The 65,646-nt window shown below is 38.1% G+C and overlaps 1 protein-coding gene across 1 annotated transcript; it reads left to right on the top strand.

The window, feature by feature from the left end:
- Positions 1 to 24,688: 24,688 nt before the first annotated feature.
- LOC148037121 (11-beta-hydroxysteroid dehydrogenase-like) lies at positions 24,689 to 28,653 on the top strand. Its single transcript, XM_087677245.1, has 6 exons — positions 24,689 to 25,057; positions 25,333 to 25,525; positions 25,751 to 25,836; positions 27,042 to 27,173; positions 27,704 to 27,868; positions 28,063 to 28,653. The coding sequence occupies exons 1-6, from the start codon at positions 24,875 to 24,877 to the stop codon at positions 28,360 to 28,362; spliced, it is 1,059 nt and encodes a 352-aa protein (XP_087533371.1). The 5' UTR covers positions 24,689 to 24,874; the 3' UTR covers positions 28,363 to 28,653.
- The last annotated feature ends 36,993 nt before the right edge of the window (positions 28,654 to 65,646 follow it).

Raw genomic sequence — 65,646 nt, 5'->3', positions numbered from 1 at the left:
AGAGAGAGAGAGAGAGAGAGAGAGAGAGAGAGAGAGAGAGAGAGAGAGAGAGAGAGAGAGAGAGAGAAGGAGAAGAAGAAGAAGAAGAAGAAGAAGAAGAAGAAGTATATACATTGTTGATAAAAGTTCTATAGGTACATGACATGACAATGTTTAGGAGTGATTTTAGGGATGCTCCATTGGATGCTTGGATGCTCTTGTGGAGAGTTAGGTAATGGTTCCTTATACTTAGAAACAATTGGAAAGAGATGATGCTTTGAATTGAGATTGTAAGGTTCTAACCACATGTTGGATTTGATAGATGAAGGGTTTAATAAATGATCCAATTTGACACTTTATTGAGACAAGTCAACCAGTTGGGGGGTCCACCTTATAAAACATGTAAGATATCGCGTGAGTTCAAAAGAAGGGGTATTATATTTAGTAAATTTTATATTTTTATATTTAAAAAAGAGGTTTTTAAATTACAATTTGAAAAAAATTCGTAAGTTTAGTAAAGTAAAAGGGATCATTTTAAGGCCTTATAGCATGTAAAGAAAAGGTATTTCTTAATATCCTTTTAACGCAAGTTATATAGATAATTTATTATGGACTTCTCGAGGTCAACCATCGCACCCTATATTGGGCAATGATGGGTCAAGGGAGCCATTGAGAGGTTTAGTTGGAAGGTATGAATCATGATCAATTAGACCATTGCAAATTAAGGGTTAAATCATGATCATCACAAGGAACTTTTAATCATTCCCTATATAGGAAATTTTATGAAATGTAGGAAATTCATTGATATTTCCAATATATGTATCCATGTATTTCCTACATATAACTAGGGAATCGAATTTCCCACATCTACTAGTAGGGAATTGCGCATCAAAAGAGAGAATTTCCTACATTATTTCAAAATTTCCTATATAAGAGAATAGGATAATCTAATTCCTTACTTCTAATAGTAGGGAATTATAGATCATTGTAGTGAATTCCTATGTTCTCTCAAAATTCCCTACATAGGAGAATGTAAGAATGCCATTCCCCACTTCTAATGGTAGAGAATTATATTTACATATTAAGAATTACCTACATTCTCTCAAAATTTTGTATATAGGAGAATAGACAAAATGTAAGAATTGCTCTAGGTATTTCTATAGCCCTAATCCTCCATAATTCCTTATTGTGGTTATCACTTTCTAGAAATTGAATTCCACCTACTACTTGGTTTGAAGCTCCAAAAAATCCTTTGTAGTAGCTTCTCATCTTTTTTTCATTGCACCTTAGAGAATGGATCACTTACTAATATTAAAAACATCAAGGAAGGTGAAAAGATCTTATCTATCACTTTTGAATTGTCTCGAATGCTCATGGACAATGCACAAAATGTTTTTAATATATTTTGTATCTTTCCTAACATCTAATCAATATGCCCAACCCTAGAAGACACTCATGAATATACTTATGATCATACTTAATATAAGGTTGTGGGCTCGTATGTTGGTAGGTGCATCACTTTGTTCGACACTTGGACTAATGTTGGTAGTAGGCACATGGTGTGGTCATGAGTGGGCCTTTTTCCCACTTGCACATGGTGTGGTCATGAGTGGGCCTTTTGCTCACTTGCACTCAGTCTCTTTGTTAAGGAGAGTCCTAGCTCTACAATTAAATTTTGATGTTCATTGGTCTTGTGAGCTAAGATATCTTCACATAGAATCCATGCCAACATGGTTCTTGCTCACTCCCTTGCAAGGGGAGGTGCATCCCCTTGTGGATGTTTGCTTGTTTATGCCTTATCCCAAAAAAAAAGATATAACATGGTACATATTCACACCCTGCAAGTCTCTCATTCATGTAGTGTGTAGAGAAATGCTTAACTAAATATGGGTGGCTTGAGAGCATCTTGTGACATTGAGGTTAGCACTAGAAATGTAAATTGGCTTCTTGAGGTGGATCTTCCTTATAAGGGTGAAACTATGACACTAGCATTTTTTATTCATGCAAATAGTAGAGCTCATTAGTTCATCAACTAACTTTCCCTAGGGACTTGTTGCTAAGGATAACCTAACTCATATGATCAATATTGATCATATTTCAATCACTTGGAGAAGAATAGTGACACAAGTCTTTATCAATTGACATCCTAGATGGTCTCATACACCTCAAGTGAGAGATACAATCATGACTAAGCATTTACCTTTTTTGAAAATCCACCACAATATAGTGGAATATCTCCTTACGTAAAGGCACCGTATTAGTTCCTTGTGCTCCCACAAGTTCTTCCAACATTTGATTTCATTTTAAGAGAGATAACTATTGGCCCCTTTACATGTGATCAATGGATACATTGGCAACTTGAGAAGAGATCAATTCTCATATGATTTTTGACCGAACCATCAAGAAAGCCATTTATTGGTATATAGCAAAAAGCCTCATTACATTAGACTTGAAGGAAATCCAAAACACTAATTGATTTTTTAATGGAAATGGAAGAGGAGATAGCACACTTGACTAGATACTTTTGGATTTTCGAGTGGGTGTCAAGTGGAGGCCTCTAACCTAGATATGCAAGATGATGCATCCTTTATTAAGGTCTAATTATAGAATGAAAAAGGGGGAGAGATTATGTATTTCATTCAATTCTTAAGGGGTTTAATGTGCTTTTAGGATGCATGTGTAGGGTTGGTGGCAACGTTCATTTTGCCACCATTTTGAGGGAGACTTGACTGTTCAATTTGAGGTAGACGTGTTATAACTCAACCAATATTCACGGAGAGAGAGAGAGAGAGAGAGAGAGAGAGAGAGAGAGAGAGAGAGAGAGAGAGAGAGAGAGAGAGAGAGAGAGAGAGAGAGAGAGAGAGAGAGAGAGAGAGAGAGAGAGAGAGAGAGAGAGAGAGAGAGAGAGAGAGAGAGAGAGAGAGAGAGAGAGAGAGAGAGAGAGAGAGAGAGAGAGAGGTTGCTTTGAGCTATGCTATCGTCATTATTCATCTACCTATCCTCTAATCCTCTCACTTTGTTGCGTCGAGCTGCCCCACAGGCAATATTGTTTAGCCCTTTGAGTGATCAGAGCCAGCTTAGCTAATTAGATCAATCATCATCGACCCTGCTTCCTACCATTTTTTTGGTCACCTCATTTTTGAGATAGCTACTGCATCACAGTGTGATCCACGTCATCCTTTTGACATCGCTTTCAGAGAAGGGGGCTTCGGCATCATAGCATGGCTTCTATAGAGGAGGGGGCTTCGAAAGTCGTCAGAGGAGCTAGAGGTAGACAACTGTAGTGGTTGATTTGATTAGAGAAGTGATCGATAGCTTTAGAGGAGTTGGTGGTAGGCCGCAATAGCTACTGACATCGATTAGTAGCTTCAGATCAGAAGCTGGGGGCAGGCCACTTAACGTTGTAGTTGGGGCAGAAGAGGCTTCGGCGACCGTCAGTACATTGACGTTGACGTTGACTTGTAGTTGTAGCTCCTGACGTCGCGCTCGATAGCTTCAGAGGAGCTAGTGGGTGCAGGCCGTAGTAGCTGACGTCTATCAGTAGCTTTAGATCAGGAGTAGGAGCCAAGGGCATGCCGCTTAACATTGTAGTTGGGGCCAGCTTCGATCATCAGCAAGCTTCGGTCATCAACATTGCGTGATCATAGTGTGGCTTCAAAGGGGGCTTTAATCATCAACAGCTTGGCAAGAGGCTCCTTTTCTACACATTAAACCTACACATTAAGGTAATCAGAGCTTGGATATTAAATATCATCTTATCTACATTAAGTGGCTAGTCCATTTTATGTTACAGTGGGCAGGTGCTAATTAATCTGGCCTCCTCTGCAGTTGTGCCTCATTTATAGTCGGTGCTCTAGCTGCCTCTCTCCACAACTGCACTTGCGTTGATCATAAATCAATCTATTTCTATCTGGTATGTTCATTCTCTAAGCAAATCGATGGCCTATAATTAAAAAAATATATATGTTTTTTCATAGTCTATGCATTACACTGAGTGCTCCTAATGTTTAGTCATAGGCTACGCAAGCGCTTAATGCGTATTCCAACATGCCTAATGCTTAGTCATAGGCTACATATTATATCAAGTGCTCCATGCTTAATCATTGGTCTTGCATTGTGTATATAATGGTCTTTGGCTTGCTTAATAACAGTACTGAATATTCATTTGCATTGCATTGGGAATCTTTTTCCATGCTTGTAAATTACCTTTGATCGTGCTTAGTAGTATTGAATCTTTGCATTGTGTTCCCAATCCTTTGCCACATGTTTCAAATATGTAACGACTATTTCTTGCGATTATCTTTGGCCATGTTTTAAAACTCAAACCATAGAAGTGACTGCAAGCTAATATCCACTCATTACTCCATATGATCTTCATAAAGTTGCAAGAGAGTCTTGCACAAACCAACAATACCATCTTTAATACTTATATCAAAAAAATATATCCTCTTGATCAAATTCGCATTTCTATTACAAAATGTTACCTTCCACGGTCATTAAAATTAATTCTCTCTTTTTGACTTATGTATTCACACTAATCATTAAAAGATAAATGTTTATGTTTATGCTTTGTATTCTCAATTTGTATTTGCTCAAGAGATTAGTTGTTTTAATAGTACAAAAAATATTAATAGATTAGGAATGTCAAATGGATTGGGGGCAATTAGCACAATAGACTTGTGTAGATGAGTAATTAATGCAAAAGTCTAGTCTAGGAAACCTAGAAGGCCACACCTTCTAAAAAGTTTAATATGCTTCTTTAGAGGATATTTAGGTTTGAAGTTTCAAACAAGAGATAAAAAATTAGTAAGTGGATGCCTATTTTAGGGCATTTTCCTTTATATGAGTGCGGAGAAGGAAGATGTTAACCACACGTAAAAGGGATAACTGTTGTGATGGACTACTAAGTCCCAGGGACACTACCTTCCTTTTTGTGTTTGGTTTGGCATCTCAAACTATTTAGTATACAATTTTTGTTTTGTATCTCTATTATTGAGATAACTTCAATTTATTCTAAGAATTCTTTAATACCTAAGATTATAATAATATCTCTAATAATGTATGAATTGATTAGCTTTTATAAATATTTAATGTAGATTTGGTGCCACCTTTGCTTGAGGTAACATATATATCATTTGTGCCTAAACTTGCAATCATGTCTTCTAGGCTTAATATTAAAGAGCCTAAATACATGTCATTTCATGAGCATGGAGAAAGAAGATGTTAAACCGCACGCAGAAGGGATAACTGTTGTGATAGACTATAACTAAGTCCCAGGGACACAACCTTCCTTTTTGTGTTTGGTTTGCCATCTCAAACTCTCTAGTATGCAATTTTTGTTTTGTGTCTCTATTATTGAGATCACTTTAATTTATTCTAAGAATGCTTTAATACCTAGGATTATAATAATGTCTCTAATAATGTATAAACTGAATAGCTTTGATAAATATTTAATGTAGATTTGGTGTCACCTTTACCTGAGGACGTCATGCATATATAATTTATGCATTAACCTGCAATCTGTGTCCTCTAGGTTTAATGTTAAAGAGCCTAAATACATGTCATTTCATAAGTGTGGATAAAGAAGATTGTAAAACCACACGCAGAAGGGATAACTGTTGTGACGGACTACTAAGTCCCAGGGACATGACCTTCCTCTTTGTGTTTGGTTTGGCATCTTAAACTATCTACTATGCAATTTTTGTTTTGTGTCTCTATTATTAAGATAACTTTAATTTATTCTAAGAATGCTTTAATACCTAGGATTATAATAATGCCTCTAATAATGTATGGAATGATTAGCTTTGATATATATTTAATGTAGATTTGGTGCCACCTTTGCTTGAGGTCACGTATATATCATTTGTGCCTAAAGTTGCAATCCATGTCCTCTAGGCTTAATATTAAAGAGTCTAAATATATGTCATTTCACGAGCATGGAGAATGAAGATGTTAAACCTCATGTAGAAGGGATAATTGACTATAACTAAGTCCCAAGGACACGACCTTCCTTTTTGTGTTTGGTTTGCCATCTCAAACTATCTAGTATGCAATTTTTGTTTTGTGTCTCTATTATTGAGATCACATTAATTTATTCTAAGAACACTTTAATACCTAGGATTATAATAATATCTCTAATAATGTATACATTTATTAGCTTTGATAAATATTTAATGTAGATTTGGTGTTGACATGGCCTTTTCCTGAGGACGTCACGCTGTCAAAGAGATCGTGCAAGAGCTGCAGAACACAGGGTTCAAGGTACAGCAAGAAATAAAGACTACCAAGAAGATCTCGATAACACAATATTTGATGCCAAGTTCATTATATTGTTTGTCAAATAAGCTACAAGAAGTTCATATTCAAAATTTTGAAGACAGTTATGACTTTGGTTCGTAGACTTGAGGAGACTTCAAGAATTCAGCTGGACTGGGCAGTAATCCCTATGAACAAATTTTCAGAAATTTTTTCAATGCCATTACAATGAAGTTCCGTGGGCATCCTGATGCTTCTTCCTTATCTCCTATTGACATCTTGCAAAATTACGTCTACACACTCATCAAGTTCCAACTCTGTCATTTCAGGTTCAGGCCTAGAAGGTAAGATTCCCTCCATACACAGCACAGTTCTGGGGTAAGTAAACCAGTTTCAGGAAAGTCTACAGAGAAATGAATGTAAAGCTTTCCCTTCATCTCTCTGGCATGCCCAATACATGTACAGCTAAGCAGAGCTCGCAAAATGGTATGTGGCTGATGATACTTGATTGCATGGCTCACTTCTATAGTTCCCAAGTTGTTCATCAATCACCATACAACAGTATTTATACCAGTCAAAGTAGTTGAAGTGCTGTCTTGAAGATGAAGAGATCTTGAAGATGAAGAGAACACAAGATCAGCCACTTTATAGACGGAATAACATCGGCAGAGGTCAAATCCGCAGCTTCCGATTGGTCTGGAATGCTGAGTGTAGGTGCTCAACAGCAGACTGATCATCTAATAAAACTCGAAGTCTATTCCTGATCGATACTTCTCCTGCTCGGGGGTCTTTTCATGATAACGACTCTGTGAAACTCCCTGTGCAAGCAGCTCTTTAACTCTTCCTCCAGCATACAGTTCAGATAGGCAACCGTGAACCTCTGTAATAACTGAGGCTCTAAATGCTCAGAGACCTAATTGAGCCATGGCTCCGTTAAATAGTATTTGAGTGGAGATGTCCATGTGCTGGACGCTATCCTGCAAATGGCTCATCAACAGCAAATCTCTGGCTGTGTGAAACTCCTCAGAATTTGCTTGATGATAGATGTCCCAAAGCATAGCCCTTGCTTCCCTCTCTGTCCATCCTTGAAATTCTTTAAAGAGAACCGGAGGTATCCATGCTGAGGCCTGAGTTTTGCCCTGGATTGGCTTTGGATCTGCTGGCTCACTGAAACTTATATGATTGGCCTGTCATCGAACATCAAGCATGCAAGATAGTTACAATGCTCATAGAATGACATTTGCTGCACTGGTACTGATGAACTCCCATGATTATGCTCGACGGTTACTTGTAGTCATCCTGAGTGGACTACAGGAGATCTTACATGGGCAATAGGGTGACGGAAGAGATAGTAGGGTAGGGTGGATGATGAAGCGACCAATCAGGCAGCAGCATATCTCCTCCGAGTTTGCCAATAATTCCAAAAACTACAGTGGTTTCAGCGGCCAGCAATCGCTCTTGTTTTCCCTCCATCCTGTTCTGATGGTGGCAAGCATCTGATCCACATTCAAGCACTCAAGAACCTGCAGTTTCCGTCATGCCCGACAACTACTCCGGCACGTCCACCTTGTATGATTCACGCTATAATCAGCAAACCTATATAAGTTTTTGGTCATGTGTTACTCTAACAGGAGAGTTTCAGTTGTGGATGGCTGATGATTCTACGGCCATGGCAGTCGGAGCACGGTAGCCATTTTTGTTGCTACGGCATGGCCTCGGGGCAAGCTGCTTTTGAAGTCTGGTCGTTGTTCCGTGTCAATATTAATATTCACGTTGCGCCACTGCAGAAGCTCACCTTTATCCTCAAGTTTTTGCAATCCTCCTTCTATCAACTGCAATCGACTACAGTCAGATTAACCTCAGCGAGCTTGCTCCGGTTCTATCAGCGATTGTGCTAGTTGTGCTCAACACCCGATCCTAATTCCTACAAGAAAGCTCCCCTTGTCAGCAAGGTATGCAGAAGAAGGAGAGGATCTGTCCCTGTAGCTTGCCCTTTTCACCCTCTCTGTCCATCGTCCTCATTTCATCCTTCCCTCCAGGAAAATACTCTGTGTTCCCCCCCTTTCGCAATTCGAATTCTCTCCCCCAATTAGTCTCCTTTTCCCTTCCTTTTCTCCTCTATCTTTAGTTTTTCTTTTTCTTATTCACATGTCAAAATTAGGCAAGCGACCTTCCTCATTCCAGCACTTTAATAAAAGTCTGACATGAGCATAATTTTTGTCAAAGCCTTGTTGTGCTAGTAATATGTCACCATGTCTTTTGCATTAATTCAACATTGACAGCCAAGCAACCAAGATTATTTGCAAGAGGCATATCTTGCAGCAACTCTGCTTCCTCGTTTAAATGTCCTTCTTGTAGCATATCTCCAAAACACTTGCACCAAGGCTGTCATTGCACATAGAGCTAGATCAAATAGCAGCAGGACAAAGATCCTTTGGCATCAATTTTTCATATTTTTCTAATACACGCACATCATGCATCCAAACAAAGTCATGCGCATGCACTAAGGGAATATATACATTGGATGCGGATTATTAAAATGCACCACACAAACAATGAATCACACGCAGAAATTAACACAAATGCACAACAAAAGAAATAGAGGTGTGTACGACTCGGATGCGCAGCAACACGACATCCACCCCCTCTAAACCTGCACATCCTCCGGATGTGCCAACTATCCAGGATCATTCAACTCCACAAACAGGTCGAGTCCATTTTCTGATTCTTGTAGACCTGTTTCTCCATCAGCTTCATCATCCCAATGAAATTTCTGCCCCTTTCGAAGCAGCTGATAGAGAACATATGCAATATGAGCAAAATGAGGAATCCAAATCATGTAAAATACACAAGCTCCCACAAATCTCCGCACCTCTGAAGTAGTCGAGCAATACTCTGCAATCCTGTTTATGGCATCCACCTTTGCAGGAGAAGGTTTTCTGCCATAATATCCAACCATATGCCCAACTATGATGACTTCATTAACAGCAAAGACAGATTTCAGCCCTGAAAGTGTCAAATTTACCTCCTCTAATCGTGTCAAAATTTGCTCACAAGCATTCAAGTGATCAGCCACAAACTGTCTACATCCACGCAAATCAAGACTTTCATTCTTTTCTTCTTCTGCACAACCCTTAATAGGCACATCATCTAGAAAAGGCATGGTGAACTGTGGAATATAGTCTCGAAGAACTCTATGCATAGCATTCATCATAGGAGCAACTGAGTTTGTAGCACCTTGAGGCAAGGTACACATCCTCACAAGACCAATAGGTGTCCGCATAGTAGTAATATCCCTGCTTTCCAAGGCAAGCTGAAACTGATCATAACCTGAATACAAGTCACCTAGTGAATAGATGGCTCGTCCTGCAAAAGCCTCAGCAAATTCATCCACAATTGGACCTGTTCCCACATTCCTGATTGTCACTTTGTTCACGGGCTGCATATCCTGAATAAATCTCAAGGTACCATTCTTCTTTGGTACAGTAAACCACCTGTTAGAATAGGGTGCAGAGGAACAGCGACCAGACTTCAAAAGCAGCTTGCCCCGAGGCCATGCCGTAGCAACAAAAATGGCTACCGTGCTCCGACTGCCATGGCCGTAGAATCATCAGCCATCCACAACTGAAACTCTCCTGTTAGAGTAACACATGACCAAAAACTTATATAGGTTTGCTGATTATAGCGTGAATCATACAAGGTGGACGTGCCGGAGTAGTTGTCGGGCATGACGGAAACTGCAGGTTCTTGAGTGCTTGAATGTGGATCAGATGCTTGCCACCATCAGAACAGGATGGAGGGAAAACAAGAGCGATTGCTGGCCGCTGAAACCACTGTAGTTTTTGGAATTATTGGCAAACTCGGAGGAGATATGCTGCTGCCTGATTGGTCGCTTCATCATCCACCCTACCCTACTATCTCTTCCGTCACCCTATTGCCCATGTAAGATCTCCTGTAGTCCACTCAGGATGACTACAAGTAACCGTCGAGCATAATCATGGGAGTTCATCAGTACCAGTGCAGCAAATGTCATTCTATGAGCATTGTAACTATCTTGCATGCTTGATGTTCGATGACAGGCCAATCATATAAGTTTCAGTGAGCCAGCAGATCCAAAGCCAATCCAGGGCAAAACTCAGGCCTCAGCATGGATACCTCCGGTTCTCTTTAAAGAATTTCAAGGATGGACAGAGAGGGAAGCAAGGGCTATGCTTTGGGACATCTATCATCAAGCAAATTCTGAGGAGTTTCACACAGCCAGAGATTTGCTGTTGATGAGCCATTTGCAGGATAGCGTCCAGCACATGGACATCTCCACTCAAATACTATTTAACCGAGCCATGGCTCAATTAGGTCTCTGAGCATTTAGAGCCTCAGTTATTACAGAGGTTCACGGTTGCCTGTCTGAACTGTATGCTGGAGGAAGAGTTAAAGAGCTGCTTGCACAGGGAGTTTCACAGAGTCGTTATCATGAAAAGACCCCCGAGCAAGAGAAGTATCGATCAGGAATAGACTTCGAGTTTTATTAGATGATCAGTCTGCTGTTGAGCATCTACACTCAGCATTCCAGACCAATCGGAAGCTGCGGATTTGACCTCTGCCGATGTTATTCCGTCTATAAAGTGGCTGATCTTGTGTTCTCTTCATCTTCAAGATCTCTTCATCTTCAAGACAGCACTTCAACTACTTTGACTGGTATAAATACTGTTGTATGGTGATTGATGAACAACTTGGGAACTATAGAAGTGAGCCATGCAATCAAGTATCATCAGCCACATACCATTTTGCGAGCTCTGCTTAGCTGTACATGTATTGGGCATGCCAGAGAGATGAAGGGAAAGCTTTACATTCATTTCTCTGTAGACTTTCCTGAAACTGGTTTACTTACCCCAGAACTGTGCTGTGTATGGAGGGAATCTTACCTTCTAGGCCTGAACCTGAAATGACAGAGTTGGAACTTGATGAGTGTGTAGACGTAATTTTGCAAGATGTCAATAGGAGATAAGGAAGAAGCATCAGGATGCCCACGGAACTTCATTGTAATGGCATTGAAAAAATTTCTGAAAATTTGTTCATAGGGATTACTGCCCAGTCCAGCTGAATTCTTGAAGTCTCCTCAAGTCTACGAACCAAAGTCATAACTGTCTTCAAAATTTTGAATATGAACTTCTTGTAGCTTATTTGACAAACAATATAATGAACTTGGCATCAAATATTGTGTTATCGAGATCTTCTTGGTAGTCTTTATTTCTTGCTGTACCTTGAACCCTGTGTTCTGCAGCTCTTGCACGATCTCTTTGACATTTCTGGTGAACCCGACGTGAAAGTGCTGCGTCATCAGCAAGATGGGAGACTCGCAAGAAGAGATGACAGATGATAATGTCATGAAGAACCTGTTTCAGTCATTTACCATGTATATGCAGCAGCAAGCTCATGCAAAACGTGATAGTGATGCTATGGATGCTTTGAAAGCTGTCCAACAGGAGATGAAGCAGTTTAATGGCCAGCAAGTGTCAACTTACCTGCATTTGTATGAAGAAAAGATGAAGTTTTTTGGGGTTTCTCAAGATGTTTGGAGCCGCTACTTCTTGCGGATCGTGGTGCGCGCTCTTGAAGGTCGAATTGCAGAAATTCAAGAGGCACATGCAGGTTGGGCTGAATTTAAAAAGGCATTAAAAGATGAATATTTCCTGGAGGATACAGGTCTTATGAATCGCAGGAATTTTTTAGCATGGGTTTCTATGCCTAATAAGGGACTTTCTGTTACCGCTCTTCTGCGAGAGTTTGAAAGCCGTTATGATCAGTTGGATGGGACTGAACAGCAAGCTTTGGAGATGCAGAAAGTGGAGTTATTTTTGCAAGCTGCAGATGCTGATTTACAGGAAAAGTTGGATGATCTTTTGGAAGATCAAGCTACTGATTCAGGTTTAAAGACTGAGTGGAGACATGTCATTGATGCTGTGAATGCTCTTGTTAAGAAGCAGCGCAGGAGAGTCAGATTGCATCGAAATACAGGATCAGTTCCTGAAAAATCCTTGGAGACTTCTTCTTCTACCCCTGCTGCTTCTTTGCCTAAGCCTACTCCTCCTGTTATGAATCCACCAGTTCCTGCTGCTCCAGTGCCCTTATCTGTAGATAATGTTATTAAAGGCTTGGCGGATTTGACAATTGAAGCAGTCAAAGCTGAAGTTGGTAAGTTAAAGGAGAAACTTATGTCAGTACCTGCTGTAGCACCTGCTCCAGTGACTGCTTTTCCAGCTGGTCAAAGGAAAGGGCGACGATGTATTTGGTGTGATAGTACAGAGCACCAACACTGCAGAGATTGTGATGCTTTTCAGGAAGCACGTAAGAAGAATGTAGTGTTTTGGGGACAAGATGGGAAGATATGGCTGACAGAGACTGGCGCTCCTCTTGACACAAACTTTGGTAAGGGAGGTATGAAGAAGCTTGTTGATGATATGGCTGCGTGATCAGCTTATGTGAGTGTTAGAGGAGATGCTTCAGCTTTTGGAGTCCAGCTTGAGCAGAAATCTGATGGAGACTCTGCTTTGTGGTCTTTTGCCTTGGAGATAGCGAGAAGAGGGAAAGTTCAAACTTCTACTATGACTTGTGTGGGCTCTAGCATCCGAGGAGAAACAGGATGGGATTCTCCTGTTGACAGGTATTCTATTTTTGCTTATATTGCTAAAACGCAAGGTTTAGATGCCATGGTTGAAGAAAAGAGAAGAAGAGAAGAGGAGGGTCCTAGTTCCTCCAAAAAGACTAGAGGGGGTGACTTTGTTTCACCACCTGTTACAGCTCCACCTATGTCAAATTCTCCAACTCAAACAGGTTCCGATCAACCTATGGGAGATAAGCAGATGAAAGAAAAGAGGCAACCAAGAAAAGAGCCAGGATTCAAGCTCTTGTCAGACCTTGATATGCAAACGGATATGAGTAAGATTTTTCATGAAAGAATTTTGAATAGTGAAGTCACTTTTACTGTTGGAGAGGCTCTTGGGATTGCTAGAAGAGAAATACAGGATCAGATGCAGGATCTTTTGCGGAGGAAACGACATGCGATGGAAGGACCTGCTTCACAGGGATTGTGGCATGGAGCTCTTGGAGAAGAGCATGATGATGCAGTGATGGTTGAGAATGCTTCTGTTAATCCGCAATCGGAGAAAATAGTGCAGCCTATGCAGTATGAAGATGATGAGACCCCTATTCTTATTCCTCGCAGCCATTTTTCACGAAGTCATTGGGCTAGAGCAACCACTGAGACAGTGGTAAGGATTGGAGAGAAACAAATTCCCTTGATTGCTTTAGTTGATCATGGTTCTGAGATTAATCTTATTGCTCGAGGTGTTTATGAGAGTGGCAAGTGGCCTATGGATGCAGAGCATGGTTGGCGCATGAGAGCCGCCAATAATACTTCTGGTGATATGTATGCTGCTTGTCCGAGTATCAGAATTTCTATTGGTAATGTTGAAGAGGATTATCATTGCTTTGTTCAGGATTCATGCTCTTATCCGATTATTCTTGGACAGCCTTTCATTACAGAAGCAAGAATGGAAACAAAAGTGATGGATGATGGGTCAGCTTATGCGCGGATACGCAGTAAAGATGGTATGCGAGCTGTTCAGTTTATGACTGTTGGGGTAAATCATCCGAGAAACAGGGACTCCTTGCGTGAGGCACCACTACCTGCGAAGGAGTTGGATTTTCATTAGGTACCGCTGTCTTGCGAGACGCCAGTGGTATGGAGCGGAGAAAAGAGGAGATCTCGCCTCTTGGCAGCCAGTCTTTCTCCAATAACTTTGTTGGGTTTACTTCAGATAGTTCAGTAAGTTATCAGAAAATTTCAGATTTTCCTAGAGCTGCCAGGCAGTACATTGGTCGAAAGGAGAAAGAGTTGAAGAATGCTGGTATGTGTCAATATTAATATTCACGTTGCGCCACTGCAGAAGCTCACCTTTATCCTCAAGTTTTTGCAATCCTCCTTCTATCAACTGCAATCGACTACAGTCAGATTAACCTCAGCGAGCTTGCTCCGGTTCTATCAGCGATTGTGCTAGTTGTGCTCAACACCCGATCCTAATTCCTACAAGAAAGCTCCCCTTGTCAGCAAGGTATGCGGAAGAAGGAGAGGATCTGTCCCTGTAGCTTGCCCTTTTCACCCTCTCTGTCCATCGTCCTCATTTCATCCTTCCCTCCAGGAAAATACTCTGTGTTCCCCCCCTTTCGCAATTCGAATTCTCTCCCCCAATTAGTCTCCTTTTCCCTTCCTTTTCTCCTCTATCTTTAGTTTTTCTTTTTCTTATTCACATGTCAAAATTAGGCAAGCGACCTTCCTCATTCCAGCACTTTAATAAAAGTCTGACATGAGCATAATTTTTGTCAAAGCCTTGTTGTGCTAGTAATATGTCACCATGTCTTTTGCATTAATTCAACATTGACAGCCAAGCAACCAAGATTATTTGCAAGAGGCATATCTTGCAGCAACTCTGCTTCCTCCTTTAAATGTCCTTCTTGTAGCATATCTCCAAAACACTTGCACCAAGGCTGTCATTGCACATAGAGCTAGATCAAATAGCAGCAGGACAAAGATCCTTTGGCATCAGTTTTTCATATTTTTCTAATACACGCACATCATGCATCTAAACAAAGTCATGCGCATGCACTAAGGGAATATATACATTGGATGCGGATTATTAAAATGCACCACACAAACAATGAATCACATGTAGAAATTAACACAAATGCACAACAAAAGAAATAGAGGTATATACGACTCGGATGCGCAGCAACACGACAACGCATATATCATTTATGCCTAAACCTGCAATCCGTGTCCTCTAGGTTTATTGTTAAACCACATGTCATTTCATGTGTGTGGAGAAAGAAGATTATAAAACCACACGCATAAGGGATAATTGTTGTGACGAACTGTCTAGAATGCAATTTTCATTTTTCATCTCTATATTGAGATAACTTTAATTTATTCTAAGAATTCTTTAGTACCTAGGATTATAATAATGCCTCTAATAATTCATGGACTAATTAGCTTTTATATATATTTAATGTAGATTTGGTGCCACCTTTGCCTGAGGTCACGTATATATAATTTGTGTCTAAACTTGCAATCCGTGTCCTCTAGGCTTAATATTAAAGAGCTGAAATACATGTCATTTCATGAGCATGGAGAAAGAAGATGTTAAACCGCATGTAGAAGGGATAACTAACTATAACTAAGTCCCATGGACACGACCTTCCTTTTTGTGTTTGGTTTGCCATCTCAAACTGTCTAGTATGCAATTTTTGTTTTGCGTCTCTATTATTGAGATCACATTAATTTATTCTAAGAATTCTTTAATACCTAGGATTATAATAATGTCTCTAATAATGTATAAACTGATTAGCTTTGATAAATATTTAATGTAGATTTGGTGCCATGGCCTTTGCCTGAGGACGTCACACATATATCATTTATGCCTAAACCGGCAATCCGTGTCCTCTAGGTTTATTATTAAACAACATGTCATTTCATGAGTGTGGAGAAAGAAGATTATAAAACCACACACAGAAGGGATAATTGTTGTGACGGACTACTAAGTCCCAGGGATAATTGTTGTGACAGACTTTCTAGAATGCAATTTTCGTTTTGCATCTCTATTATTGAGATAAATTTAATTTATTCTAAGAATGCTTTGATACCTAGGATTATAATAATAATGCCTCTAATAATGCATGGACTGATTAGCTTTGATATATATTTATTGTAGATTTGGTGCCACCTTTGCATGAGGTCATGTATATATCATTTGTGTCTAAACTTGCAATCCGTGTCCTCTAGGCTTAATGTTGAAGAGCCTAAACACATGTCATTTCATGAGTGTGGGGAAAGAATATGTTAAACCACACGTAGAAGGGATGACTGTTGTGACAGACTATAACTAAGTCCTAGGGACACGAACTTTCTTTTTGTGTTTGGTTTGCCATCTCAAACTGTCTAGTATGCAATTTTTGTTTTGCGTCTCTATTATTGAGATCACTTTAATTTATTCTAAGAATGCTTTAATACGTAGGATTATAATAATTTCTTTAATAATGTATGGATTGATTAGCTTTGATTAATATTTAATGTAGATTTGGTGCCACATTTTCCTGAGGTCACACATATATCATTTGTGCCTAAACTTGCAATTCGTATTCTCCAGGTTTAATGTTAAAGAGCCTAAATATATGTCATTTCATGAGTGTGGAGAGAGAAGATGTTATACCACACATAGAAGGGATAACTGTTGTGATGGACTACTAAGTCCCAAGGACACGACCTTCCTATTTGTGTTTAGTTTGGCATCTCAAACTATCTACTATGCAATTTTTGTTTTGCATCTCTAGTATTGAGATAAATTTAATTTATTTTAAGAATGTATGGACTGATTAGCTTTGATAAATGTTTATATTTCAGGTAGTTATAATGAATCATATCATGAGATGTCAGTGCAATTACAAGTGCATACATTCATCTCTTGGCTATCAAGATGTTACAAGACAAACTTATCATGCACATAGTCGTCAAGATGTGAATGGCAATATGCATCCATCAGTTGTGCTTATGAAAGTAGTCAAAACCCTTTGACAGATAATGCTACTATGAGTGATGACAACCCCGTTGGAAGCCATGTATTATCTCAATCATTGCGTAGACGTAGACGTGTATGGTGTAGATGAAAAACATATTGTGGTGGTGGAAGTTTGGTTCCTCCTTCAACTTATGTACAACACCAGAAAATTGAGGAGAGATTCGAGAGTCTTACAACCCATCTAGGTCTACATGATCCTCATGATTTATTATTGGAGGATGTTCCGGAGGGATGTGATGTTGAGTTGGATAACAAAGCCCATAATGAGTCCTCAAATGAGATTGAGAGCTTGGATGAAGGTGAAGAAGATGAGGTTGAGATGCATGATATTGAACCATCTTTGTTTGATAGAATTATTCAGAAACTAATTCAAATGCAAGCACTTTGGGATGAACATTAAGCCTTGATTGAGTTTCAGGACAAGATACTTCAGATTTTGTTTGGTGATATTGTTGGGAGAAAGCCTTCTCAAACTTGTACAAACAATATGTCTGCACCAAGCTTAGGAAAACTATTAGTGTAACTACCCAACACATGGGATGGAGACTTAGGTAGTATAAATATTCCTACTTGTTGGGAGCAACTCAATGTCATGTTAACACGACTTGGTATGGTTAACTCTCAATGATATAGAATATGCCAAGGATGTGAGAGTTCTTCTCATGTACCATTGCTATACCAACCAAGCAAGGAATATAACTATACCCGAGACACTCTTGATTGCCAATGTAACTTCAATGCCATGGGAAGGAAGAACTAAAGAGTGATTGCCCACAATGTTGTGAAAAGTGTTAAAACTATTCACTACCTAGGAAATATATGCTTTCTTTTTATTATATCTCCATTACCAAATAATTGCAACTACTAACCAAAAGTAGAACCCTATGTCATGAATTATTGGAAATGTGGAGAAATAAAAGAAAGTGGTTAACAGAGGATAATTCAATTGGCACTTCATAGATAAATGAGTTCTGGATGGCACAAAGTGCAAGAATGTAAACGATTTTTGGGATCCATAATCATACATAGAGCTTCCAATGATATGTAATAATATGCATTGCAAGCAAGCATATAAAGCATGGCCTCCTTTTCAAAGGTCACCAGTGCTTGTAGATGGTTGAAATGAGACAGAGAAACCTACAAGTTTATTTGCAAATCATTTCGAACTCATATACACAAGGACAAAAGGATCTACAAGGTACACTTTATTGCAACATAGATTTTTAAAAATCCCATGAATAATCTTTGATATCGATTACTATATATATATATATATATATATATATATATATATATATATATATATATATAGGTTTTGATGAGCAGGGTGATCCACGAAATTTTGCTTTATTATTACACTGGGATGGGTTTCAGGCCTCAAAGACAACCCAAAAGAATTGTGGAGTTGTTGAGGTGAAGGTCCTCAATGCTGGAAAGAACTCTTTTATTGAAGTTATACGAGTTTTATTTATTCCATTTAGCTGTAAAAAGGTGCTTGAGAGCTCTAGCAAGCTTTTTCATGTCTTCATGCAACCATTGATTGATGAGTTGGAAAGTATGTTTGTTGATGGATTTAAAGTAGATTTCAATAATCCAATCACACACATTACTAAATATAGAAATTCTCTCAATAGAAGATTCATTGCACGTGCCATGCTAATGATGGTAACTGGTGACCATCCAACTCAGTGCAAGATTGGATCTTTTAAAGAGGGTGGTCAATCTTTTTGTCGTAGACACAAAGCGATAGCTACCTTGGAAAGTGAGGGATCAGGATGTTACTTATATGATCAAAATAGGTTTCAATTGAAACATAGACCAATCAGAAAATCAAGTGATGAAATGCTTACTTCTTTGATTATGGCAGAAAGAGCTCTCACTCAAGTAGATAGGGATGAACTTTTAAAAGAAGCGGGACTTTCTGGCAGATCATGCTTGTGGAGATTATATGATCTCTACGGCTTTGATTTGTCCTTGGATCTTGTATATGATTGCATGCATATTTTGGCTCTAAATTTGTTCTCAAAGTATACATGTGCTCTAATAAGGACTGTGGACAATAGAGGCAAAACACAAATTGATGAGGCAACACATCATGTTACAAAAGTAACTTCGTACTCTATACGATATGGTAAATGGCCAAGGTACCCTAGTAAATATTGTGAAAGCTACAAGGCTCAAGAAAATCAAAAGTGGATACAATGGTGTCTACCATATGTATTGTGTGAGGTTAAAGGTATTCCAAAGGTCTTTTATGACTTGGCATTAATACTCATAGACATTGCTCAAGCTTTTTACAACTACACTTGTGATCATGGTTGGTCTAGAGAAGATGTACATACTTTGAGAGAATTGCTTGGTTCTTGGAGAGTAAGGTCTGAAGAACTCTTAGGATCCAACTCAGCACCGTTGGAGCATGTTGCAAGTATAAACTCTTCTCAACTTATCTTTTGTTTATGTATTTATAGTATCTACATTTTAATTTAATAATGTATCTTTTTATTATATCAATTATAGGTTTCGGAGAGTTCCTGGATGATATTCTTTGTTACGGTAGCCATGATGCTTTTTGGTGTTATGCATATGAACGAATGGTCTCAACATATGTTAATGTCAAAACAAACAACAAAGACAATGAAATTTCTTATGCAAATTATCAAAGGCGGAGTTTCTTTACATGGGTACTCATTCATATAACAAAAGACCATCTTGACAAACTTACGCCACATCAAAGGATGATAAGACAGTTTCACAAAGCTCTCTTGCCACCTGATGGATACTTAGTGGATCTTGATAGATGTGATGAATGTCGAAAATGGCATACATTAGGTCTCATGCATGTATCATGTGTTGATAGAGCAAAAGAGTTATGGAGGTTTTCTACAAAAGCTAATGATTGTGCATGCAAAATAGCAACAGTAACAAAGGGAATAGTAATAGGAGGAAAGAGGTTGAGATACAGGAATGCAACTAGTGATGAAAGGAGGTACATCCATCAAAATTTCAACATAGAGGTGGAATGAGTAATAGAACATAAAAAAGTATTTATTAAGGGAGGAACTTATAAAGTGGGAGATAAAGTAGTTATAAGATGTGATGACGATACCAGTGTTGATATAAATGTTGGCCATTGGAAAGCATGTATATCATCACTTTTCTCATTGGAATGTCACGGTGAAGTGAGGCTTTTCTTTGGTGCACATTACTATAGAAAGTGTAGTATGATTGAAAGGGGCCATGAAAGTTTGGTTGTGGATACCACTACAGGCATGACTCACTTGCAAAATACTTTTGTGCCATTTTTATGGGACTGTATTAGACCAATATAGCCATTATTACATAAATTTATCCTACTTCAACATGGAAATTCTATTATTGCATATGAGACAAAGGATTTGAGACTAAGGTCACACTTAACAAAGATAGGTTGCATTGGTTGTATCCCTCCTTGGGTAGAGGAGAATGAAATCATTTATATGAAATGTGATTTATCAGTACATGTGTGGGACAAATGACTTAAAATATGCCATCATAAGGTCAGTTAATTATGAAATGAAGCAAGTTAAAGTGGGATCATTGACTAAGGTCCACTTGCAAGAAAATATTTGGAAGGTGAGAGGAGAGGATCCAGAATCGAAAGATTAGTGGTTGTGTGTATCCACACAAAAGTGATGGCATGCAATCAAAACAAAAACAATGTTAATCAATAAAAGAAGAAAAATCATACCTATTATGTGGTGTTCAGTTGCACATGACTCAACAATCTTATGATGGTATGTTTATTAACATTCTTTTTTATGTTGTCTAATATTTTTTCAATAGAATTAATATCCATTTTCTCATAGTCACTACATTTGTGTAGGTTTCAAATGTCAGCTTCTAGCATAGAGATGATGGCTCTTCTAAAGAAGATGATGAGTGAAGATCCCAGGTTCCTTGGGCCTATGGATTCTATGATGAATGAGGTGAAAGGGACAATTATATATGGTTCAATCTTAATACATTGTTTTTTATTTGTTTCTTTACTTTCTCAAAATTTTAAAATCTTAATATCAACATAAACTTTGATTAATTGTGTGCAAATATAGAATAAAATATTACTAAAGAATTTACAAGAGAGAATGCACGAAAGGAAGATAAGGATGTCATGGGTCTTGATGTTTCATCAAGTCCAGAAACATGTACCTTATTTTTGTAAGATAATAATCAATTATTATAAAAACTATCTAATTAGGGATATTTGATATCCTAAGTTTCATCACGTATAATACGCCTACCGTGATATGATGAAATCTTTCGACCACCCACCTTGGAAAGGAGAGAAAGGGGTAAATTTTATGGGAAAAAACTCTGGGCTGAATGCTTTAAAAGCCAACATGCAGTCATGCTTGAAAATTATTGACAGGTATGAAGATGGTTTGACTCCTCCAAGTCAAATGATCTACTCTACAAAAATATTGAAAAAGAACGTATTGAATTAATAATCTCTCAAAATCACTATGAAATTTTACCATTAAAGTTTCATGGATGTGAGTACTTGTGGAGAGAGCGTGATATTTATGACTAGTGGAAAATTACAAGGCAAGATGAGAGAAAGTATTTGAGGAGAAAGGGCCTTCTAAATAAGGTAAGTTAGTCAAATTTTTTCTCATTAACTTTCCTAATATTTGAAACAAATAATTTTAGTTGGTGAATCCATTAATTTACTGGCATATAGAAAGAGTCCACAGTCTTTCTTGGAGTGGAAAGTTTGGATAACATTGAACTTATACCTAAAGATGTGATTTCAAATACAATAGCATCACCAGTAAGATAATATCATTCATATATTTGGTTTTATGATTATCTTGTTAGTTTCACTACGTCCATACCCATATATATACCTTTTGATGGTAGTATGAAGTACATACTTTTGTTACACTGACTCTCAAAAGCAAGATATATATGTCCCGACTATGGATGATATTCCAATTGATCAAGCCTTGGAAAAGGTATCCTATAAAATTGTGTGTTTATTTATTAATGCATGATTTTTAAGTTTTTATGGTATTTCATGTATTTAATATATATGTGTAGTATTATCTTAGCCTCCTGGAGAAGAAAACATCTTGGAAGGTTTACATGAAGATAAGGAGAGAGGTTTATCATTACAGGTAATGATTTTATTTAATTTTTTAATATTTTTATTAGATAATTTATAATTTATATATGTTTATATATTAACATTTATTTGTCTTGGTAGATGAATATGTTTATCAAAGGAGAAGAAAGCTTTCAAGAATTTCAAGATTATACAACAAAATTTATTTTGACTACATATTTGTATTTTAAAAATTTTATTTTATTATTTACTTTGTTAAAATGTGTTAAAACTAAAGGATGTTGAAAATGAAGATGAGGATCTTGATGTGGAAAGTTGTGCAAGCTTTTCAAAGTTGTTGTTACATGGTTCAACAAAAAGAGTATATTGTAAAGAAACTATACAATAGAACATCAACAACTCAAGCAAAGATAAGATATATGTTTTTTTAAATATTGTAATTATATATTTTTAAATTTTATTACTAAGTTTATTTTCAAATATAGGTTTATGTAGATGAGGAAAATGATGAAGTAACACGAAAATTTTTGAGAAAGCGAAAGGTAAATATTAATATTTATGTGATGGTTATATTTACATAACGTTGTGAAATTCTAAATGTGATTTATTATTTAATTATCTATATATTTTTTAAAGCCAAATAAAATAATAATGAATCGTTTGCAACAAATAAGCAAAAAAGGAGGTAACAACATCAAACAAAAGAAAATAAATATATTATACATGAATTTTGTATTTTTATAAGTTTTACATTAGAAGAATAATCTAATTTAGTTATTTTTTTTGGATTAGGAATGTAAGGATATTTCAACTCCAAGCATTGAAATTGATATTTTCAGTGATATTCAAAGGGCAACTTTCTTGAGAGTTATTTTTTATTTGTACATGGTATTCGTTTAAAACCATAATAATATAAATATGTATTTTAAAATATCATAATTTACTTATTTTAAAATAAATTATATTAATTGAATATTTTGTGATTTATTTTATAATGCAGGCTGATATGACGAAAGAAAATATGGAGACGATACTTTTAAAGTACCTCAGTATGCATACGATTCATGATATGTACTTTTCATTGAAAAGTACATATATAAATCTTTAAAAGACAAATGTAAGCTTTTGGGTCTTTTGTAAGGGTTCCAAAAAACCAACAAGTGATAATATTATACATGAGATTGTTCATTGGCTTTTAGAGAATGGCAAGATTGTAATAGCCAGAAGTAACAATATCATTAGTCTGGATGATGTGAAGATTGTAGCATAGTGTTATTATACACTACTCATTTGTAAACTCATTATCACTTTAGAAAATTTGTTGTTTCTCTTTCATTGACACTATGTATTGATGTTTTTATTTGTTGAGTTTATATTAATTAATTAGATGTGTGCTAAGTCTTATTTGAAATTAACTAAATAATATCTATGTAAATTTCTAGATGAGAATTTTTAATATAAATTTTTACTTAAAAATATACAAAAGTATGCAATTGCAAACTAGGGAAAATGTAATATCTCTAAGTTAGAGAAAAAATAGAATTATATAAGAAATTTCCTAGATAGGGAAACTATCATATACAAGAAAAATTTCCCATGTAGGGAGAGTAAAATTTTCTTATGTTGGAAAATCCCCACACATGGAATTTTTTTTACATAAGAAAGAAAAAAAAGAGGATTCCCTATTAATTCCCTAGCTAAACACGCATAAGTAAGAAAATTAAATCATAGGGAAAATGGAACATTTCCTAGTTAGAGAAAGGAGGGTAGGAAATTATTTTATTTTTCCCTATGTAGGGAAATTTTTTAATGTAAGAAAATTTTCCTATGTAAGGAAATCACATTTTTTCCTATGTAGGGAAATTTTCCTATGTAGGAAATTTCAAATGTGATTCCCTAGTTTCTCAAACCTGGAAATGTTCTATTTTCCCTATGATTTACTTTCCTTACTTATGTGTATTTTTTACTAGGGAATTGATAGGGAATTCCCTTTTTTTTCCTATGTAGGGAATGATTAAAAGTTCATTGTGCATAATAAAGGCTTAATCGAAAGGTTTTAGCCACTTTGATGAGTTGAGGAACTAATCAATAATACTAATTCGAGGGTTGATTGAAAAGAAACTAACCATGGTTGCCATAAACCATGAATAATATTAAGGGTCGAATACTTGATCACATAATAATTTCAGGAGGGTATAGCCAAATTGATGTTCAAGGGATATATCGATGATAATAACTTAAGGGCAATGAAAATGTACTATTAACCATGGGTTCGTTTGAAAGTTGATTGATGATGAACAAGTGAATAAGTAATCATATCTAAGGCTTAGTTGCAAAGTATCGAACATGGGTTGCATTAATCTAGTTGCGTCAAAGGTTGATGTAAGGTTTCACAACAATGGGGCGCTGCATTCTTGTTGCATTAAAGCATTGATGAACCAAGAGGCCGCTCGATTGGAAGGATCATCACCATTGTCGAGAGGGACTGTCGATTGATCAAGGTTGGCTTGCTCGATTGGGAAGGTTTAGCCATAGGTTAATTATGGATTAATAACGGGGATCTTGCCTGTATTTTTGAGTGGAGGGGTGGGTGTGATCAAGGGGTGATATGATATCACTGGCTGTTTGAATAAGGAATGTGGGTACACGCGTCGATGGCTTCGCCATGCAGAGACTTGTGGCGCCTGCCTCCTACTTATTATTAGCCTGGATCACAGCCATCCTTCCCTTCTCCTTCTCTCTGAGAGAAACACACATACACAAAGGGAGAGTTCTGTGTTCTTCTGTGAGAGATCACTAGCTGCAGAGAGATCTGACAGGCATATCACATCAGAGCAGGGTTTCCTTGTTTCCATCCTTGTTCTGCACCTGCGGTCGGCGCATCGCTAGCCCTCAGCCTCCATCCGTCACCATGGACCTCCTTCAGACCTTCCTGAACCTTGTCGTGCCTATCGCCGGCTTCTGCACCCTTATCGTCCTCTGGCCTGCCCTCACCTTCCGAAGCATGGCCCTGCGCTTCATCCGTGCCCTCCTCGAGGAAAACGTCCGTGGCAAGATCGTGCTCATCACCGGTACCGCCTCCGGTATCGGAGAGGTAAAGGCTGCAGTCACTTATCTGAATCAGAGGCTAGTCACTCGATTGAATCGTCGAACGAGTTGATACTGCGCCGAGAGTCTCGCTCTGATGGAGCTTTGCTTGAAACAGCTCAATCTATATTATTAGTATTGCTTGCTGGCAATTATGTCATGGCTTCTGGTCGTTTGGTGCCAGCATGCAATACTGACGTATCAGTATTGCATGCTGGCGATTCAATCTCCTGAGTCATTTCCACAACAGTGCTGAATGTTTTTTGGCTCATGTGCCTGCAGCAAGTTGCTTACCAGTATGCAAAGAGGGGTGCCGTGCTCGTCCTTGTGGCTCGTAGAGAAGGCCGGCTCCGGACTGTGGCTGACAGGTGCATCAAGAAAGGAGCCATGGATGTACGTGCTATATGCGCAGATGTAAGCAAGGAAGAGGATTGCAGGAGATTTGTTGAGGAGACTGTGAATCAATATGGCCGCTGTGAGTGCTATGAAATTGAATTTAAATCACTAATTTGGATGAGCAATTATGGTTGAAGAGATCAATTAATAATGGGAGTGATCGTGGGCTGATGAATTGCATAATGGGAGTGATTATGGCTGATGATTGGCATAATTATGGCTCAAATAGTCATTGTTGATCAATTTTGGAAGTGGGCAGTAACTGTATTGGCTGGCTTATTTGTGTTTGTTATTTCATTTTCAGTGGATCATTTGGTGAACAATGCCGGACTGACCCACAGCTTCATGGTTGAAGAGGCCTCGGACACATCAGCCTTTAACCAAATTATGGTATGCATCCTCTATAATCAAATTATGGTATCCATTCTGTATAATTCGGCAAGTTCTTTTGCAACCTTTCTGAACCATACGGCAATGAGCTTTTGCTGTATTTTCTTAGCTTACATTTCAAAACCTCTTAAAGCCTAAAGCCATTAAGGTTCGATGAGATTTTGCTGACTTTATTAGCTTGCTTTTCCAAGGCCTCTTAAGTTTACAGCCATTTGGAGGATATAGTCATTGGTGTCGGTTTCTCTTCGGTTCGTTGCAACTTAGGTTGTTTCCAACTTTTAGTATTATCATCCCAAATCAACCATCTATAGAGAAATAGGGATCTTACTATTTTCTTAAGACTTCTCATAAGGTACTTTTGTTCTTTTTTGCTCTAGATCTTCATAAGCCATCTTTGATCGTTTAATCCCTCCCAACAAGTATTGGGATCATCGATAGCCATTTCATATTATGTGATTTCGATTATGATTTTGATATATTATGTGATTTCGATTATGATATATTATGTGATTTCCATTATGATTTTGATAGTTTGTTGGATTTTATGTGACTTTGAAGTATTGGGATCATATCCAGTAATTTTTTCATGTTGGATTGTAGATTTTGTAATACATGAAATTGTAGATTTTTTAATATTTTCTCTATTATGAAGGATTGGCTTTCTATTTTCAATAGTCCAATCATATCCAACTTTAGGTATTGTGATCATACATAGTAACTCTTTGCCTTTCCTTTTTTAGATGTGATATTTTCTCCATTTGGATAAATCCAACTTTGATATTTATTTTGTAAACCTTTTATCATCCAACTTTGATATTGATTTTGTATGTAACTTATTTAGACATGTTAGATTTTCATATTTTGTCCATTTGGATGAATCTGAATCCATCTCTGGCATTGATAATTGCCTATGTAACTTATTTATATTTTCATACTTTGTTCATTTGGATGAATCTAAATCCAACTCTAGCATTGATTCACTTGTGTAACCTATTTAAACATAACTTTTGATTGGGACTCGCATTATGATAGGGAATCTAATTGTGATGTTTCCAATTGTCAATTTTTTTGAGGATTATACCAATGAAACAAATATTTCCAATTGTGGTATATATACATGATTATTCACTCTAGATATTTGTGAGTGTAACTATTTTCTTTGAAGTGTTATAAGTTAATGTCTGTACATTGGGTATGGATTGCAGGACATCGACTTTTGGGGTTCTATATATCCTACATTTTATGCCCTACCACATTTGAAGCGTACAAGGGGGAAGATAATTACGAATGCTTCTGTTGTATCTTGGCTACCTTATCCAAGGATGGCTGCGTACAATGTATGAGACTCAGTCTTTCTACTATCGGAGTGCCATAAATTTTTTTAAAGAAAGGGTGTGCTAATAGACAAACAGTTAGTTTATAAGAGGTAATGTAGAGTAAAAGGGAGCATTAAACAAGACAATCTAGGTGTTTGTTTCTAGCCCTCATGTTCTTCATTGGCAGCATTAAACAAGACAATCTAGGTGTTTGTTTCTAGCCCTCATGTTCTTCATTGGCATACTTCCCATTTGAGATTCTTCCATCAATAAGACATTATGTTGATGCTTGTTTCTAGCCTCCCATGTTCTTCCATTGACAACAATATATAGGTGCTTATCTGGTACTTAAATAGTTTCTAGCCTCCCATTTCCTTTTATTGACAATCGACAATATTATCTAAATGCTTATTATTTGGTACTAATTGCAACTAGAATTGAAGCATTTTTATGTGGTTCAAGACATTTTCTAATTTTTGTGATAATATATTTTAAGTTTTAATGTACTTTTTGTGGTCCTGAGATAATGTTCCAATTATGTTGAATTACAGGCAGCGAAGGCAGCTTTATTCAATTTCTTTGACACGTTGAGGATTGAGCTTGGTACTAGTGTTGGGATCACAATTGTGACACCAGGATGGATAGAAAGTGAAATGACAATGGGCAAGTTTCTCAACAAAAGGGGGGAGGTTGAAGTCAATGAACATCAACGTGATGTAAGTTTGGGGACATCACATTTGCATCATTTCTTTTTCTTGGCTTAAAATTTTGTCTTTTCATTGATAACGTTTACGTCATATTTTGAAATGTTAAAATTTTGATTACTTTGTTACACATCTGTTCATTGATAAGTATTAAATTATAGATTTGTTCATTGGTAACATATGTAATTTTGTACTTTTGTGAATAGTTGCATGTAGGACCAGTTCCTATTGCGTATGCAGAGGAATGTGCAAAGGCAATTGTTCGTGGTGTAGTGCGAGGCTATAGATATGTTAGGTTTCCTTGGTGGTACACAACATTTTTGTTGTATAGAGTCTTTGCTCCAGAGGTCTTAGATTTTCTCCTTGGTCTGGTATATCTCACACCAGCTCCAGGTCGAAAAGATGGTGCTCCGATTAGCAAGTCCCTCATTGATATTCCTGGCATGAAAACTCTTCTTTATCCAACAACAATTCGTACTCCTCGGCCCAAGCATATGAAGTCTTGAGTCCTTAAGAGTCTTCCTCAAGTACTTAACCCTTAAAAGGGGCTTTCAAAATAAAGGGGGTGCAAATCATTTTTGGTCCTTGTATACAAGAGAATTTTGTAGACTAAATGGAGACTTGTAGATTTTGTAGCTAGTATTTGAAAATTGCAGCTTATCAATAGGTATCACTCCATGTATTTATTCTATGCTTAAATCCCAATACATGTGAATCTATAGCTATTATGTATGCCAAGCTTTATCAAAAGGTATATCATGCCATGTAATTGTTGTGTTGAAATGCTAATGAGTTTATTTCATATATTTACTAGGCTTACCAAACATTAGCTTATTTTATATGTAAATTACCAAGCTAACCAAATTTAAAGGTTCCTTGTGCATTGATAGGGTGCCAATGAAAATGTACAAAAACTTGCATGGTGTATGATGACATCCTTTGTGCCTCCATATGTTGTACATGCCACTAAATTCGTGTAGTAGCTTGTTATGTAATCTTCATGTGAAGTCATTCAAATGTACAAAATTTGCAAATGTTATTTGTACATCCTTTGTGCGTTCATGTGAAATCTTCATTTGAATGACATCAAATGTGCAAAGTTTGCATGTAGATGTTATTTGTAGTGTGAATATTCATTTGAATGACATCAAATGCATGTGTATTGTTACATATTTGAATCTTTATTTGAATGACAATGTGTATGGACTCCGTGTATTGTTACATATGCAATATGTGAGTCCAAAATTTTTACATGAATTGTGTAACGTATGCATTGTGTGTTTGAAAATCGTGGGTCCTTCATTCAATACTTCGTTCTTAGTGGGGTTCAGTGTGGGTCATACCTTTACATGGTGTATATAAAAATTGTTGTTACATAGTTTTATCTTACATTAATTGTGATCAATGTATGCATCTTTTTGTTAATTCAACGTGTGCGTCATACCTTTACGATTGACAAATATATGAATGTATGCACGATTGACAAATACATGAATGTATGCATTTTTTGTTAATTCAATGTGTTTGAAATGTTCTTAGTGTGGGTCATGCCTTTACGATTGACAAATATAGTTGAGAGTTGTGGGGGTTTGAATTGTGGTGAATGTAATGAGACATTCACCGTTTAACATCGATGATATTAAGTATGGTTGAAATTCTTATGAAAGACCAAACATAACGTGAATCGAAGATATTAAGTATGGTTGAAATTCTTATGAAAGACCAAACATAACGTGAATCGATGATATTAAGTATGGTTGAAATTCTTATGAAAGACCAAACATAACGTGAATCTATTTAGTTTTACAGACATAACGTGATATGAATCATTTTGTCTTGGTACATGTATGTAACCTTTGATTTAACATAGAATTCTTGGGAGTCTTAGTGGGGTTACCATTTATATAATGTGCATTCAAATAGTATTAAGAAATACGGCCTTTCGTGAATCTATTTAGTTTTACAAACATAATATGGTATGAATCATTTTGTCTTGGTACATGTATGTAACCTTTGTTTTTACATAGAATTCTTGGAATCTTAGTGGGGTTTACCATTTATATAATGTGCATTCAAATAGTATTAAGAAATATGCCCTTTGTCTTAATATATTCATATAAATTTTAATAAAATGCCCTCTTTGAATTTACATGGTATTACACATTTGTATATTAGCTTACATGGTATGGCCATATGACAAATAAAGCTCTTAATGTTGGTTATACCTTTACGATTGACAAATATATGAATGTATGAAAATTGTGGGTCAATACTTCGTTCTTAGTGTGGATCATGCCTCCATTGTATGCATTTTCTTGTTAATTTATTATAACATGTTGAGAGTTGTGTGGGTTTGAATTGTGGTGAGATGTTAAATTTTTTTACTATTTTTACATGAAAGACCAAACATAACATGAATCTAAATATGAATGAATCATAGAATTCTTGATTAGTGAGGTTTACCATTTATATAATGTGCATTCAAATAATTAAGAAATATGCCCTTTTGTCTTATATTCATATAAATTTTACTAAATAAAATACCCTCCTTTGAACTTAGATGTTATCTTACATATTTGTATATTAGCTTACGTGGTATGGCCATTTACCATTAGCACATTTGATCACCTCAATACCAAGAAGTATCTTAGCTCACCCAAATGATTCAAGACTCTTGAAATTATGAATTCCATCACTATCATTGTAATAATCAAGTCATCATAGATGAGACAACCAAACCTGCATCACCACCCTTTATCAAATAAAGTGAGTGATCTACATCTGAAACATAAAAGCCAATGTTGATTACTCTCCAGTCTTGTCAAGCCATGCTCTTAGGTGCTTGTTTCAAACCCCCAGAATCCTTGGTTGTTGGCCCTTTGGTTGATGATCTAGTTGGAGCAGGTGATGGTAATCATGTCGATCTTTTCTAGTGCTTGATGGACCTTGTGGAATGAAATATTTGCTTTAGAAGCTCAAGATTTTAAATATGGATAGGTTGAATCTGTTAAGTGGGGCTAGCGCCCGCAATTACAAAGCTAACGATATACCCTGACACAAAGGAGGATCAGTGACAAACAACCCTAATGTTGGTGGATTTGGTCAAGGAGACGCAGATTGTGCTTCAAGATCCATCACGGATTCAGGGTCTTCTAATATTTTTGAGTGCCTTTTTAACATCAAATCACCATGTAAGAAGGGCATTCTTCACATCCATTTTTTGTATACTCCCATCCTTTAGCTACTACCAAAGCAATCTCACATCATATGCAGCCTTTTGCAACCAACCAAGACTTAACCTACTAATAATAATTATTTGCATTATGCTTTAGGATTATTTGCATTATGCTTTATTTTATAGATCCACTTATAAATTTGGAAGAGTCCCAATTTCAAATTTGTGATAAATATTTGTCCAACGAGGGTCGATTGTGTGTTAAATGATAAAGGTAGTGGGGGTTTCCATTGTCCTTAAGCAATGGTACTAGATCCCAAGTCTTTTGGTCTCTTATCTCCTTATCCATTACTATATCCCAATGAACATAACCAGTAGCTTCCTCGGCTCAACATCCTCAAGTGCCTTTACCATACAAGCATAATGATGAGTTGTATAGCCCTCAAAATCAAATTTTCTCATAATCTCACCCTACTAGATTGCTTACCATTGGATCACTGAATGGAGTCTTTACATTACCATGTACTCTTTGTACACCCTGAACCACACTAGAGTCTTCATTAAGAACTGTATGACTGGTAGATGCATTGTTACCATCTTTACTTGTGGGGCTAGTTCTTAAGAGAGCCCATGATTCTTCTCTATGCACAGCTATCATGATCATTGACTATCCAATGCATCTCCACTAAATGCATACCGACTGCTCATCTCATAAAAAATTCATGATCATTGACTATCCAATGCATCTCTAGTAAATGCGACTTGCTCATCTCATAAAAAATAATATCCATTATGTAAAATTCACCATTAACAGGATTATAATAGCAATATCTTTTTTTGTTAGTAGAGTATCCGCAACTTCTACAATATGCATGTTTTTCCTTTCTACAATCCCATTTTGTGTGGGATATACATGAATATAAGCTGTTATTACATTAGAAAGGTATTTTGACCTCAAAACACTTTCAAAGAAATCCTCAATGAATGTAACAAAATACTATTGCTACCAATGACACACATTTTGAGTGGGTCTCCAAATATTTAGCCGCTTTTTTTCCAAGACTTGTCACATGCTTCTCTCCATACCTTTCTACTTGGCTCATCCTTTCGATTAGATGTACCCATACTGTGCAATCACATGGTGGGGGACTTGAGCTACTATACCAAACACACTTAGTGCATACAAGAGGAAACTAGAAAACATAAGAGATTTTTTTTGGTTTTTCTTCTTTCTTCCTCATACAATACATACTATTCAACTAGCATTATAACTATGCCACTTTATAGGTAATGTAATAAACCAAATATAAGAAGTGATAATTCAATGGCCATGTGAGGATCATAATGACCACAAATGCTAAGTGTAGATGTGCAAAACCCAAGTATCAAAATCTAGGATGTATAAAGTACTAATACACATGCATGTGTAATCAACAACAAGAGATGATTTTAAATAAAAAAGTATATGGGTTATTGTGTAGTGTGCTCGTGGAATGGCGAGATACCTTTTATTGTAATAAAGAAGGCCTAACTGTCCTAACTAAGGGGAAAGAGAGAGAGAAGGACTGCAGAAGAAGAGGGAGAGGAGAGAGAAAGGCAAGAAGAAGAGAGAGAAAGAGGGAGAGAGGAAGAAGAAGAGGAAGCCATGGAAGCTTGAGAAGGTGAAAAGAGAGTTTCTTGATCATTTCTGTGATGCCTCAAAATACCCTCTTACACCTTATATACCGTCAGTGTGACTGATATGTTCCCATGCCATATTCCTGTGATCCCCGTTCATTACAAACCATCCCGTCTCATAAAGTTTTTGTCCTCAAAAACAAGGGATATAGTCATGGACTATAAGAGTGTGCTGTAGGAAATCAGCCATAACTTTGTGTGGGCAACTCCGAATGGGACAATTGAGGTGTTGTTACGGAGCCCATGAGATGTACTTTCAGCCCATGTGGCTGAGGCGGGGCTGCAATCAGGTCAGGACCAAAACTGGTACAAAATAAAGGGCTGTCCAGGAATTTCTAGTGTGCAGTCCCAGATGGTATGGCTGGAGAAAAACAGCCATAACTTCCACTAGGGAGCTCCGATCGGGGCAAGTAAGGTGTCGAAACGGAGCCCTCGAGGTATACTTTCTGGCCATGTATGGAGGATGGAGCTGAGAGTGGACCAGGACCAAATCTGGTACAAAATAGGTGGCTGTCCAAATGCTGACTGTAGCCCAAAACAGGAGTCATGGTGAGGTGCCAGCCAACATGGCCTCCTTGAGGTGTGGGAATTCATCCAATATAGATGCTGGGCGCCAAGAGGCTTCCTCTATTGGTAGGCCTTACCATTTAATCAAGTATTCATGTATGGAACGGGTGCGGAGTTTCTTTTCACGTTGCCCAATGACCGCTTCCGAAATGTACTGAATAAGGCCCTCATCTATGGGTGGGAGCTCCTCTACATGATCCTTGGGAGTGCCAATGAAAGTTTCAATTGGCTCACGTGGAAGACATCATGGATTTTAGTGGTGGAAGGGAGTTGGAGGCGGTAAGCCAAGTCCCCGACCTTCTTAATGATTTTGTAGGGCCCATAGTAACGGTGTGCCAACTTGTTGCAAGAGCTGTCCTTTAGTGTGGCATAACGGGATTTGGGGACCTTGAGGAGTACCATTTCACCCTCTTGAAAGTCAAGGGGTCTTCTTTTTGCATCAGCATGGAGCTTCATGTGCTCGAGCCCTTTTGAGGTTTACCTTGCATTGTTGAAGTAGAGCTTGCATGCGGTCCAACTCTTCTTTTCCCAAGGGGTTGAGCTTTTCATTGAAGATCACGGTAGGAAGGGGGACCCGATAACTATACAATGCTTCAAAGGGAGAGAATCCAATGCTTGAATGAGTAGAATTGTTGTAAGAAAATTCAGCCAAGTGCAGCCATACATCCCAAGAATTCTGCACATCATGACAAAAATGTCGCAAATAAGTTTCAAGCCACTTATTGACTCTTTCGGTCTGCCCATCCGTTAGGGGATGATAGGCTGTAGATGGAGCCAATTTGGTCCCCATGGAGCTGAAAATGGTCTGCCAAAACTGACTCATAAATTTGATGTCCCGGTCATGTACTATGACTTGGGGCAAGCCATGCAACTTAAAAACATGCTCCATAAACTGAGTGGCAACTTGGGATGCTGTAAACTGGGATTTTGTAGGGATGAAATGGGCTGCTTTAGTGAGTCGGTCAACTACCACGTAAATGCTATCCCAACCCTTCTTGGTTGTAGGTAAACCAGTGATGAAATCCATGGTAATGTGGGTCCATTTTCCTTCGGGAATAGGTAAAGGCTGCAACAAACCACCCGGTTTAAGAGAGCTATCTTTATTTTGTTGGCAAGGCACACATCTAGACACAAAGTCTTTTATATCCCGCCATAGGCCTTTCCAATGGAAGCTTTTTGAAACTCAATCATATATTTTGAAGACCCCTAAGTGACTAGCAATCGAGGAAGAATGCATCTCTTCAAGGATCCTTTGGGTGAAGGGAGAGGCATGGGGAATCACAATATGGCCATGGATCCAAATGAGGCCATTATGGAGCTGATATTGGGAATTCTCATCCAAGACACCTTGCTGTAATTTCTGGAAAAGAGGGCTGAATTCAGCATCAAGCAAGTATGCCTCTTGAAGCTCTTCAATCCAATCATGGTGGAGTTTAGTGATAGATGAGACCTTGCATGCCCACATGCGAGAGAGTGCATCGGCCACTACATTGTCCTTTCCACGGGTGTGGGTAATCTCAAAGTCATAGTTTTGTAGTGTCGCCACCCATCTACATTGTTTGGGAGTGAGGTTGGGCTGAGTCAAGAAATATTTGAGCACACGGTGGTCACTTTTTACCTTAAATCTGATGCCATGCAAGTAGTGATGCCACTTTTTTATAGCATGAATGACTGTCAACATCTCTTGATCATAGACATGCAACTCTCTCTCTTTATCATCCAATTTTCGGCTCTCAAATGCTATTACCCATGTTCCTGCAGCAAAACTGCACCAATACCCCATCCACTAGCATCGCACTGGATGGTAAAATCCTTTGAAAAATCGGGGCATACGAGGATGGGGGCTGAAGTGAGCAAGTCTTTCAGATGCTGAAAACTGTGGGCAGCCAATTCATCCCATAGGAAAGCCTCTTTTTTCAGCTGGTCTGTTAATGGGGCTGAAATTGTGGCATAATGGCAAATAAATCTCCTATAAAAGGAGGAAAGACCAAGAAAACCGTGCAAGGAGGTAGTGGTAGTGGGGTGGGCCACTCCCAGACACATTGCACTTTTTTAGGATCAGCTTGGATGCCTTTTTCACTAATAATGTGTCCTAAGTACTCAACCTCCGTTTGCATAAAGACACACTTGCTTTCTTTGGCAAAGAGACAGTGCTCTCTCAGTACATGAAAATCTTTCTAACATGCTTCAAGTGCTCATGCATTGACTTGCTGTAAATGAGTATATCATCAAAGAATACCAACACAAACTTGAAAAGCCATGGCTGCAATATCTTGTTCATTAAGCTCTGAAATGTGGCGGGGGCATTTGTGAGCCCAAATGGCATGACAAGGAAATGATACAAGCCACGGTCAGTCCGAAAGGCTGTTTTGACTTCATCACCTGCCCGCATTCTGATTTGGTGGTAACCGGATCACAAATCAATCTTAGTGAAGTAGCGTGCACCCTTGAGTTCATCAAGCAAGTCATCAATTCGAGGGATGGGGTATCTATTTTTGACGGTGATCTTATTGAGATCACGGTAGTCAATGCACAACCTGAAAGATCCGTTCTTTTTCTTAACCAATAGGACCAGGGAGGCATAAGGGGAAGAGCTAGGCTCTATGAATCCCATCTCAGTGAGCTCCTTGACTTGCTTTGCTACTTCCTCTCTCTCACATTTAGAGAGTCTGTATGGGGGGTTTATTGATGGGCTTGGCATGGGGCTCCAAATCGATCGGGTGATCCACCAATCTTTTAGGGGGAAGGGTAGTGGGAGGCTGAAATAGGTCTTCATACTCAGCCAAAAGTGCTTTTAGTGTTGTATTTTGCTTCCCCAAGGTGTGTTGGTCATCATTATCCTTATGCAAATGCAAGACAAAAATTTGGGAGCGCTTCTTGAATTCCTTTTTGAGTTGTCTTGCTGTTATAAGTTGAAAATCTGCATTTTCTTTGATTCCCTCTAAGTGGACAAGCTGCCCATGCATTACAAACTCCATGTACAACTGAGAGAAGTCCATAGAGATTTTTCCCAAATGCTGAAGCCAATCACATCCTAATACAACATCCACGGGGCTCATATCAAGGGTAATTAAATCCACCTTTGCTGTGTAATTTTCAGCCAGCATGAGAGATACTTGTGTGCATACATGGGAGCTCACTTCCTCATTTCCATTGGCCACTTGAACCCAAAGGGGTTGCTGTAATTCAGTGGGAACACATGCCAAACGGCTAAGAGTTGATTTATTTATAAAGTTGTGTGTGCTGCCACTATCTATGAGGATGTATACACTCTTGCCATCAATGTTACCATGCACCTGTAAGGTGTTCGGACTCCTAGAGCCGGTCCATGCATCCATGGAGATTGAGCAAGCTAATATAGTGGTGAATGAGGGGTGCCAAGGGTCATTCCCAAACATGTTATCAACGAGGCAGCCACCGGGGTCAAAAGGGAACCCGTCCGGTGAGTCATAAAACTGATCGGGATCAATATCCTCCTCATATTCAGCATTTTTAGCAAGTGTCATTATTTGAGAGCTGTCATGCATGCCCTCTTCCAGCTTGTCACTATCTTCCAACACATACATGCTATTAAACTTGACAGTGGCGTTCTTAAAGGGGCATTTGGATGCATGATCAGTCGTGTACTTATCCCCGCATTTGAAACACAAGCCTTTGGCTTTTCTATCCTTGACAACTTCAGGAGGAATGAATTTTTGACCGTTGGGACCAAAGCCATTCCTGGCCTTATTTTCAGCATACTTTGGGTCACTTTTGAAGGGTGGTGCTGTCCCAAAATTGCCATATTTCCTTTCAGCATTAAAAGTGGAGTAACTAGAAATTTTGGGGCTGCCATTCCCTGCATTATTGTTGCGATAATTAGTAGCATATGGGGATTGCCTACTAGGGTATCTTTGCTGTCCGGCAATGGGCTGCGTGCTCTCATTGCGGTGGTACTTTCGACCATAGCGTTTGGCCAATTCTATGGCTGCAAACAGGGTGGTTGGCTTTTGAGCCATTACATCAGCTGAGAGATTCGCATCCAGCTCATAAATGTATTTATGCAATTTGGCCTCATCACTAACTGCCTCAACATACATGGATAAGTTCATAAACTGGTTGGTGTACTCCCTCACGGTGAGATTTCGCTGATCAAACTGATACCATTGCCTAGCCAAGCGTTCTTTTTCCACCGGGGAGACAAAAACTTGGATCATATGCATCTTGAACTCTTCCCAATTACGAAACTGCTGGTTTTCTCTCGCTGAACAAATCTCCACCATGTGTGGGCAAAACCTTCTAAGTGAAGGGAGGCAAAAATGATCTTTGCTTCATCGGTACGGGGATAGATGAGAAAATAGGCTTCCAATTTAGAGGTCCATTCCTCTAGTTCAGCTGGGGATGAGGATTGCCCATTGAATTTTGTAAACATGATCTTATCATGCAGCTCATTTGGGCCTGGTTGCCTATGAATGCCATGTGCTACATGCTGCCCATACATGCCTTGCTATAAAAAATTCCCATGGGGGCCATGCTGCCCGTGCATTACATGAGGACCAAATTGCCCATTAGGACCTTGCTGTCCAAAATGTCCATGCTGCCTATTACCATATACATGCTGCCCATTGCCATATGCATGCTGCCCATTGCCATATGCGTGCTGCCCATGCACTCCATGCAATCCATGCTGCCCAAGGTTTGCATTGGGGCCATTCCCTTGAGTGTGCAAGTAGCTTCCGTTACGGGGGAGTTGGGGTGCCAATGATGAGCTAGAAGGATTCGTAACGGGGGAGGGAAGGAGGGGCTCATCATGCCGAGCGGAGGGTTCACCCGTCTCATAAGTGCTATGGGAAATGCCATGGGTACTACCAAGACCTTGTGGGCTACGCCCGGTCTCCAAGGGGGCAGGGCGGTTAGCCTCACGGGGAGGGACATACTCCTTGGGTCGATCTGAGGTGGGGGCAATGGCGGGAATGAGGGCGCCCATGCGCTCTATGAGTAAGTCCATCTTGGCCATCATCTCGGAATGACGCTGATCTTGGTGGGTTGCCATCTCCCTGTGGCGTTGCTCCATCTCTCTATGTCGATCAGCATGACGGGTCTCATGTTGGCATAGGGTTTGGTTGAGCAAAGATAAGCGATCTATCTCGGGGGCACCTTCTTCAAACAAGTCTTCACGATCCTCCTCAGCTGAGCTAGGATCGTTCATTGAGGCACGGGAGTCCCTTATTTCACGCTGAAATTCCTCCTGGGCCTTTGCTTTACCCTTGTAGCCTGCCATCCCAAGTGCAGTCTACCAGACCCCCTGTTACAGAAATGATGATAACTTGAGCTAGGGAACTCGGATTGCCAAACTTTTTGATTCAAATGAAAGCCCTCAATCCCCTCTATGAGGCTATGTAAAAATATCTCCAATAGTAAATGATCAGGGCTTTGCTGTAATCACTTTTTGTGGGCTGACTGTGTAGGACTGATGCCTGTCCCACAGTACCTCTGGGCACAAAACTAAGTGTATCTCCCAAACCATAGGGCGGAATGGGAAGGTTTTTAGCTCAGATCGAAGGGGAAAATGCCCTATTTGAATTAAGATATAGAGCTCATGCTCAGTCACACGATAAGGCTTTTCTGTAATCAGTTTTTGCGGGCTGGCTGTGTAGGACTGCTGCCTGTCCCACAGTACCTCTGGGCACAAAATTGAGTGTATCTCCCAAACCGTAGGGTGGAATGGGGAGATTTTTAGCTCAGATCAAAGGGAAAAATGCCCTCTTCGAGTCAAGCTATAGAGCTTGCGCTCAGTCACACAAAGAGGCTTTGTTGTAATCAATTCTTGTGGGCTGACTGTGTAGGACTGGCTGTCTGCAATATCCTGCAAAGGCTCCCTCAAGAAGCATTCTTTATCCCAATGGTGAGGGTCTTATCCCAGACATCCAGGGCCTCAATGGTGGTTCTCAATGCCCCATAAAGCCATACATTCTTTGCATCCATAGCTTATTGCTTAGACCAGTTCCATACTGCATTCCCTGCCCTTCTTGCATTGCATCCACCATACATTACCAAGCGGTTTATGACATTACCAATGCATGTAGGGGTTTGTAGGCTCAAGTGATCAGGGTTCGGGCTATTCCATCAAATGTACCTACACCTGCAATAATTCTTTGGGCTCCGGATTGCCGGGAGGTGGGCAAAGCTCCCCCCGGGCCGGGTTGTGCACCCCTTTAGGGTCTTTGATTGCAGGGGGGGTCACCCCTCTTTTGTCTTGCCACCTCGCCTGGCATCGGGCTTTTCCTCACCCGGAATATACATGGCAGACATATATTAATTAAACCACCAGCATGAGATGCATTTCTAGAATCAAAATTTTGGGCTTTTCATGAAGTGCATGGAATTGGAATGGGAAATAGGGATAGGGAGCTTACCGGCAGTGACTCACTGCCTACTCACCCTTATACAATGGATTTTTTTTTAACTTCTTGGCTCAACCAATTCACAAAAAGCCAAATGGGTTATGGGTAAGCAAAATATAATCACAATGAAGCTTCAGCATGAGTAAAATCCATTTCAGCACTATAAGATCAAAGAGAAATGACTGGGACGATTAATCAGCATGCATTCAAGGTCTGGGTCTCCTATTATCTACTTGGACTCATACATTCTCTCAAACAAATGGATGGGATTCAACAAGAGGCTTAAACGGAGAGAATGAGAGCCAAGAATCAGTTACCTTGAGTCTTTTGGAGAAGAAGGTAGACCACTGATGCCACCTCAGTCCTCCATGAGAGCTCCATTTGATCCCGAATGCTCCACGGCTCCAAAATGGGTATGCTTCCTCAAGAAAGGGTGAAATCAAGCTTGGGGCAAGATGGTTTAGGACCTCCCCATGAGAGTTCTTGCTGAAATGGAGGTCCTACTCCATAGCCATGGTTGCCCACAAGTACATGCCTTCAAATATTGCTTGTAATCTTCTTCCCATTCTTCTTGATGGCTAAAATCTTGAGCAATGTTGAAGAGGGACTCCCGGGGACCAAGGAGAGACCAAAATCTTCAGGATTTTTGAGCTTGATGCCAAGGTTCCATGGCTGCCATGGACTGCACCAGACCAGGGTCTCTTGAGTGCCAAAGGGGAGTCCAAGGGCTGAGGAAAATGTCCCTGATGCTGCCCAAAAGAGTTGCCAAGGGCCAGGAATGAAGCCAGGAAGGAGGGGAGGGCTGGGGGGGCTGCCCTGCAGGCCAGGAAGCAGCCCATTTTTTGTGCCGCAAATTTCGGGCTGCTCTTGGGGGGCCACAAGCAGGGTTGGACCAGGGGTGCTGCTACTCAATGTGCTCCTCCCACTGAGGGGAACACCTTAGGACCAGCCAATCTTGCTGAGGAAGAGGAGGGGGAGCAGAATTTCTGAGTTTCTTGAGCTGGAGCTTCCATGGCAGCTTGGGAAAAGAGAAGAGAGAAGGCCTTCTTGAAAAGTAACTAAGTTTTTGGCCTTCTCTAACTGTGCTGCCCTCCTTTTTGCCCAGAACCCTAAAAAACTTGCATGAAAATTAGTGACGACCTGTCAAATTTGTCTGCCCGCCTCCAGATTTGTCCATGGTTCTTGGGAAAGCTCCAAGAAAGGCTGCCACAGTCTTCAAGAGGGCTGACAGCCTGCCTGAGTACTCTTGTGTACCTGTGAAAGAGATGTAACTGGAGCTTTCTAACTGTGGGAAACTGTGAGAGCCCTAAATCTATGGGGAAAGAGAAGGATCAAAGAAATAGAAACTACTACTATTAATTTGAGTGATGTAATAGTCAGTTTATGTTATTATAATTAAATGTGTATTATAGTGCATGTGGAGGAAGGAAAAGAAGAAAAACCTAGTGTGATGTGTGATGCCCACAAAAGATCTGATGGCACAAAGAAATCAATAGGCAAATACATCCGTAAAAGAAAGCACGAGGCAAAAAAAAATCACCAATTAAGAAAAATAAAACAAACACAATGAATTTAAGTGAAATGATGAAATTTTTTAGAATTTTATTTTTTTGGCAATCTATTTTTTAATAATAAAGATTTTTTGTGTAGCTAAGTGGGCCTTATTAAGAGTTTGGTTTTATTTAGTAATTTATGGGTTTTTTATTCTTGTTTGGTTCGTAGCCATGTGCTCGCATCCACTAAGTCAAAATAGTTACGAACTGACAGATCCCGTAGTAAAGATAATCGCATGTGTTGGATTTGTTTTGTTGGGTTTACTTTTTGTTAGCTTAATATATAGATTTTTTGAATATTATTTGTATTTTTAAATTTATTTTTTTAATTTTTCAAAACTCTTTAAAAAAGGATTTATGATGTGGGACACTTATATAGGAATTTTACAAATTTTTGTAGGTTATTTCAATTGTTATGGTATTTTTAGCTTTTTCTAGATTTTTACGATTTTTTTTTTGGATTATTTTTCATTTTTATATTTTTGATACTTTTTTTTATTTTTGTTTGTTTTTTTTTTTAAACCTTAATGACTATATGCATTTTTTCATTTTCTAATGCGGAAAAACATGTGAATGATGGGTTACACGGATTCTACCCAACTATTAGCACATGAACACAAGCATCACGGCACAAGCAAACGACACATGAATCTTCATGTGCTTGGGGATGTCACTCATGAATATATGTATGCATCACGTGGGTTCAAAATAAAGTGTTTTTAAAACATCATTTTATATATTGTTTACATATAGAAGGGTATATATAAGGGGGTTATTTAGAGATTGAATAGAAAAGGGTTATGTTTTAATCAAGGATAATTTAAAAATAAGGATATTTATAAATAGGTCTTGAAGGCATGTGATATAGAGGATGTACATATAGTGACCTTCTTGAGCATATGCGTGAATAATTAAAAACCTATATGTACGAACATGAAAGAAATCTCGCACATGAATAACTAAGAATGATGAGTCGAGCATCCATCAAGTGAATGGGGTCCTGCAATGGCTGCAAGGTGTTGCAGGTAGCCAACGTGCATGTCATGTCAAAGTTGAGGGTCCCATATAGGAAGGAGGGCCAAGAATGATTTTATAGGGGGTGTATTGATTGCTAGGGGGGAGGGGAATGTGGCTTGGGAGGCTCGAGGGAGGTAATGGGTGGAAATGGAAGGGTAGTTTTATGGGAGGAGGGAAGGGGGGACATTGTTTTTCAAGAGAAGGTGAAGAAGAAAGAAAAAGAAAAAGAAGAGGAATGAAAAAGTCACGCATAGGAGATTCAAATACGCGTGTTTTCTAAAATAGTTTTTTTTGAAATTTTTTTGAGTTGAATTCTTTTAAATAAATAAATAATACATGAAGAGGTGTTGGTATGTGTGTGTGTTTGGGTTTAGTTGTGGGGTGTGTGTTTTAAAATGGAAAATAAGAAGGCAAAATAAACCCTGAGTCCCACTCTGTGTGCATGTGGGGTTGGGGTGAAAAAATGTGCCCTAATAGGATCGAAAATAATATCACAGGACACGCACAATATAGATGTAGGGCATCAGAAGCGCAGGAATGCATTATGAGACAAAAAAATCGAGGTTCACATGAAAATGTAGAGGAATGAAATATGCATAATAAATTAAAAGTTAATCGCAGTCGAATGACAATGCAAAAAGGCATAAAAATTGGCAGGCCCAAGGGGGAATAGGGTGGATAACTCAAATTCCACATTGGACGCTAAAAAAACATGTTCACATAAAAAACAAAAAAAAAAAACATGACAGGTCTAAGGAGGAATAGGGTGGATAACTGAAATTCCACACTTGACATAAAAAATATGTGTTCACATGGGAAACAACAAAAAAACACACACACAAAAGTGGTCGAATTTTAATCATGGAAGATTCGTTAGTTGGAACATAGTGCAGTAAAAAGAAAATTTGTTTGATTTGTTAGGTTGAAGAGGGCTATAAAGGCAAATGTAGGTTCTGGCACCGAAAAGGCATGCTTGCATGGAGATAAGCTAAAAAGGTGTAAAAAGCTTCAAAAATTAATCAGCGAACAATCCGAAACTTGGAACATGGGACTGTAAAAATGAAGATTTTCTACAGAAAGTCACGAATATGAGTATTTCATCAAAATTGAGTTTCGATGACGCAAGGGGACATTCATATGGATGGAAGAAAAAATAGGAAAAGTGTAAAAGGTATAAAGGGAAGCCTTGTGGACGAGGGATAATCATAATGTGTGGGTGGAGAAGAGACCCCATAGGGTGCCAAAAAACAAAATCATTGGTCAAGGAATAATTAGGAATGTTCACACTTTTTGACAAGATAGATGTGCAAGGACACCCACCACTCTTAAGACTTTATGAGAGTGGATTATAATAACCAACAGGGGCCTAGACATGAACAAACGGCCCATCTTGGTATCATAGTTATGACACACATAAATATAGAATGTAAAGAGTAGGGTTAGAAACACTTTTCTGTCTAAGCAAATTGTCAAAGTTGTTCATTGTTGCACAATGTGTTGGAATCGACTGCAGGAGGTACCGTGGCTCATCACAAGAGGCTCCAATCATGGCAAGGATCATATAGTAGCACTCAAGGAGGTAGCATTATTGATGGAGGACTGTTAGGTTGTCATTGACAAAGCACATAGCCTTCAATCTCACTAATCACTCACTTTGAGAACAATTTAGAATTTAAGAAAGGGAAGGATTTAGAGGGAGTATGCCATCATGCAAAGTTGATGGTGCAATAGTGAATCCCACTCTATCTGGTGTAGCTACAAGAAGGAAGGCCAAGGAGCCTTATAGTACAGTGCAAAGAATAGAGTGATGCCATATGGTACTTGCAGAGGCCCGTCCCATAGGTGTATAGGAAAATGAGACACCCTCTGTCTCACGCTCTATTGATAGATATAGAGGGTAGCCCATACTCACATCCCCATCTGGTAGGATGAAAGTGAACATCAATTAGTGGTTATTAATAAAGAGCGGCTTGTCGATGATGTCCAATAATGTCTATTGGATGAAGAGGTGTATCCAAGGAGATAGCCAATAGATCAAGCACTTGTGTTGGCATAAGATCTTTCATCTATTGTAGAAGTCATACATTTTGTAGAGGTACATGATACAACACAGCAAGGGAGATTGTTTCGAAACTGTATCCTAGAAGGATCAACAAATAATCCAACTGGTCTAGACTGTGGGGTGTCACCACCTTTTCCATAGCCAGCTTCGTATCCAAGGGTGTTGCTACCTTTTCTTAGAGCGGGATGTGTTATGGCATGGATTTTTTTTTCTTTTTTCCTTTTTCCGCCTCGTTTTCATTTTTCCAGCTCTCAAGTGTGTTTCCACCTTTTCTCAAAGAGTATGTCGATATGGTACGAAATGAAGTCATTTTTTTCCCATAACCAAGTTTTTTTTTTCTTTTATAATAGGACCACCCTTGACTTGAACCAACCATGCATGTTTGCAAGACTAAAGGAGAGAACAACCGAGCAGCTGGTGCACAAATCGGATGCTGGATGCATACCTAGTGAGCGCCAGAAGGTCCCCAAGAACAAAGAACTCTACTTTGAGCTCAAAAATCAAGAGAATAGATTTACACGACATGAGGCAAAAAGACCAATTGGGTACAATCTCCCTCCATGCCTTGTGTGACCGCTCCACAAGGCATGTATTTATAAAGTTATTCATCTCAAAGCTCAAAAATAGCCTAATTTTACAAATAAGCATGCCTTAGCTTTTGTGTTTTCTTTTGTTCAAATAAAGAATAAAGTGGTTGGGCAACCCAAGAGTCGGGTTGTGCTGTCCAAATACAATGTCCAATAATGAAATATTTAAACCATGCACCTATGCGTATACAAAATAATAAATATTTGTCAATTGATTCAATAAATAAGTATGCCTAAAAACGGCCGTGCATCTATTGGGCCTCTTCAACAGGATGATTTTTAAACCTAACCAAATATCTAGAATATCTATGGCCAGTTCTAAGGGGCATCAAATCAGTGTCTAGAATAGTTTTAGGTTCAAGGATTTCAGTTTCTTCTTCTAACAAAGGAGGGTTTCCATAGACAGGGTGAATATGTAATTTCCCTTTAAAAGGCTGTAACAAACTGATATGAAAAGTATTGTGAATTTTTCAACGTTGGAGAAGTTCTAATTTAAATGCATTGTCATTGATTTTGTGAATGATTTTGAAAGGTCCATAAAATCTGGGGGCTAACTTAACAACAGGGTGTTTCTCAACACTTTGTAATCTTCTCTTTTCAATGTGTAACCAAACATAATCATCAATTTTGAAACTCGTAACTTTTCTTTTCTTGTTAGCTTGTTTAGTGTATGATTGATGGGCTTTCGCAATCATGTCTTTGACTTCAGCAAAAATAGTAGCATGCATATTAGCAATATCATCAGCAGTTTTAACTTTGTTTGACAATGAGGTAACAAGTGTAGGCAATCTATATCCATTATAAATGATTTCAAAAGGTGTTTTTTGTGTAGTTGTATGTGGTGTGTTATTGTATGCAAATTAAAGTAAATGTAAGTGTGTATCCCATGTTTGTGGTTTTGAAATTGTGTATGCGCGCACACAAAAGATCTAAAATTGTACTGTTGGTAGCTTTTGTTTTCCCATTTGTTTCAGGATGAAATGCACATTAAAAATCAATCTTTATACCTAAATTAGAAAACAAAGTAGTCAAAAAATTATTACAGAATCTAGAATCATGGTTAAAAATAATAACTTTTGGCAAACCATGGTTAGTGAAACAGTCTTCAAAAACAATTGTGCAGCTTGAGATGCAGTTAATGTTTTCTTGCATGGAATGAGATATGCTTTTTTTCTAAATCGATCTACAATAGTCTATATCATATCATGATTAGATTGGGTGTTAGGCAAACTAGTAATAAAATCCATTGAAATATGTTCCCATGGTCATTTTGGAATTGGTAAAGACATTAATAAACCATATTGCTTACCATGGTGTCGCTTAACTCTTTGACAAATTAAACATTTAGATACAAAGTTAAAAACATCAGATTCCATCTATGGCCAGTAAAAATCTTCAACCAATGTACGTAAAGTAGAAATAATACATCTATGGTCTTGGTATGGGGGACAATGAATTTCGTGCGACACAAATGATTGAAATGGAACAGTTACATGCAACCTTTTCTCATAAAACATAAATCCATCAGAATAAGACAATGAATCAATTGGAATCCAATTATTTGTAACTAATTTATTCCAGTCAGTTGGAAAACTGGGGTCTTGGTCATAGGTATATCTCATAGGGATAAGGGAATCAAAAGATATCACAGAGATATTATGGATAGTTGGTCTTCTACTCAAAGCATCGGCAACAACATTCTCTTTTCCAAGTTGATATTGGATAAGTGAATGGAAACTTTGAATAAAAGTAGCCCATTTAATATGACGGTTAGAAATTTGTGGCTGAATAAGGAGATGTTTGAAAATTTGTTGGTCAGTTTTGATCATGAATTCAGATCCCATTAAATAGTGTTTTCATTGACGTAAAGTGTGTACTACAACTAGAAATTCCTTGTCATAGGTAGAATACTTGAGTTTAAATGGTTTAAATTTGCAGCTAGAGTAGGCTATGGGATGTGAATCTTGCATAAGGACGGCTCCTATTCCAAATCCACTAGCATCAGTGACTACTAGGAATAATGGTCTATTAAAGTTAGGTAATTGCAATACAGGAGCATGTATTAAGGCATGTTTCAGTAAATCAAAGGACTTTTGATGATTTTCGAACCAATGATATACAATACCTTTCTTTAATAATTTTGTCAAAGGTAATGCAAGCAATGAAAAATTCCTCACAAATTTTCTGTAAAAGCTAACAAGACCAAAGAAAGAATATAATTCATGCACATTTTTAGGTTTCGGCCAATTCAAATTTGCTTCTATCTTTTTAGGATCAACTTTAATACTGTCATATGAAACAATATCTCCTAAGTATTCGATGTGGGTTTGGAAAAAATCACTCTTTTCAGGGTTAGCATATAATTGATTTTCTTTCAATAATTTAAAAACCAAGTATAAATGTTCGTAATGCTCATTCTCATTCTTACTGAAAACTAATATGTCATCAAAAAAAGCAATGATATAATGCTGATGCTTCAAAAATATGTGATTTATCATACAACTGAATGTGGCTGGTACATTAGTTAAACCAAATGGCATAACAAGGAATTCATAATGACCAAATTGAGTCCTAAATACAGTTTTGAAAATATCAGATGTATCCAGTCGTACTTGATGGTATCCAGATTTAAGATCTATCTTGCTAAATATTATGGCCCCTTGTAGTTTATCCATGAGGTCAGCTACCCTAGGTATCGGATATCTATTCTTGACAATAATCTTGTTTAGGGTATGATAATCAATGCACATACTATAGGTGTTATTTTTCTTTTTAACTAATAGAACAGGTGCACCAAAAGGAGAACTACTGGGCCTAATGAGTCCTCGGGTTAACAATTCTTCAACTTGGGTTTGAATTTCTTTCTGTTCAATTTGATTATGTCGATAAGGTGCTTTATAGGGTGGTTGAGAACCCGGAATTAAGTCTATTTTATGATCTTCAGGACGTGTAAGTGGTAAGCCAGATGGTAAGTCAACAACAAAACAATCTTTAAATTATGAAAGAAATTATGCGTGCCTAAGATGTGTCTGATTTTCCTTAACTTCAATTTCATTCACCCATACTAAATAGGATTTGCTACCTTTTCTTAATGCACATTTAGCTTGTGTGTGAATAAGCAATGGAAATTTATCTAAAGTGTGTGTACCATGTAATGTGATTTGTTTTCCATTAGAATGAATATTCATTGAATGCGTGGAATAATCTATATCGGGATTATATTTATGGCGCCAAGGTATTCCTAAAATAATGTCACTAGATTGCAAAGGCACAACTAAGAAATTTTTGCGCTCAATATAATTGCCAATTTTAATTTCTAGGTCATGAACTTCTTATGTTCCATTGTATCTAGTGCCTAATAATGCAGGCTTGATGCAATAATGAGTTGAAATAGTGTGTAAATTCAATTCTTTGACCAATTTTGTAGAAATAAAATCGTGTGTACTTCTATCATCATGTAAAACAATATGTTCTCCACCATGCACAAGACATGTCATCATTAATAAAGAATGAGGATTTGGCATACCTGGTAAAGTATCTAAAGTAGTACCGATATTGTCATTGTCTTCTGTGAAATCGAAAATTTCTTCATGGTCTTCATCTTCAATCACTCCCAAGTAGTTGATGTGAAGAGTTGGCTTTTTGGATTGGCAATTCATCACTAGATGTCCAGGTTGATGGCACTTGTAGACAGACTATGGGTTTGGCTTTGAAAACATTATTGGTAATGGTTGGGATTTTAGGAATATTGGGATTTGGTTGGAAAGATGTCTTAGGATTTGGATTTGTGTTTGATGGTAAAGCAAGGGGTCGTATCCAAGATTTACGGAAAGAAGATGGAATAAAGTGATTTTGATTGAATCTTTGAAAGTCATAATTGAATTGCTTTGTACTGAAGTTACCATTAGTTGGGAATTGTTGTGGTCGCTTTTCTCATCCTTGAATTTTATCTTTAGCATCATGGGCCAAAGAAATCGCATCCTCAAGAGTTGTTGGCTTGAACATGTTCACCTCTGCATAGAAGTGACCAAGCAAACCAGACATAAACTTACACTTAATGGATCGCCTCAGGTACATCTTCAAGCATTCGAAGTTGCAATAAGGCATTCCAAAAACACTCGGTATATTATGAAATAGGCTTGCGATCTCTTTCTTGTAGAAGATCCCACTGTTTGATTGCTTTTTCGTGGAATTGAGGTGGAAGAAAATTCTGCAAAAAATTCTTTTGAAAAGTCTCCCAAGTAGTGGAACAATCAATACTTTTGTGGACAACAGTCCACCATAACATTGCTCTATCCACTAAATGATTAGTGACACGCTTGAGTTTGTCTTTTTCGGCATATTGTTCTTCATGGAAATAATAATCAAATTGACTAATAAAAGCGAGAACAATCTTTCCATCATGTAGCCCATTAAAAGTACGAAATTTGAAATTTCTTTTGCTTATCTTGGCTTCTTTCCTGATAGATTGTGCTTCGAGTGTCGCATCGATCGTACGTCATATAAAATTTGAACACACGCTATCACCTAGTGCTTCCCAACGCCACCACCGCCTGCTCTACACATCAACTGAAGCATTCACAGTTGTTAAAAAATAATAAGATTAAACTGACAAAAGTGAATACCTAGCAGACTTCAGCTACAAAATAAATAAATAGTTTGAAACTCTGTCCTAACCTTAATTTAATACGAGTGCACTCTAAATTCAAACATCTATTAATTTAAATATGCACAAGGAATCCACCTTGTGTATGAGCCCCGAAAAATAAATATAGTTTTACGAAATCCACTACAAAACCTCACGAAATCCACCGTGGAATATGCCTCCTGGCATCAGCAGCGGTAGGTGCTGAAACTACAAAAACAAAAGAACTATGCCACCTTGTCAAAATGATAAGGACGGCTATCATGAATGGCATGAAAAGTAGCAATAAGCAATTCCTAAGAGGGAAAGGAACTAGCTACGCTAATTTGTCAAGATCTCCAACAAGAAAAATACTTCTTCAAATGATAGTTCTTGATAAAAAAAGAATCATCAAAAGTATCAATGGCTTACACTCGAATAGAGCCATTAGGATTAAATTGCAACTACATTGTAGGGGCCCATCTAGTGCAATTGGAGGTTACCTAGAAATTTTCCAATGTGTGAATCATATGCGAGAACAAGATCAAATTTTTGGAATTCTTTATGCTTGATAAAGTGGTTGCGATAGGCTTTATGATGGGCCCATGCAGCTTCCATGCACTATAAGGTCATCCATTGAATCTCATCTAAACATTCCAAATGCAGGAGGTGGAGCTACAATGATTCGTTATCTCATAAGCACTCCTTAACAGTCACTCACATGGAGGGTAGTTTGAACTCAATAGGAAAGATAACTTCTATATTGTACACCAAACTAGAAGGGGGTCTATCTTATTGTGGCCCAATGGGAGGTTCTATATGCCCAGAGTGCCTTTGTAAGTCAATCGTACCAATCATGATGATGGGCAAAAACCATCCTTGTTAGGATCAATAAAGGATGTGATTGGTGACTTCAACTCGGCTATTGGCTTTGGGGGTGCAATCTTACAAAGGAAAATATTGTAGATCTCTGTCAGTTCCTCCATGATCTTGTTCAAGAAGTGGGTTCCTCAATTGCTTACTAGCTCTAGGGGACTGCCAAAGCGAGTGATAATATTTTGTACATGAAAAGGGCCACACTATTTCCATTATTTTTCTTGAGGGCTTTAGCTTCACACCACTTTGTCACTTAGTCCATACAGGCCAAGATATAGCAGCTTTGTTTCCTTCTACTGGGAATATTGATAGGTTTAACAAAGTCAATACCCCATTTCTCAAATAGAATAAGAAGAAGGATAGTTCGCAATGGTCTACAACTAGTTTTGGTGGGTTTCCCCATTCTCGTTGGATAGGTTTTACAGCACTTGCAATAGTCATACGTATCCTTATGTAAGGTCAGTCATATGTATCCTACAAGCAGAGCCTTCCTGGCTATTGCTTCTCTTACGAAGTATCTACCACATGGCTCATCATGGCATACCTTCAGAATAGCCCTGTTCTCATCTCTTGCGACACAATGGCACTTCATCCTTGCTTTTCTTATATAGTGCACTGCCTGACAGGGTATAGGGGGCTAATTATAACAGAAACTTCTTCTTTTCCTGTCTAGAGAGGATAGAGGGGTATTGTTGTGTAGCCAAGAGGTTGGCAATGTTTGCATACCATGGGATTACATTCTCTACCGGAAATAGAGAAGCATCGTGGAGGCCTAAATCATCTTGCTCCTCTTCTTCATCTTGAGGGATTCATGATAGATAATCTGCTAGTACATGGGAGCGATTGGCTTTGTAACCACTTCAATATCAAGCTCTTGGAATACGAGTAGCCACCTCATCATTCTTTCTTTCACATCAACTTTGATTATCAAGAAAGACATAGCCTCATGGTCTACATAAAACTTAAAATGCATTGATAGGATGTAATGTTGAAACTTCTCCAAGGCAAACACCATCACTAAGCACTCCAATTTTGTCATCATATAGTTTCTACCCCTAGTGACTTTGTGGCTTGCATTGGTAAATAGGTTGATTGAGTGTTGAGGAACATTTTAGCAAAGTATTGTGCCTAATTATTCAACTGAGGCATCAGTGTACATATGGAATTTCTTCATCCAAGAACGAGACTACATGATGGATGCTTTGATCAGGACCTACTTTAGGATGTTGAAAGCTTCTTCACAATCATCTGTCCAAATGAACTCTGCATCTTTCTTGAGAAGCATGTGCAGGGGGGCTTTCTTTGTTGTGAAATGCCTCGAGTAAGTTACTCATGAATATATGTGTGAATCACATGGGTTCAAAATAATGTATTTTTAAAATACCATTTTTATACATTTTTTACATATAGAAGGATGTAATGTAAACGGTTATTTATAGATTGAATAGAAAATGGTTATGTTTTATTCAGGAAAAATTCACAGATAAGGATATTTATAAATAGGCCTTGAACACATGTGATGTAGAGGATATACATATAGTAACTTCCTCGAGTGAAATGCTCGATGAACCTCTTGTAATAGCCCGGATGGCCAAGACTTCTTAACTATTTGAGATTGGTTGGTGTGGTTAGGGCAACTATCTTTTGAATCTTTGCAAGATAGGTTATCCCTTGTATCAATCACTTCAATGCCTAGAAAATACCTCAATAATCCAAGATCTTTGATGTCAAAAAACTCCTTGTGTAGCCCATGCTTTACTTTAGAAATCTCTCTTTCAAGAATACCTATTACAATTCTATGGTTTACATGAGGAACAGTAAAAGGCAAGATTTGCCAGTTGTTTCCTCATTGAAGTTACTTTCCCATACATGAAAAGATAGGTGGTGAGCAAGCCAAGGTCAAGATTAGGTAGAATGTCTAAGTTGACTCACAGAAGTCAGGAAGAGGAAGTTTGTGTGCATATGGCCTAAGTTAATCAAATACGTGACTTGTTTCAAGGCTTCTCATACCAATACTTTAGGGAGGGGAACATGAGGCTGAAAAAAAAGAAAAGTGGGGAAAGAAAAAGGTAGTAGCATAGACAATGTGGCCCAAAAAAATGCCAGAAGATACCCCAAAGATTCATTTGTCAAGATTGAGGGAGATTCCATGCTTTGGATAGAGATCCAAGCACTAGGTTGAAGGCATAAAAGTCATCTAAATATACCTCAATAAAATCATGTATATGGTTTTGGAATACGGCCATCATGACATGCTGAAATGTGGTCAGGGTATTGCAAAGTCCAAACTGCATCACTCTATAGGCGTAGATGCCCCATTTTGTTGTGAAGGTTATCTTTGACTAAATCTTCTTCTAAATTTGAACTTCATCATATCCACAAAATTCATCTAGGAGAGAATAGTGAAAGGAATAGAAAATTTATCTTTCTTCATCTTGGAGTTCAATTTGCAGAAGTCCACATTAGTGTGAAGCTTCATGTTCTTCTTGAGGACAACCACAATGCATAAGACCCATTCACTATTGGCCACTAAATAGATGAACTCGGCTTCCAAGAATTTCAATAGCTCTGTCTTGACCAAGGCCGAATAGTTAGTATTCATGCACCTCTAATGCTATTGTACAATCTTAGCACAAGGCTTAAGATCAATGTGATGTCGGCACATAGTGGGATCAATCCCTTTCAAATCCTTGAAGGACTAAGCAAACATATCCAAATTTTCTTTCAATAGGTCACGAAGGACCAATAACTCCTCTTTAGGAATGCTAGCATCCACTTTAAGATGACATTTAGTCCCTTCACCATTAAAAAAGGTCAAGTGTTTTTCACCTACCACTTTTTTTATGAAGGTTTTGCAGATAGATTCTGGGTACAGGTCAGACTCCTTCAAAGGAATTGCCTCCTCTTCTGATGCTCAATTGAAACTAGCTTCTTCTGCATTCAACTATGACACCTTTGCTATTGTTAGATGTTGAAAGGGAATAATGATTTTTTTTGTTTTGATTTTAGGGTTACTCACCTCATGACTTGAGGATTCATCATCTAAGGAAGCATGCAGGGATATCATATAACAAGGATCCATTTTTTTCTCTTGTGTTGCCACACTAGCACTTGTTGGCATGGTGCATCATCATGAAATTTTCTTGGAAAGGGTGAATTAGGGTGACAAGAGCAAATGGAAAAGGAAATCTTTGTTTTCCTGATCCATTTTTGATACATCTTTTGTATGCTTCATAGACCATTAATTAGCCCAAAAGGGACCAATGTCATTCCATCTTGTAATAAGGGATCGTCATCCTCTGAAGTTTCTATGGCAATATTATCATTGGTATTCTATTTTAATGGGAGAGATTCTTCCTTTGAACTCTCATAAGCTTGCTCTTCACTTTCATCATATTCCTCTTCAGACCCAATTCAACTTCCACAGGGGCTCTGTATGAGAAGAATAGGTTCTCTACTTCCGCTTTTTCTTTTGTCTCCAACTCTACTACGGCCATATAGAAAGGAGAATAGTACATACATGCCTCTATCTTAGTGTCAAAACTGATTTTAGACGTTAGCTTGGGCTTTAAAAAAATGTATTCACCCATTGATAGTGACTTTGGATCCTTACTAAGTTGGCTTATAGTGCTTAGTGTCAAAAGGACTATGCCTCCATCTTCTATGGAAATATTTGTTGGACGGCCTCTTCATTGGAAAATTTTCCATCTACAACTTCATTTGGAAGAGTCAGATGAGAGACTTTGATGGAAGTTGATCCATGTCCTTTCTACAAACCATACAACCTTAGCTCCACTTTGTTGGATCCCCTTCCTAGGATTAGGGTTCCTTTGAACCAATCTATCCTTGCTCTTACTTCAAAAAATCAAGGTCTTCCTAGCACAACAAGGGATAAGAAGTCCCATAAGAGTTTGGCTTCACCACTAGATAAGTCAATTGGTAATCTATTTCAATCATAGTAGTCTTAATATAGAGAAGAATGCTTGGAGTCTTGATTCTGATTTGATTTGTGAGCTTGATGAGCCACTAAGTAGGTTGCATGCCGCCATGTAATCCCAAATCATTCATCATCACATCAATCATTATGTTCACTATGGAACCTCCATCTATCAATGCATTTGCTAGAAAGCATTCTATCCATACAGTAGCCTTTAGGGTGCCAAGATCCTGGCCACGTCCACTTCTTTCACAAGCTCTAAACCTCAATTGTCCTTTGATATAGAGTCTAGGTTGGCAATACTTAGATCACGTCTTCATGTTAGTATGCTTTTGAATCTTTTGCGGAAACTAGGAGATAGCATTAGCAATTGCGAGAATGTTAGACTAGGACCAAAGATATTCAAGTCCTTCACCAAATTGTACTCTTTTATGGGGTCCATTGGATTCTCTGGCCAACTAGGGAAGGGGAAAACACCCACTTTAATATTTCCTCTTTGTTTAAGAAGTCACTACATTTCCACTTCTTCTCCTACAAGAGGTACATCCATCTCTTCTATCTCTTAGTCCTTTGGTTTTGCTTCCTAAATTTTGTCTCCTTTTTGGCTCTGGCATGCTATGTGCTATAATGTTATGTATTGTACTACTTCGAAACTCTATTGGAAGTTTAAATTTCATAGTCATGAAAGGAGTAGTATTTTCTTTTGGAGTTATTGGTTCTTTCTTTTTAGCACACATAATCACTATAATGTCCAATTATACCAAATTGGATGCAAGTTTTTGAGCCTTTGACTAAGTATCAAGGGAATTCACCTTCACACGGGATGGACTAGGACAATCATTGGTAGTATGGCCTTCAGCTTTGCATCTACTACATAGGGGCCTATAATCTATGGACCTTCTAGGGTTTGGACAATTTGGAGAGATATGACCCCTTTCTCCGCATCTATGGCATCACACTTTGGATCTTTCACCACCTCTCCTAACTATCTCCCTCTATAACTCTAAGAGGGAAAACTCCTTGGGCCAAAATTATGTCCAAACTCCCTGGATTTAGGTTCAACGTCTTGCGTTGTCATCTTAGATTCTAGTAGATTGAGTCTTGTTTTCCAGAAATTACATCAAGGTGTCATGGATGACAATTCCCAATATCAGCTCCACAATGGCCTCATTTGGTCGCAAAAAGCCATTTAAGAAAAAAAGAAGCAAGCCTTGTAAACCCAACTTTGAGCTATGCTCATCCCACTAACAAGATTTCGAGCATGTGAGGTTGTTTGAAATTTTGCAAGATGGCCGATCAAAATATGGAAGATTTTATGGCCGAAGGTGATTTACAGGAACCAATGGTGAAGAAAAATTGGGCCTAATTATGATGTAGCTTTAAGAGGAACGAAGAGCACGTCAAACTTTGCAAGCTCAACTGGCCACTCTTCAATCTTCTCAATTCCACAAACTTACGAGCTTCTGGTTGCAACCCTCTAAGAAAGACTCCCTTTTAAATTCCTTCATCTAGATTATGGTTCCTTTATCTTTTAAACATGGATTCCATTCTTGAGATATATACTTTGACTCGTTCTCCAAAGGACTAGCTCAATTTTATAGACTCCTCTCGTATCTACTCTTCAAATCCTTTATATCTAAATTTGGTGAGGAAAGCTAGTCCCATCTACCAAAAGTTAATGATATATGCCCTTCCTACAATTAAAACATCATGACCTTGAAAGCAGTGGGGGATATCACCATCCAATGCTTTGGGATTCTAGCATTATTGGCACCACAGATGGTACCATAACCTCTACTACATGAAGATCTGTGTCTTGATTGTATTCTCCTTTAAAGATGGATGATGTAACTATATGATTTGGTCTATCATCCCAATTTCTATGGCATATCTAACTAAGAAGGGAACTTTAATTTGGCTACATCATTGAGAATTCTATAAAGAGTGCTCTTCTCCTACTTTGTCATTCCTCTGATCTAGCCATCAATTTCTACCTTTGTACATACATACTCTTGGTTTCTAGGGACTTCGCATGTGTCAGTCTCCCTTTGAGTTGCTCCACTTTAGCATGTAATTTCATGTCATGCCTTGTTTCTTTTGTCTCCTGAGATAGGCCTTGGCCACTATTACCTCTGTGTGGTTCTTGGCCTCCTGCTTGAATTTCCTCTTGTAGGGTGGATTTCTTTGTGATAAGGGCTAGGTCAAAAGAGATAACATCTCCCTATATCATCTAGTCCAAGGTTTTTTGGACTGATTGTAGGATGTGCTTGTACAAGTACTTGGTCTCCACATCTATATCATCCAATAATTGGAAGTAATCATTTTAAAGCACTTCAACTCACTCCAGATCCTCGTCACGCTATTTCTTTAGGGCCTTCAGTGTTCCATGAGTAGAAGCCATTTGGGGTCCTTAGAGGAAGTGCATGTTTAAGTCAAAGAAGTCATGGGTAAGGCTTCTTTGGGCAGCTTCATTGTCACTAAGAGGGGTGGACTCTTGCTTGATGATGATCTTACCTTTGCCAGTCGAGGGTGGCACTGAGGTTGTTCCAAGCTATGGGAAGGGTGTTCGCAAGGCATACTCCCTTTAATCTTACATCTAAGCAGTAGGGATGAGAAGGGGTTCAAGACCTCCTCTACCTTGAGCTGCAACATTTGTGGCAATTGCTGATATGAAAATCTCAACATGTGTGAACATTGATGATGGACCACTTGGTTAGATGGGTCTGCACATATACACTTAGCATACCAATGGTCATTATGATCCTCAGATGTCCACTAAACTATCACTTATTATATTTAATTTGTTGCACCTACCTATAATCTTGGGTAAGTTACTCATGAATATATGTGTGCATCACGTAGATTCAAAAAAAGGTATTTTTAAAATACAATTTCTATACATTTTTAACATATAGAAGGGTGTAATATAAATGGGTTAATTATAGATGGAATAGAAAAGGGTCATGTTTTATTCAAGAAAAATTTAGAGATAAGGATATTTATAAATAGGCCTTGAACACATGTGATGAACATAATATACATATAGTAACTTTCCCGAGCCCATAATTGGAATAGTTATGGTGCCAATCGATTAGTATAATTAGTTATACACTGTTTAACTTAGTAGGTCACTTTCCTTTATGTTGTATCTAATATATACTTTATATACATTGTACTACATGAAAAATAAGAAGAAGCTAGCAAGAAAATGTTTTGGCCTCCATCTCTCTTCTTGTTTTCTTGAGTGAGCTTTCTCTTGTGTGTATAGTGTGTGTTTGGTGCAACAGCTCAAGTAAGTTCCCCCACCATACAATTCTTGATATAGTATCATAGCAACACCACTAAGAGAGGTTGATTTGAAGTGAAGGAGAAGAAGCAAGGATTTGAGCGAGTAAGAAATGGGTAAGAGGCTCTCCCATTCTTCTACTCTTTCTCTTGGATAGAGCCTATGGAGGCATCGGAAGCAAGGTAGAGCAAGTATCTCAAATTGCTATGAGATTTGGTATGCAAGCAGAGCATTGTACATTCTACAAATAATTCATTTTAGGTTTTTCCACTACTTTTTTGCCACAATCTGAGGCCATTTCGGGCCCTATTTTATACCCGCAAGGTTGTTGATAATAGTTTCAAGGTATACTACCAATTCAATTATGTTGATCAAAAGTTGGTGCACATGTTACAAAGGTGTTTTATAGGAAGTAAACACAAGTTTTATCTGTTAGAATATCAAGCTCCCGCTACTCTTCAGTCAGTCTATCTTTATATGTATGATTGGATATAGATGTACATGTGTGTGACATTCAATAAGTCAGTGTAGTCAATGACTTAACCACAGTTAGTCTTGGTTAGTCATACCTATGTGTGTAAGTATCTTTCAGTTAGTATGATGGAAGAATAATGAAAGAAGAAAAACAATGAGCTGAGGCTCATCTTCTACTCCACTCTGTCTCTCTCCCTCTCTTCCAACATGGTATCAAAGGTTGAATGCCAAAAGCCTAAAGGCTTGGCAGTGGGGGCCATTTGACATCAAGACATCAAATTCGAAGAAAACGTCATCAAAGGAGACTGTGCATGCAGTCCTTTTTTTGCAGAAGCTATATCTTGCTACAAAAATGGTTTTTGGGGAAACTTCCCCACTACTCATGACCATTTTGACATGGTCTGCAACTTTGCAGAAGAAAGTTTTTTCAAATTCCTCACAGATTTTGAGATATTTGGCACAGACCTGTGCAAACTAGTTGTTTATTGCAATAAACAACAGGTGATTCCAGGGCACTGGTGGCTTTCATCCTAACAATGTATACGCCCTAATTATCATGCATTTGAGCATGATATTGGAGTGTTAAATGCTCAGTTTTGGAGCTTATTTGTAGGCCGGAAATAGTGAACTGGTTGCTATCTTGAATTTGGAAACAATATGCCTACAGGGTTGAAGTATCTATGATGCTTATTTGCTAGTGAAAAATGCTTGGATCATACCACTTGAGTGGTAGATGCTTTTTGGGATATTGTGAGTGCTAAAAGTCCAAAGTTTGGACCGTTTTTTAGCTGGTTATACCAAGATATTGACTAGTTATTATCTACAGTAGCAGGCATCTTCACTTGACATACATGCAATATATTCTGACCTGTTGGACATGTATCAACTCCTGCATAGAGTGACAACTGAATGAGATGTTTTGGGGCTGTTTTGAGGTCTGAATACTCTTGTTTTAATAGAGAAAATACTATTGGTTATAGCAATGGGTTGGCTATATTTGGTACTGCTACTTGCATACATTACAAACATTGATACTTGTATGGACATAGTTTGTTGCTAGGATGTTTTGCCACTATCATAGAATGTTTGGAACTGATTTGAGCTTGGTTTATGCTCAGTTGACTATGTTTTTTCATTGTTGGAATATGGTGATTCAGATGATGATTGTAGCAACCAAACAAAAGCTCCATGACTACAACAACTAGAGGGAAGCTTCACAAGGCTAAGCCATGAAGATGAGAAGTCGAGCAGCTACCAAGGACAGCATGTGACTTTTGGACGATTATAGGTGGCTTGGACTTAAAAGGGAAGTCATTAGCAATGTTATTATTTTTTATGAAGACAACAATCGCCTTTGATGAGAAGGGGAAGGTCTGAATGTGAATAGAAATCACTATTCTTAATGAATGGCCTTCATTTCTCATCGACATAAGCTTTTGTGAATCTTGAGATTTTTGAATATTTGCCTTGCATTGACTCATCAAAGCTTCCATATTTTCAAGCGTAGCCCTAGCTTGCAGGTTTCCATCATCATGGAAAAGAGTGGAAGGTATTTACACTTTGTACCCATAGAGCACTTTAAAGGCGACATACGAATATTCATATGATGAGTATTATTGTAACAAAATTTAGCAAAATTTGACCATTGGTCCCAAGAATCTTGAGTATCATGGCAAAAATGGCAAAGATAAGTTTCCAACCATTTATTGACATGCTCTATTTATCCATCCATTTGGGGGTGATAGGTCGTACTAGGAGTCAACTTAGTGCCCATAGAATAAAAGAGACTTCAATAGAAACTATCTTTAGTGAATTCTGTGATTCAGCTTGAACACACTCTCCATAAACTAATCTGCCACTTGTTTGACTATAAATTAGACTTTAGTAGGGATGAAATGGGTAAATTTTATCAATCCATTAATAACCACATAAATGCTATTCCAACCATGCTTCGTTGTTGGCAATCCCATGATGAAAAATCCATGCTAATATCTGTCCATTTTCCTTTAGGAATAGGTAATGGCTAAAGTAATCCATCAAGTAGAAGCATGGAATCTTTATTTTGTTAACATGGTAGACATTGCATGACATGATCTTTGGCATCCCTCCAAATGCATTTCCAATAAAACTCTTATGGAGAGTATCAAATATCTTAAATAGTCCATGGTGACCCACCAAAGATGACGAATGCATTTCTTGTGTTTGGTGTTGATGAAGCTATGTGTGATGTCCATATCTACTAAAATATGTGCATCCTTGCCATTAATGATACCCTCGAGGGGTTCACTATATATATATTCTCTATATAACATGCATTCATGGACTATTTATAAATATCCCAATCTGTGAATTTTTCTTCAATAAAACACAACCCTTTTCTATTTAATCTGTAAGTAACCCCTTTATATGATACCCTTCTGTATGTAAAAAATGTATAAAAATGGTGTTTTAAAAACCCCTTATTTTGAACTCATGTTATATATACATATATTCATGACTGACACCCCCCCCCCCCCCCCCCCCCCCGAGATGATACCTTTGAGTCTAAGTGTACATTTTCCTTTGCATCCGGTCCATGCATCATGTGAAATAGTATACAAGGAAGCATGAGGATCATGAGTTCCACCCAGATTAAATGGAAGTCCATCCATGGGATCGTAGAATCCTTCATTAGTGGCATCCTCTTCTTCATAAACTTCATCGACCATTGGGTACGCATCAACATGTAGTAGATTCTCCTCATGTTCCTATTCTTCTTCAACTTCAATGTCTTGAGTGATCATGATATTGATTTTTGAATTCTTGGCTTTGCACTTTTGCTTATGATCTTTGCCACTTCTCCCCGCATTCGAAACATAATCCTTTGGTATGCATTTCTCCTAGCTTCTCATGAGGGAGGAAGTTGCTATTAGAACTATTTTGGGATAGTTTAGGAGCATTTTTAGATCTAGAAAAATTGCATCTTGTCTCAGCCACATTTCTAAAAAATTTCCCCTATTTCTGTACATAACTTCCACCTTGTTTAGAGACATAAACAGTTGAAAATTTGGAGACTTTGCTATTTTAACTAGTTTGACCATTATAACCCCCATTTTCTTGCTTTATTGTGTCTCTTGATTGTCTGAAAACTTGCCCATGTTTTGTTGGTTGGTTGGAAAAATTATTATCCACATTCCTTTGCTAGAAATTTTATGCATCTCTCTTGTACTTCAAGGAATATCTTTAAGTCAATTGTATGGCATCATGTAAAGTTTTTTGTTGTTGAGCTCCTACCTTCAAGACCAAAAATGTATTTATTCAGCTTAGCAAAATCTAAAATGCCTTCAACATACATGGAGAGATTCAAATAGGTATTGGAGTTGTCTCTAATGGACATTCCTCTTTGAGCACATGCATACCATCTTCTTTGGAGCCTTTCTTTTTCCAAAGGAAAAATGAAGACATCAATCATTGCTTGCTGGAACTCCTCCCAAGTGAGAAAGTTTTGCCCAATCTTGTGCATGTAATGCCACCAAGTATGGGCGTAACCTTCAAGATGAAGATCCATGAAATAAATCTTGGCTTCTTCACTTTTAGGATAAAGGGTGAAGTACAATTCAAGCTTTTTAATCTATTCCTCCCACTCCAAAGGTGAAGCATTATCCCTTTTGAAATTAGAGATATTGATCTTTTCTTTATACTCCTTTTCATTGTAAGATGGTTTCCCATAAGAACATTGCTTCCATGAATATTTTTTCCAAGAGTTTTGCCTAAAAGCAGGTGGCCCAAAACCATGAGATGAGGGTTGACAATTTGAAACATGCTCTTTGTTTGAGATATCATGGGCTGACCTTCTCTCATCATATCTTCCACCTTCATGAACTTGATTGTTGACTGCATTTCCTTTTTGCAAATTTGAGGGTTGATGGTAAAAAGAGTTGTAGAAAGGGTCACATCCATGATAATCCTCATCCCATCAATTGTTGTCTTATTCCCCTTCATGTCTACTAAGACTACCTTTTGGGCTGCTAAACTAAGGCCTTGTGGTATGAATGCCATGGATTTTTGAAGGGTGATGGTTACCCCTCACTCTAGATGTTCTCCCCTTTCAAAAGTATGCATAACTGGCTTAGAACTTTCTTTGTTTGGGTGGAAAGGATTGCCAACAAGAGGCATTGTATGTAGATCTTCAATAGTTTGAGGTTCCTTTTGTGGCTTGCTTCCAATTTCCTTTATGGCTAAAATGAGTTCTTGGAATAAATATACCTTTGTTTACTTATGTCATCTCTTGCAAAAAACCTTGATTCATATGTATTAAGCCTTCATTCCAAGTCTTCAATTCCTTAAAAACTCCTTCATTCACATGTCCCAAGTCTTTTGACAATAAAAGGTAATCACTTCACTACATGTACTTCATGTGTTCCATCCCTTTCTTGGTGTGTATTGTAAGAAATCCCAATGTTTAAGTATTCATCTATTTGCTCAAAATTATGGGCTTAATTTGTGTAATTTTGATCCTCTTGAAAGTTCCTCACACCATCATTCATTGTTTCAATAATGGGGTCTTTCTTTTTATTCTTGTCCATTAGAAGACATTATTGTAGTAGTAGATAGTTTGTCAATAAATCCCATGTTTCTCTCATAATATAGCACCAATCCCAATGCTTAATAGCTCTATGGGAAGCTTATTATATGGGAATATAGTAAATTTCAAAAGTTACCAACTTGGGTTGGAGTCTTTGGGTGACAAATAGTGTCCCCATGTACGTTGTCTGGGTGCTATCTCATTGTACCTAGTGGCCTTCATATCAGCTTTCTTTTAATGAAAATACTTCACAATATTCCCATATCTTCCTTAATAATGAAAATCTTTATCCATGTTATACTGCTTATGTGACTGCCAAGAGCCACCTCTTCCTCTAGGTGAACTCTTCCTGCCTCTAAAGGCTCTAGGTCCTCGTTGTCCTTGTGTATTTGGGTTGTGTTGTCCATGTGTGTTTTGAGAGTCTCCTAGACCCCGAAAACCTCCACGGGCTCTACCACATCTAGGTCATTTACTAGAGTAAAAGACAATGTCTCTACCACCTTGAGATATGCTCGAACCTGTATTCAAGACAAGCTTTACTTCTTCATGTAGTAGCAATGCAAGGAGCTTATCCCAATTAGGGGTTTTTATTCTCACAAAAATGGATGTATCAAATGCCTTATACTCCTTACCTAGCCCATTCAATTTCATTGCAATCATATCATCCTCTAAAACACAAGATCCAATAGTAGCCAGTTGGTCAGCTATGGTCTTCATTTCTGTCGTGTATGCTCTAATGCTCTTGCCATTCCTAGACATGTTGAATTGTTGCTTCAGCTGTATCTTCCTTGCATGCGTGACATTACCATAATTATTCATGAGTGTATCCCAAGCATCCTTCAAGGAATGGCAATCAGTAATCTACATAGCCATCACATAAAAAATGCACAAAGAAGACCAATGTAGTACTTTACTAGATCTTTTTGACCACTGTCACTGAGCTCTCCGCTATTCCTGTGTCTCCGTTCAAACAATTCGGGTTTCAGCTTCAAACCCCATACATAAATCCCCATAACCTCTGCCAATCAAAAAGTTTTGCATCATGAAATTCCATAGAGCTAAGTTTTTATTGTCAAGCTTCTCACGGACAATTTGAGTGATGTTATCAATACCTTGGGCATTTGCCATAGTTGCAAATTTAGTGCTTACTGAATCTTGACTCCTTACACACCCCTCATGTTTTTATGATAGTTTTAGTTCAATAATTTGTCGCAATAAAAACCAGCAGTAAATAGTGTATTTCAACTCATATATATGTCAAATATATCCCTAGTCATGTGCAAAATATCTAGATGTAGTGGCATTCTAAATAGACAGTATATGCTGTTTGCAGAGTAGACATGTAGGTGTCCATGACACTCAATGATAGACAGTAGTATGTGACAGCAATCTATGTATGACTAGTAGTGTTTCCTCTGTTAAAACAAGAGTATTCAAACCTCAAAATAGTCACAAAACATATCAAATAGTTGACACTCCATGTGATAGTTGATACCTATCCAACCATGCATCACAGATTGCATATACATCAAGGAAAGATGACATTGTGGGCTGTCAAATTTCAAGACAGCACTCTACCTAAATTTGTATCTTCAAATCTGAGTAATTAATGCTCAAAACCTTTCATAAGACATCTGACAACCATGTGACCTCGTCCAAGCATGGCTAAGCATCAATACATGCTCCTATGAGCTCTAGAACCCCAAAACTCAGGTTGTTCCAAGATTATGACATCAATATGTTTGTGCAGTGTACATGAAGCTCAATAGCTTCCACAAATGCTTAACCAACCAAAGCTAATGGCACATTCACTGATCAATCATCCTGGCACCCTCTGTAGGTATGACATTCATCAACAATGGGCTACCTTAGTCATTGCCAATATAGAGAAGGCAGTAAGTACATTCCATGCTAGACTATGTGATTTTTAGAACTACTTGATTGCATTTATCTCTATTGCAAGCATGAGGTCAATACAATCTTTAGATGGTGTTTGCTGATGCCATACCAATTGTACTTTTAAAATCAATGCTCAGGACTTGCTGTCCAAGCTCACATGACCTACCAAACTATCTTTCAACTACAGGAAGTTGGTGCATTCTTCCATTGCTATCCACATCGATTTCTACTCCTCTTGATTTCCAAACTATTTAGCCATAAATGCTCAAAGTGTAGCAAATATGCTACTTCCTAGTAGTAGTTATTAATGGCACTCACTAAGAAAGCCACGTAATTATTCAGAATCTATGCCACAATCATTCAGAATCTGTGCCATTTTTTGTTGCAGTCCATGCCGGTTTTGCAATAGTACACCACAAGCATTTGTGGTTCATAAATCCTTAGTAAATCACTTGGATCAATGCTATTCTTTGAAGCAAGATACCTCAGCTTGATGACTGGTCACTGCCACGCTGATGTGGTAGTCTTGGCACTGTCCACGCTGGGAAAAAGAATCATGTGTTTTCTATATTGCTTCAAAGCTACCAATTCTTCATACTTTAGCTGATATACGAGTCAACATTGCAAGCATGCATCAACTCCATGATGCCACAACAATCTTGTGAAAGGCTTGGTCTTGACTTTCTATCTCAACGTGTCTGTTGCTCTTAAAAATACCTTGGTCACACAGCTCACAAGAAAATCTCCATGGCGAGTCATTAACCCCTTCATATGCTGCCTCAATAGGGCTTGTACAATAGTTACATTGGACCAAAGTCACAAATCTTCTTGGAGCACAATGGCTCTAATACCATGTTAAAAGATAGGGAGAGAGAGATAAGGCAACAGGGAGCAATCAACTCCCTCAGACTACTTATTTCATGTAACACACACAAATACATAAAATGATTAGAGAAGATCTAGGTCTACTCAAACTGACTAACTCTACCAGAGTTAAGTGTACCTGACTTATTCACTACGACTCACATGCTAGAGACAACTGGACACTAGCTGTCATGTCAATGTATGTAAGTTAGCTTGAATTTTCAACATTTGCAAGCCAAGGCATT

Source organism: Lygodium microphyllum, chromosome 4, assembly GCF_053477565.2.
Source record: "Lygodium microphyllum isolate KBCC chromosome 4, Lygodium_microphyllum_v1.1.10, whole genome shotgun sequence".
NCBI lineage: Eukaryota > Viridiplantae > Streptophyta > Polypodiopsida > Schizaeales > Lygodiaceae > Lygodium > Lygodium microphyllum.
The sequence above is the reverse complement of the archived record's forward strand: the minus strand, read 5'-3'. Positions and strand labels throughout refer to the sequence as shown.

Coding starts and splice junctions, on each gene's coding strand:
- LOC148037121 (XM_087677245.1), top strand. CDS start 24,875: ATGGACCTCCTTCAGACCTTCCTGAACCTTGTCGTGCCTATCGCCGGC. Junction 27,174..27,703: donor CAAGGATGGCTGCGTACAAT/GTATGAGACTCA, acceptor GTTGAATTACAG/GCAGCGAAGGCAGCTTTATT. Junction 27,869..28,062: donor TCAATGAACATCAACGTGAT/GTAAGTTTGGGG, acceptor TTTTGTGAATAG/TTGCATGTAGGACCAGTTCC.